The sequence below is a fragment of the Triticum aestivum genome, chromosome 1B (assembly GCF_018294505.1).
Source record: "Triticum aestivum cultivar Chinese Spring chromosome 1B, IWGSC CS RefSeq v2.1, whole genome shotgun sequence".
Lineage (NCBI taxonomy): Eukaryota > Viridiplantae > Streptophyta > Magnoliopsida > Poales > Poaceae > Triticum > Triticum aestivum.
Genome location: NC_057795.1, coordinates 687243011 through 687315099, shown reverse-complemented (window position 1 = coordinate 687315099; position 72089 = coordinate 687243011). Strand labels below are relative to the sequence as shown.

The 72089-nt window shown below is 43.6% G+C and overlaps 2 protein-coding genes and 1 pseudogene across 3 annotated transcripts; all 3 read right to left on the bottom strand.

The window, feature by feature from the left end:
- Positions 1-3814: 3814 nt before the first annotated feature.
- LOC123101161 (putative disease resistance protein RGA1) lies at positions 3815-6159 on the bottom strand (annotated as a pseudogene).
- Positions 6160-15948: 9789 nt separating this feature from the next.
- Positions 15949-31994, bottom strand: LOC123149391 (putative disease resistance protein RGA4). Of its 2 annotated transcripts, XM_044569056.1 has the most exons (6): positions 31488-31994; positions 25397-26536; positions 23023-24062; positions 22514-22740; positions 17051-18123; positions 15949-16374 (listed from the first exon to the last, which is right to left on the bottom strand). In XM_044569056.1, exons 1-6 carry the CDS (start codon positions 31785-31787, stop codon positions 16360-16362), a joined length of 3795 nt encoding a protein of 1264 aa, XP_044424991.1. In that variant the 5' UTR covers positions 31788-31994; the 3' UTR covers positions 15949-16359. The 2 variants fall into 2 exon arrangements, with proteins under 2 accessions (XP_044424991.1, XP_044424983.1); XM_044569048.1 differs by lacking the exons at positions 15949-16374; positions 17051-18123 and adding an exon at positions 20611-21002 and having other exon boundaries at positions 21441-24062; positions 31488-31966.
- A 13002-nt stretch (positions 31995-44996) lies between these two features.
- LOC123149384 (putative disease resistance protein RGA1) lies at positions 44997-56217 on the bottom strand. Its single transcript, XM_044569039.1, has 4 exons — positions 55830-56217; positions 54260-55396; positions 49504-52167; positions 44997-45373 (listed from the first exon to the last, which is right to left on the bottom strand). Exons 1-4 carry the CDS (start codon positions 56127-56129, stop codon positions 45167-45169), a joined length of 4308 nt encoding a protein of 1435 aa, XP_044424974.1. The 5' UTR covers positions 56130-56217; the 3' UTR covers positions 44997-45166.
- Between the last annotated feature and the right edge of the window lie 15872 nt (positions 56218-72089).

Below are 72089 nucleotides of genomic sequence, written 5' to 3'. Positions count from 1 at the left end.
TAGTCAACCATATCGATCCTTTCAAGCGTGCTATAACATGCTATTAGCGATACATTGTGCGCTGATCTATATAGCAGGGTAATTCTCTACATGCTATTAGCGGCGCTATAACGCGCTATTTTTTACCGTGGTATTTTGTGATGGTACTGTCTGGTTTGCATGTATACCAGGGGTGATTCTCCATTATTGTTTCCAAGACCGCATCAGATGGGTGTTTTATTCCTGAACTAGAACCATAGTGGCGCGCGTTACCGCACCTGTCTATTTTGGCAATAAAATCATAGTCATTTTCATAAATGTATAAACAGCGAATATGAAAGTAAAATTTGCATAAATCTACTTCTTTGTTAGTAAAAAGAAGTCTTTTGTCGTTGTGCCCCGAGAACAAATGGTAAAAATATTCACGAAAATTTGAACAGTATAGTGGCACGACATCAGTGTTAGGGAAATTATTTAGATCAATACCGATCATCCAACATGCAAATTCTTTGTAACAAATAGTGGTGATGTTTTACTGAACCATCTCAAAATCAGAACTTCGATAAACTTCTCTCCTTTAGTGAACCCAGATATATACATGAACTTTGATAAACTTCTCTCCTTCTTTAGTGAACCCAATTGAGGAGCGGTGTTTGTTTTGCTCTGCATTTTAGCTGTATCAACATAACTCTTCAGTAAAAAGTACATCATGTAATTTAGCTAATTTTCCTATATAAGTTAGCAAGCTCTTTTATTCTGCTTAGTCAAAACTGAGCACATCATCAAGGTGTAACCCGTTTGATAACAAAGTATTATAAACACCAAAGTATTGAAAACTAAAGTAATTTAGTCCGTAGGTACGCAATACCACGGTTTTGTCGTAACAGAGTATTTTGAAGTATTTAGAATATAGTGGACCTGTTTGGCAAGAGCCGTTTGAAGCTGTTCCGAACTGTGCGTTGAGCTAGCTAGACACAACTACAAACCGATGAACGGCCATGCACAGAGCACAGACGTACGATCATGCACTGACTGAATGGCAAGCTAAATGTGTCGTGCATAATCTCGGTGTTACACTTCCAAAGTAACAAATAGGAGGAGGCAGTCAATGCGGAGCTGCATGTTGCCCAGAGCAGCTTGATTTTCTTTCTTGTTGAGATCATGAGGAGCTTCACATGCAGGCATGACCTAAAGCTCCACAAGACGACGGTGCTGGCAGTGGATCGTGCGGCGAAGCTGCTCGTGAACTGAAAGAGCTTGGCCTTGACGACCTCCACGGACAATAGGGCAGCGGCTTAGGAGCGAGCGAAGATAAGGATGAGCTTGTTTTTTTAGCGTGCTCAGTTTAAAAAAAGAGATCCGAGGTTCTTTTTTAAAACAGAGAAAATACCATAGTATGAAAAAGCTGCAATATTAACACCATAGTTTTTAGTGGTTGTCAAACAGCTCAAAAATAATTAAAACATGGTAATCCTAAAAACTGTAGTATTTTCAAAATACTTAGAAAATACAGAGCTATCAAACAGGGCCTAGTGTTGAAGTATCTAAGCAGAAGAAAAAACATAAAGGGGAATAATATCACATAATAGCATGTTGATGGGAAACAGAATGTGCCGCCTTGCAACATCATGTCAATATTGCATGGCTTCCTCAAAGTGATAATGCATCATATAATTTATACATGCCTGGGCAGAAGCCAGTTGAGATATTTTGGCATTTGCTGGAGTTGCTCACATGATCTGTATTCAGCAACGATTTCTTTGATTGTGTTCTCAAATATCGCCCCATACAATCCTTTTAATGAAAATTGTTAGTTAATGCAGACAATGCAAATAAGGTAAGAATGCAGAGACAGAAGGATAAACATGCCATCAAAAGTCTGCGAGACAAATATACTGGCTCCATCGGTTGCCTTAATTCTAATTTTTGTACTGTACTTAAGTAGACCAATTCTCTCTTAACCCCACAATGTCCTCCTGAGAAAAGCTCTGTGAAATAATCTTAATAGAGCAGAAGAAATGGGAATATATACCATGAAATGAGGTCCCGACTGCTAAGTTGGAGGAAAATAGAGCCACAGGTTCAGATCACTTCCGTACCAACCTTCTTAGGACTGCTTCTATCAACTTATCATGGTAATATCAAAGTGTTCTATCCTCTCTAATCAGTGGACGGGTATGTGGTTAATGAAAATGTTTTTGTTTGATTCCCTCAAAAAAATGTTTTTGTTTGATGAACATACAACATGTTTAAAGGATGGCCACACTGACGGTTATCAGTTGTGAACCACCAAACAACAGGGAGCCATTCAACATATGTAACCAGATAGACAAAATTGTAATGATCTAATACAATGGAAATACATTTTGCAAATAAGGTGATTTTAACAAATATCTCGGAATTCAGATCATAACATCAAATTGGACATTGGACATGTATCAAAGGCTGCTCACAATAATACAACGAAACAATCTATTCATAGCTAAGGGAAGCAATCAGGCAGATGCGGTCTCTTCATTGTTGTCCTCAAGCACCACCCTGAACACCCTAGGGCCAGCTGTCCATCCTAAAAATGGCTATGGGGACGTTGTGATCATTGTCAAAATGGAGTTAGGTTAGTGTTTTCCAGGAGAGCGCTCCAATAGAGCACAGAGCACAGCAGACCACGCCCTTGGTCTCAGTTCACAGCTGAAGTTGGCAACCAGAACGCTTGCTGCTGTCGTCGTGTTGCAGCCGACGTCAACACATGCCCCAACTGATGGAAGGAAGGAGATGCATATGGTCTTCCATGCAAATGCAGGGAGAAACATCACATCGGCCAGTGGGGAGGGCTGTCTCGAGGATCTCCTCTCGCCCATGGCAGAGGAAAACGGCCAACAGAAGTTTAGTCTGAATCCCAGCCGGCACCCTGACGGTCAGCGGCACCGCATCGCCCAAGCGGATCCGTCGCCTGTTCCACCTTCGTCGCTGATCATGGGGGTGGGAGAGGAAATTTCATATGTTGGAGATTTCCTCTCGGGATTTTTTGTAGTACGTGGTGGAAGAGGAAGGAGAGGGGCGGCGGCGGCGGCAGCGGCGGCTGAGCAAACAGGGTGGAAGCAGCGGGGATGGCCAACCACAGACCCGAAATCCCAAATCAACCAGAGAGTTCCGATTTTGCTACGGGAATAGTGGCCCATCAACGTCAGCCTAGCCTTAGATGATCTGCAGCGCGGCCCATCGCGTATTGACAGAGATAATTAACGGCCACCTAAAACAGTAGATCCAACGGCTGAACTTGCTAATGCCCTGAGATGGGAGGAAAACTGCTCAGTTATAATGTCTTTAAATATCTATAACCACTATAGTGAACCTAAATATATTGTTGTACATTTCACGATTAATGTTGTAAAAAGACTGATTCTAAAAGAATATCAAAAAAAGAAAAGGGAAATTAACTTCTCGCACCAAGTAATCATGCTAGTCACAGTAAGCCCAAGCATGTGTAAGTAAGAGACTGTGTTTACGCAAATGCATATGCCACATCTGGATGCGGACTAAAGACCTCGGGGTGGGCATTTTTATAACAGGACATTACGATTTTCCCGATGGCCTTAGTACTCCCTCGGATCCATATTACTTGTCGCTGCTTTAGTTCAACTTATACTAGATCCAAGGGAGTACTTACTAATGTGTACTTTTTGTTTAACTAGCATGCTACAGTAAACCAATAATTGAGTATTGTAGGGATGTCTTGGGTTGCATTTGTGTGTATCAATCATTGAGATATTGTCAAGAAGTTATTTGGAAAAGCTGCACTGTAAGCAATAAATATGTGATGTACTCCAAATCATTCTCAGCAATTTCAGAATTATATTATAGTTTCAATATTTGTCAGCTTGTGTACTTTACAACTATACTTAAGTTACCTTACACCAGTTCCAAAAGAACAATGAAAACAAATCGTAAAAGGTATGAATAAACTCACCGATGATGACTTGAAATGGTCAAGAAAAGAAAGGCCCAAAAGCTGACTAATGTATCTCTCGCCAAGTTCCCAGGAAGAGAAACAAAGAGAAACCCACTGATGAACAAGATCATCTTTAAGTATCTTATGACCTTTTGGAAATATTGCACAATAGGCAAAGCATAGCTTCAGATATGGATGCAAAACACTATAGCTCAACTTCAGAGATGCAAGCACTTGTGTAGAAGATGTATCTTCAAAGAAGGTGCAGTCCAGATATTACTATCTCTCACTGATTCCCATTGACCAGATTTCATAGATTGCAGCGTGTGCCCAAGTGATTTAGCTGCTAAAGCCACACCTGCACACTTCATTGCAAGGACCTTCCCTATTTCCTCCAATTGTTCTTTGTCACCTCTTGATTCAAATGCACTCTTTTGCTTTATAATAGACCAACACATATCATCAGTCAATGGTGCTAATTTGTATGGTTGGATGGTAGACACTTTCTTCGCAACACCTTCACTTCGTGTGGTTTCTATAACAACCACCTTACTGCTCTCCCCAACTTTTAACATATCTTTCAGTTCTTCCAACTGAGATATGCTGTCTTCCCACAGGTCATCTAAAACAATCAGAATCTTCTTGTTGGCAAGCAGCTTTTTAAGGGAATTATGGATCAACTGCTTTTCAGTGTACCCACTCTCTTTATCTTTCTCTGATAGTTGTGATATTATAGAGTTCCCAATTTTGATCAAATTAAATGGCTGAGACACATAAACCCATACTTGAGAGTATTCATTGAATTGTGAACTATTGTAAACCATTTTTGCCAAGGTTGTCTTGCCAAGGCCTCCAATGCCATATATAGGAAGGATTGTGATATCTTCTGTCATGCTCTCAGATAAAGAAGCCAATATTATATCTTTTCCTCAGTCATCCCAATGATTTGTGTCTCCCGGGTTGATGATGTTTCCCGTATATCGGTGACCTTTAGCTCATTGGCATTAGTGCAGTTTGTTAACTTGAATTCCTTGTGTTGATCTGTTATGACCTTGAGGTCGTCCCTCATGTTCTTCATCCTATTGGCCATTGTAATGTTGGGGCCAATTGTGAGATAAGGGATCATGTTCGCCAAATATTTTTTGAAGGAGAACTGCAAGACAGTTGCTTTGTTAGTGAAATACAAAATGGCCCAACAGAAAATTTTGTTAAAACATTTAGAGGCACATCCTCTTATTTCTAAGAAGAAGCTCCGACTATAACCGCCAAGGATAAGACCAATGCCATCGTGCTTAGAACTAGAGCTAAATCAAAATGGTATGGAGATGTATCAGATGCCCACACCGAAGGCTGAGGCCTGTCTAGTTCATCCAAGGATCTGGTGCCCAAATTATTACTATGGAGACTGGATAAAGGATTAGCAAGTGCTGCGAAGATGTGTGTGTGTACGTGCGCGCGCGCACGTGCGTGTGTGTGTGTGCGCGCGCGCGCGCGTGCATGCGTGTGTATGTGTGTGTGTTTGGTATTAGCTATGAAGAGGCAGAGCGTGTCCTCATTGTGTTTGTATCCACTTGATATTTCATGTTTTTTGTTGGGGACACTTGATATTTCATTTTGAGTCAATAAAACCCATCATTTCTGAAAAAGAGTGTTGGTGAAGATGTGGTTGATGATAGAGCTAGCCAAGATCAAGCCAAACAATCTACTAGCAGATTCACTAGCTCAGTATGTTTAAATAATTCCTTCCAAATTGTATTCGAATACCTATATGGCAGCTCATTTTGTAGCCAAGCAAGCTACCGCTCAGCACCCAGATGTGCATCTGGATGCAGCAGACGTAAAGCACTTGTTTCTCAAAAAGAGAAGAGTAGCATACTCACAAACTAAAGAACTGTGCCAATTTACTGCAGAAATGCGTACCTTGCGCGTAGATGGCTGGGTGATGGCTTGTGTGTCTGCTTCGAACTCATCAAGCATGTCCGAGATGACATACATGAAGTCCTTGAGCCGCTTCAGCCAAAGACGCGTGGATTTATCCGTGATGGACCGCCTCTCTGCGTCCTTGAGCACGGCATCGACACTCTCCAGCGCCATCTTCATCTTCTTGAGGTCGTTGTTCAAGTTCATCTGCAGCGCGATCTGACCCCCGATCAGAGAACTAACCTGGTCACCCACCACCTTGAGGATGGCAGCGGCCAGCATGCCGCCGAGGGTCGCCATGGCCGCCGCTGCTCGTGCTCCTGCTTTTCGAGATGGGGAACACTTGTTGAAGTTTGTGGGAGCAAGAATGGTGGGGAAGTTGGTGAAGGGCGCAACGGGATCTGACTGAAGCTTGGGTGCCTGGGCGTGGCGAGAGCAGGGGCGTCGCAAAGGTTAGTGAAGGGCCACCTCTGGCCGTGGTCATTGCTCCCCGCGGTGCTCGTGGCGGCAGCGCGGAGCTGGACGGAGGCACAACGCTCAGCGTGCTGCTTAACGGCGGCGACGGGGTGCACTGCAGTGAGAGGAGGCGGCATGTCAGATCGAAGCGGTGCGAGAGGAGGAGGCTGCGAAAGAAGGAGGGCAGGGGTCGCTGAGCAAGCAAGGATCTGGCTTTTGGTACCTGCTGTGTTGCTGCTGTCCGGCCTCCGGTGGTGGCGAGGAAGGCAGGGGCGTCTCCGGTGATGGCGAGGGAGGCAGTTGTGGCGAGGGAGGATCCGTTGGCATCGACGGCAGCTCCGGTGGCGTTGATGAGGCCGCGCGGCTCCGTGGCGTTGGGGGCGGCTCCGGTGGCGTCGACGGCGCGCCGCTCTGGTGGCTCCGGGGGCATCAACGTCGGCAGGAGACAGCGGCGAAGTGGGGCAACGGCGAATCGGAGAGACGGTGGCGGGGTGGGTCGAGGGATTTGGGGGAGAACTGGTGGCCGGGGGGAAACGGTTTTTTAGTTAAGTCAAACTTAGCGGTAGCGTGTTTCGCAAAATGCACTATAGCTAAGGTAACTATAGCGGGTTTAGCAAAACGCGCTACTGCTATAGCTATGTAATTTCCATCCATTTTCTTATTTTCTTTTCTGTTTCTATAGCGGGGTCTAGGAAACACGCTGCAGCTACATTAGCTATAGCGCCTCTTAAGAACAGACGCTACTGCCATGCCTTTCTCCTTTTTTTCGCTTTTTCATTTATTTTGCTTTACATTTTATTTTTTCCTTTTTCCTTTTTATATTTCTTTCATTTTCATTTACTTTTCTATTTGTTTTTCATTTTATTTTATTTCCATTAGCAGTAGCGCTCTTCGTAGGAAACGCAATACTACTTATGTCCTAGCGGTAGCGCTCTTCTTTCAAGCCCGCTACTGCTATGCGTAGCCTATCGTCTTAGCAATGGGAATATTAGTAGTAGCGCTTTTCCACATGCACGCGCTACTGCTACAATTTTATCTGTAGCGTCGTTTTTGCTCACGCGCTACTGCTATCTAGTACTAGCGCCCATTTTTGACCCTCGCTACTGCTAAATTTATGTGTATAAGGTTTTCCCTAGTAGTGGATCCATTCATATTTTCCATGCAAAACGATGCATCCACATTAATCTTAACTCTCCCTCACCGGTTTTTCCCACATGTGATCACGTTTCTGTAATGTTTGTTTAGGGTTGGTAGCTCGCACAAAGTTCATCGCTAAAACTCTGGTAGAAATTGAAGTACAATTTGGCGGTCTAATGGATTCTTCTTTCATAAACTATCGCCTTTGCTACCAAATGTACCAGCTCGCGACTACCACTAGTTCTGCCAAAAGAATCTTGCCAAGTAGATCATCTCATCTCATAAGGCTGTCCATAGTGATCGCACCGAACCGGTCTAGCTTCCAGGACTGATTTTTGTTTCTCCTCCTTCAGCCCAGTTCCTTCCATATATCCAAGGCTCGGTTGCAAGTAAATAAGCAATGTTGCAAGTTTTCATATCCAATTCTGCAGTGCGGGCATTGTAGCATCATTGGGTTATGTCTCCCTGCTAGCGTGCCTAGACACGGCAGTACCCCCCTCATCACCTTCCACACAAAATGTTTCACCTTCCCAGGTAGCTTAAGCCCCCAAACTCTCCTCCATGATTCACATTGTTGGCTGCTGCCCGCTCCCCCACTACGGTTCCAGTTGCTCCCGAATTGATGATGAAATTCAACATGACATGCAGATCTTACAGCAAACATACCAGACCGAGTGTGGTGTCAGGCCACGAAGTCCTCCATCATCTCAATCCGAAGCAGTATTTGCAGAATTCTGTGTACATCCATAGGTGATAAAACCCATCGTAAGATCTCTTCATCCCATTGACCAGAATATGGGTCAATTAAGTCCTACACTTTATTTAGCATTGTCCTCTTGGTGTAATAACCTTCTGGGTTTCACTGGTTGGAATCCAGGGATCATTCCAGATATTGATATGCGCCACGTTCCCAATACGCCATATGTGTCCCCTCTTTAACGTTTGAATACCCAAAACAATGCTTTCCCACATGAACGAGGAACCTTTCTTTGGTCCCGCTTCAAGAATATTTCCACCAGGATAGTACTTTGCACGAAGAACCCTTGCACACAAAGAGTCTGGATTCTGGAGAAGTCGCCAACACTGTTTTGCTAGTAAAGCAAGATTAAAACTGTGAAGGTCCCTAAACTCCAAGCCTTCCTTCTTCTTTGGGATGTACATTTTCCACCATGCAAACCAATGCATTTTCTTCTTTTCCTCGCTATCTCCCCACCAAAACCCTGCGATCTCATCATTTATAAGCTCGCAAATCCCCTTAGGCAGTTTGAATACAGATATGGTATAGGAGGGGATTGCTTGAGCTATTGCTTTTATCAAAATCTATTTTCCCTGTATTGACAATGTCTTTTCCTTCCATCCTTTCAACCATTGACAGATTCTGTCAACTAGATGTTGGAAACAATCACTCTTGTCAACTCCCACAATAGTTGGGAGACCAAGATATTTATCTGACAGCGCCTCTGTTAAGATATCAAGAGTTCTACAAACATCTTCTCTGGTATTAACACTTGTATTAGGAGCGAAAAACATGCTTGACTTTGGTGTACTTACAAGTTGTCCCGAGCTTCCACAGTAAGTGTCCAGCACTTTTTTGAGGGTAGTTGCATTCTGAACATTTGCTTTCATGAGAATTAAAGAATCATCTGCGAAAAGAAAGTGTGAAATTGATGGGGCATTCCTGCAGACACTAACATCTTTCAGCATTCCAATTTCTTCTACATGAGCCAAGTAGCTAGACAATCCTTCAGAGCAATTTTTTTGAAATGCTTGCCCTGCTCGGCAGTGAGCACGGCCCGATCAAATGAATACGCGGAAAAGGAATATCTAAAAAAACATGGAAATGGAACGTATGACCAAATCGTGCCCAATACTGAGCCGACCGATACCATGCGTCGTCCCCCCAAATACCGCAAAGCACAATGCCGGATCGCCGGCTGGAATCCTCCTCCTTCGCCGTCGACTTCCTCCCCCCTCCTCGGAACGACAGGACGGCGGGGATTCTTTCTCCACCAGTCCACCGATGTCATCTCGCCGCCTTGTCGCCGTCGCGCCGCCGTGGAAGTCAAGCAGAGCATGGTCTGTCACCATCGGAGCGGACGAACGAGATGGAGGTCAAGCGTGCATCACCTGCAGCGCGTGAGTGACACTACGCGTAGCGAGAAGAACTGTTGGGGCCAACAACTCACTTGGGTAAGACTAGTGTCATATGTTTCAGGCTTTCAGTATGGTTATCTGCCTGTTAACACCGAGTAAGACTGTAGAGTATATTGCTCACACAAACTAGCATCAGATTCTGTCACATCTGCGTACCATTGTTAGGCATGCTCAACAGAAGCGTGCAAGTACATATCACACTGACCAGGACCCAATAAATGAAAGTCACAACTCACAATTCACGAACATTACAAGTACGTCTCTGTTCGGTCAAACATACAAAACACATAAAGTAGTTAGCACCAAACCGTGCAGTTCGGCAGTGACCAGAGCTGGACACAGAACTAGTATATGCAAACTAATCACAAGTACAGAGGGTGGGGCAGGAGAGGGCTACGTTGAAAGTTTTCGAGACCATGTAGAACAGAACACTAGTATAGGCCATGACCTGCAGCCTCCAAACGTATGCATCCCGAGAGGTCCAATGTGTGCAGTTTTGTCATGCTACAAATACTTTTAGGTATTCTTTCCAGAAGATAATTGCCAGACAAGTCCAAATGCTCTAGATCTGAAAGAGTAATTCCGCACATATGGTTGATGAGAATGTCCCAGGTTTCTGCAGCAAGACGAATAGGATTGAATTGATCTTTTCTTGGATCATTCGATGAGTGTTTTCTTAGTCCAGATAGATTCAAATACCGAAGCTTGGTCAGATCATCTGGCAGCGAACTGAGGTGTGTTTCTTCTAAATTCAAATATTGAAGATTGGTAAGACCAACCAAAGCTTCATGTACACAATCAACCATCCAACAAAATGATAAATCAAGATGGACCAAACTTTTCAGGCTCCCAAAACATCTTGGCAGTTTTTTCAAATCTCGCCAACCTGATAACATTAGGTACTTGAGTTGAGTGAGTCTGCCCAACGATTCAGGGAGCTTTTTGAGTCCACATTCCCTTGAACATAAGTTCAAATACTCGAGTTTTCTGAGAGCACCCAAAAATTCTGCTTCTTTACCACATTCAAGATATGAGCTGTGTGATAAGTTTAAATACTGCAGTTTGGATAGGCCGCCCAGAACATCTGGTGTGTCTCCGATATTTGTGAAGTATGACAAGTTCAAATACTCTAGTTGTGTGAGGCTCTCCAGGAACACCGATATTCCTTCAACAGACGAGCAATCTGATAAATCCAAATGCACCAACTTTTGTAGCCTCCTGAATGATTCTGGCAGTTTTTTAATTCTGGAACAACTTGACAAATCAAGATACATTAGACCCTCAATTTCTCCAATTGACTCTGGCAGTGCTAAGAGTGCAGGAGACCCGTGAAGGTTCAGATAAACTAATTTTGAGAGTTTGGTGATACTGTCGGGAATCTCTGCATCTTGTACTCTTGGAGCGCTTAGATATCTCAATTGCTTCAGTTCACCAATACAGTATGCCAGCTTATGTATGGTGCACTCACTTAGGTCCAAGACACGCAAAGACTTGGCAGATAAAAATGCAGCATCATGAAGTTCATATTTGTCACAATCCATAAAACGCAACGCTCTTATCTTGGACAAGTCCGATCCCAAAGGCTTGCTACAATCATCGAGCAATGCATAGTGGTAGCAGCTTTCTGCGGCATTAGTGCTTTTGCCAATAAAAAGAAGTTCATTGTCCATTACCGATCTTGCTAAATCATGCACCAGGTCATGCATCGTGAACAATATAACATCTTCATCATATAGCTCAAAAGTCTGCAACCAAATCATTCAGCAGTGTCAGACTTTTGGATTTATTTATATTTAAACAATTTATGACCTCATTCGTTAAGTCTAAACCATTTTATGCATAACCCCTATATTAAATAATATATTTTATTTTTTGTCCCACGCTATTTTCCATGTTTAGAAAAAAAAGGGGATATCCCCGGCCTTTGCTCCCATGTTTAGGTTCTGAACCTTGAGTCATAAAACCATACAAATTTTATCTCTCAAACGGCCAGACCATTGCAAAATGGTTTTCAATGTTGTGATGGTTGTTTTCTGCTACCAACTGCCAGTTAGACATGATTTACTTCAAAGATAAGAAATTACAAAATATGTGAATTTCAAGGAAACTGGGGAAGGATAATATTTATTCGATAAAATTCAGAAACAACTACCAACACTCGTGAGAAAAAAGCACAAAATGAGAAAATGTAGGAAAATGGAAACACCACGACGCTTTTCTTCATCCTCGTCTCTAGGGATAATGACCTGGCATGGCAACAAGAACGGCGTGGAGGTCTGCAGTTCATCATCTCCGTCCTCCCTGCATAGGCAGGTGGTAGGCGGGGCCTCGGCCCCATTCGATAATTGTGATAATCCGAGACACTTCTGTTTCTTTTCTTCTTCTTTTTCTGTGTGGATGGAGACAGTTTTGTTTCGATGATGATTATCCATGATGGTTTCCAAAACCGTATCAGATGGGTGGTTTGGTCCTGAATAGCTATATCTTCTACAGTGAACCAAAATATGTTGGTGTATATAGTATTCAGGACTAATTTTCTAAAAGCCGGATTCTAAAACATTATTCAGTAAAAAGAACAGCGGGGTTATTTTCTCGCCCAAGTAATCATGTTAGTCATGGTAAGCCCAATAGCATGTATAAGTAAGAGACTGTTTATGCAACTGCATATACCACATATGGATGCGAACTAAAGACCTCAAGTTGGGCATTTCCTACAACTGTGCATTGACCTTTTGTTTTACTAGAATGTTGCAGTAGAATCAACAATCAAATATTCTAGGGATGTGTTTTATTAGCAAATCTAGGGATATGTTGGGTTGCATTTGTGTGTATCAATAACTGAAATATTGTTAAGAAGTTATTCGGACAAGCTGCGTTGTAAGCAATGGCTATGTGATATGCTAGTCCAAATCCTAGTGGGCAATTTTTGAATTATACTTGAGTTCCCTTACGCCAGTTCCAACAAAATAACCAAAAAAATTATAAAAGGTATGCATAACTCACCGATGATGGCTTTGAATGTTCAAGGAAAGAGAGCCCCAAAAGCTGACTAATTTGTGAGTATGCTACTCTTCTCTTACAGAGGATGGCTCCGGTGGTGGCGAGGGAGGCAGGGGCGTCTCCGGTGACGGCGTGGGAGGCAGTTGTGGCGAGGGAGGATCCGTTGGCATCGACGGCAGCTCCGGTGGCGTTGATGAGGCCGCGCGGCTCCGTGGCGTTGGGGGCGGCTCCGGTGGCGTCGACGGCGCGCCGCTCTGGTGGCTCTGGGGGCATCGACGTCGGCAGGAGACAGCGGCGAAGTGGGGCAACGGCGAATCGGGGAGACGGTGGCAGGGTGGGTCGAGGGATTTAGGGGAGAAGTGGTGGCCGGGGGGGAAACGGTTTTTTGGTTAAGTCAAACTTAGCGGTAGCGTGTTTCGCAAAATGCACTATAGCTAAGATAGCTATAGCGGGTTTAGCAAAACGCGCTACTGCTATAGCTATGTAATTTCCTTCCATTTTCTTATTTTCTTTTCTGTTTCTATAGCGGGGTCTAGGAAACACGCTGCAGCTACATTAGCTATAGCGCCTCTTAAGAACAGACGCTACTGCTATGCCTTTCTCCTTTTTTCGCTTTTTCATTTATTTTGCTTTACATTTTATTTTTTCCTTTCTGCTTTTTATATTTCTTTCATTTTCATTTACTTTTATATTTGTTTTTCATTTTATTTTATTTCCATTAGCAGTAGCGCTCTTCGTAGGAAATGCGATACTACTTATGTCCTAGCGGTAGCGCTCTTCTTTCAAGCCCGCTACTGCTATGCGTAGCCTATCGTCTTAGAAATGGGAATATTAGTAGTAGCGCTTTTACACATGCACGCGCTACTGCTACAGTTTTATCTGTAGCGTCGTTTCTGCTCACGCGCTACTGCTATCTAGTACTAGCGCCCTTTTTTGACCCTCGCTACTGCTAAATTTCTGTGTATAAGGTTTTCCCTAGTAGTGGATCCATTCATATTTTCCATGCAAAACGATGCATCCACATTAATCTTAACTCTCCCTCACCGGTTTTTCCCACATGTGATCACGTTTCTGTAATGTTTGTTTAGGGCTGGCAGCTCGCACAAAGTTCATCGCTAAAACTCTGGTAGAAATTGAAGTACAATTTGGCGGTCTAATGGATTCTTCTTTCATAAACTATCGCCTTTGCTACCAAATGTACCAGCTCGCGACTACCACTAGTTCTGCCAAAGGAATCTTGCCAAGTAGATCATCTCATCTCATAAGGCTGTCCATAGTGATCGCACCGAACCGGTCTAGCTTCCAGGACTGATTTTTGTTTCTCCTCCTTCAGCCCCAGTTCCTTCCATATATCCAAGGCTCGGTTGCAAGTAAATAAGCAATGTTGCGAGTTTTCATATCCAATTCTGCAGTGCGGGCATTGTGGCATCATTGGGTTATGTCTCCCTGCTAGCGTGCCTAGACACGGCAGTACCCACCTCATCACCTTCCACACAAAATGTTTCACCTTCCCAGGTAGCTTAAGCCCCCGAACTCTCCTCCATGATTCACATTGTTGGCTTCTGCCCGCTCCCCCACTACGGTCCAGTTGCTCCCGAATTGATGATGAAATTCAACATGACATGCAGATCTTACAGCAAACATACCAGACCGAGTGTGGTGTCAGGCCACGAAGTCCTCCATCATCTCAATCCGAAGCGGTATTTGCAGAATTCTGTGTACATCCATAGGTGATAAAACCGATTGTAAGATCTCTTCATCCCATTGACCCGAATATGGGTCAATTAAGTCCTTCACTTTATTTAGCATTGTCCTCTTGGTGTAATAACCTTCTGGGTTTCACTGGTTGGAATCCAGGGATCATTCCAGATATTGATATGCGCCACGTTCCCAACACGCCATATGTGTCCCCTCTTTAACGTTTGAATACCCAAAACAATGCTTTCCCACATGAACGAGGAACCTTTCTTTGGTCCCGCTTCAAGAATATTTCCACCAGGATAGTACTTTGCACTAAGAACCCTTGCACACAAAGAGTCTGGATTCTGGAGAAGTCGCCAACACTGTTTTGCTAGTAAAGCAAGATTAAAACTGTGAAGGTCCCTAAACTCCAAGCCTTCCTTCTTCTTTGGGATGCACATTTTCCACCATGCAAACCAATGCATTTTCTTCTTTTCCTCGCTATCTCCCCACCAAAACCCTGCGATCTCATCATTTATAAGCTCGCAAATCCCCTTAGGCAGTTTGAATACAGATATGGCATAGGAGGGGTTTGCTTGAGGTATTGCTTTTGTCAAAATCTATTTTCCCTGTATTGACAATGTCTTTTCCTTCCATCCTTTCAACCATTGACAGATTCTGTCAACTAGATGTTGGAAACAATCACTCTTGTCAACTACCACAATAGTTGGGAGACCAAGATATTTATCTGACAGCGCCTCTGTTAAGATATCAAGAGTTCTACAAACATCTTCTCTGGTATTAACACTTGTATTAGGAGCGAAAAACATGCTTGACTTTGGTGTACTTACAAGTTGTCCCGAGCTTCCACAGTAAGTGTCCAGCACTTTTTTGAGGGTAGTTGCATTCTGAACATTTGCTTTCATGAGAATTAAAGAATCATCTGCGAAAAGAAGGTGTGAAATTGATGGGGCATTCCTGCAGACACTAACATCTTTCAGCATTCCAATTTCTTCTACATGAGCCAAGTAGCTAGACAATCCTTCAGGGCAATTTTTTTGAAATGCTTGCCCTGCTCGGCAGTGAGCACGGCCCGATCAAATGAATACACGGAAAAGGAATATCTAAAAAAACATGGAAATGGAACGTATGACCAAATCGTGCCCAATACTGAGCCGACCGATACCATGCGTCGTCCCCCCAAATACCGCAAAGCACAATGCCGGATCGCCGGCTGGAATCCTCCTCCTTCGCCGTCGACTTCCTCCCCCCTCCTCGGAACGACAGGACGGCGGGGATTCTTTCTCCACCAGTCCACCGATGTCATCTCGCCGCCTTGTCGCCGTCGCGCCGCCGTGGAAGTCAAGCAGAGCATGGTCTGTCACCATCGGAGCGGACGAACGAGATGGAGGTCAAGCGTGCATCACCTGCAGTGCGTGAGTGACACTACGCGTAGCGAGAAGAACTGTTGGGGCCAACAACTCACTTGGGTAAGACTAGTGTCATATGTTTCAGGCTTTCAGTATGGTTATCTGCCTGTTAACACCGAGTAAGACTGTAGAGTATATTGCTCACACAAACTAGCATCAGATTCTGTCACATCTGCGTACCATTGTTAGGCATGCTCAACAGAAGCGTGCAAGTACATATCACACTGACCAGGACCCAATAAATGAAAGTCACAACTCACAGTTCACGAACATTACAAGTACGTCTCTGTTCGGTCAAACACACAAAACACATAAAGTAGTTAGCACCAAACCGTGCAGTTCGGCAGTGACCATAGCTGGACACAGAACTAGTATATGCAAACTAATCACAAGTACAGAGGGTGGGGCAGGAGAGGGCTACGTTGAAAGTTTTCGAGACCATGTAGAACAGAACACTAGTATAGGCCATGACTTGCAGCCTCAGAGTTGCATCTTGCAGACCTTGCAAACAAGTTTCGTCTCACCATAGCTCGTCATTTTCGTGCTCCAGATGGTCCTCCTTCAACTCCGACGATTTAAATCATCCAGAATAAAATGTTTCGTGTTGATTCAGGCCCTTGATTTTGCAACCTGGGTGTGCAGTATACGCATTGTCTAGAACCAGATACTCTGGAAAAGGAATAGTGACAATTCTTTGATTAGATTTGATTCTAGCTGATATGAATGATAAGCACTCACAGGTTCTATATACACAAGGAAAATGTTTTGTTCAGATCAATAAAAAATGCTCTTAAGGCCTTGTTAGGATCCTTGGGATTTGAACGGGTTTCGAGGGGATTGAAAGGGATTAAATCCTCTACAGGTCAAAATCCACCTCAATCCCCTTGTAGGCTTTTTTCTTTGCGAAATCACCACCACAAGGGGATTTGAGAGGATTGGAGGGGATGGAGATGGATTTTGACTTGCTGAGGACTTAATCGCTTTCAAACCCCTTGAAATCATATGGAACCGAACAAGGCCTGTGGGGGGGATTAACCGAATAAGCCCTAAGTCAATTATTGTGTCCATCTTTACATTGGTAGCGGTATGCTGTCAGTCTATCACTAGACGTACTCTAGAAATTAGACAACTCGTCTTTCTGCTACCATTATGTTTGGCAAAATAAGGTTCTTTTAAACGGAAGGGAAACTGCAAAGCAAAGTAGATGCGTATGTTGAGATTTATGCATGAAAGGACCCACTAAGAAGTGCAAGACTAAAAACTGAATACATCAAGAGAAGAAGAAAGAGGAAGCATTGCAAGATATGACTAGGATGACAGAAAATGTGGGAGGACACATATATACCTTCTCTTCTATGTGAGCCAGCTTCATCTTGTTCTCCTCTAATTCATACCATTGCTTTAGTCCAGGGCACGTAACAATCTCAAGTTCTTGGAGGTTTGTGAGTTGCTGCATTCCCTCGGGCAAAGACTTGATACTAATACATCCAGTGATCTTAAGCTTCCTAAGGGAGGTGGGCAGGAGACATACCATTTCTTGGTTGTGAGTTAGCTTCATCTTTCCCTCCTCTGGTTCAGCAACCACGTGCTCTAATGCAATGCACCACTCAAGGGTTATTTCCTGGAGGATGGTGAGCTGTTGTATGCTTGCCGGCAAAGACCTCAAGCCAAAATTGTAATTCATGCAAAGTTCCTTGAGAGAGGTTAATTCGCCCAGCCAATGTGACACTGATATGCTTTTGCAGAAGCTCAGTTCTAGTGATTCAAGCTTTATGAGTTGCCTCATGTTCTCGTTCAACTCCTTTACACCATCGCTGCCGCTTATTTCTAGATTCTTCAGAGATGGGAGCTCGCCCAACCATATTGGCAGTTCTTCCATGTGTAAATCTCTTAGGGACAGTGTCTGTAAAGAGGATAGTTGTTGATTGATCTCTGGTGAGCTGGTTAGATCACAGCAATTGGTAATATCCAAAGAAGGGAGTCCAGGGAAGTGTTGAAGCCACCTCCATTGATGAGGCCCCTTGCAGTCTCTAACTGACAACCAAGTAGTTACTGTAGAAGAAGAGGAGGAAGTACTGGTGTGTGACACAATGCACTCATCCCATGATGATAACACATTATCACTGCATCTTATCTCCCATTGTTTAGCTTTAGGCAGAGGCCCTTTCATCCTTAGCATTGGGCAACCATGTATGTCTACTCTGTTTAACACGTTCTCCTCACCGGTGGAGTATGAAGTGTCCCATTCTTCCAGATTTGCCATATCTCTGAGAACCAGTGACTTCAGGTTTGGTAGTTGGCCCACTACCCAGCCTGGAAAGATGACACTGTTATAACCACATATTTTCAACTTCCTCAATGTGCTTGGAGGCACTAGTTTTTCCAGCAACATTTTGTCATCCACAAATCTGTCAACACCTTGAGTCCACTCCAGTTTCAACCTCCGAATGCTTTGCTTTTCCACTATGTGCCTCTACTGCGGACTTCACATTTTCAAGTTCAGTTATCTCCAGCTGAAAAGGATCTGTGGGCTTTAGCAGGACAAGATTGCTGCTAGATCCATCGTTACCAGCACGCACCCAAGGAATTTACTGGTACATTCCTTAGTTTAGATAGATTCAAATACCGGAGCTTGGTCAGATCATCTGGCAGCGAACTGAGGTGTGTTTCTTCTAAATTCAAATATTGAAGATTGGTAAGACCAACCAAAGCTTCATGTACACAATCAACCATCCAACAAAATGATAAATCAAGATGGACCAAACTTTTTAGGCTCCCTAAACATCTTGGCAGTTTTGTCAAATCTCGCCAACCTGATAACATTAAGTACCTCTGACACATCCTCTTATTTCTAAGAACCTCTGACTGTAACTACCAAGGTTAAGACCAATGCCACCTTTAATGATGTGCTGAGAACATGAGCTAAAAAATGGTATGGAGATGTTTCAGATGCCCGGCCCGAAGGCTGAGGCCTGTCAAAACCATGTCTACTTCATCCAAGGATCTAGTGCCCAAATTATTATTGTCGAGACTGGATAACAGATTTCTAAGTGTTGTAAAGATGTGGGTGTGTTTATTAGCTATGTGCATCCTAGCTATGAAGAGGCAGAGTGTGTGCTCATTGTGTTTGTATCCACTATTTGGGAAAATTTTGTTTTTGCCACTCTAGATTTTGCCAATTTTCCTTATGCCACTCTAGAGTTTGACATTTCACTTTTGCCACTCTTTGTTTTTGACAATTATCACAATTGCCATTTTGTGGCAAAAGCAACATATTCAGAGTGGTAATTGTGATAATTATCAAAAGCTAAGAGTGGCAAAAGCTAAGAGTGGTAATTGTGATAATTGTGATAAAATTATTGTGATAATTATTCTGCATAAATGCGTACCTTGCGCGTAGATGGCTGGGTGATGGCTTGTGTGTCTGCTTCGAACTCATCAATCATGTCAGAGACCTCATACAAGAAGTCCTTGAGCCGCTTCAGCCAAAGACACGTCAGTTCGTCGGTGATGGACCGCCTCTCCGTGACCTTGAGCACTGCCTCGACAGACTCCAGCGCCATCTTCATCTTCTTGAGGTCCTTGTCCAAATTCATCTGTAGTGCGATCTGACCTCCAATCAGAGAACCAACCTGGTCGCCCACCACCTTGAGGATGGCAGCGGCCAGCATGCCGCCGAGCGCCGCCATGGCCACGGCCTCTCAATACGTAGGTGTTGGGTTGAAGGTGCTGGGAGGAAGAATGGTAGGGCAGACGATGGCGAGGTGCGTGATGGGATCTTGCTTGCTGAAGTTTGGGTGCTGGATCGGACCTTGGTAATTGCATCAAGATAGCAACTCTATGCTCAGTCCTTGTGTGTTCATTTTTTTACTGAAGAGTTGTACGCATCTCTATGATATTTTTTGCTTGGATCGATAATTAACAGCTGTATGCTTGGTGTGCTAAGGCAGCTCTATATGCACTTAGTTAGTGTGGGTATTAATTTTGTTACCAAAGTGTGGGTAGTTTCGGCGAATGTGCCGCCTCAGTATAAACTTTGGCAGAAAGCGCGTGGAGTCATGTGAAGTGGCTTGAACATGCTGCTAAGTGCGTGGAGTAGTTTAAGCATGGTTACGGCTTTTTGTCTTCTGGTTCAGTAATCAAACTGCTGGAGTATAGTAGGTGTTATCCATCTTTTTTTTCATTGAATTAAGAGGAATTGACAGATATACGGTGTCTAGCTAGGATGCAGTGAGCATCAATGTTCGCTGGCAGGGAAAAGAATAATGCCTAGGATGCAGCGAGCATTGGTTAGCATCAGGGTTTTAGAGAAACGCTAGCAGCACATTCGGTTGTGCTCCTCATCATAACTCTGCCGCACCGCGCGTTGCCACTCGGTTGTACACATCATCGCCCCTCGGTCGCCTCGCGCGTCAGCATCACTTGGACATATCTTTACCTCTACACCCCCAACACGGGAACGACTAAGTTACTCACATGATCAAACCTCATATCACACTCTATAACAAGCTTACCTCTTTCGAGCATCACTCGGGGGCTACACACAACCGTTGGCCATGCCGCCCTCAGGGGTTACGCCCATTCAATCAACCTATTGATCACATCAGGAATATCTTTCTGACCATACTTGCTCGGTCTGCCGAAAATCTATAAGGGTAGTACTGTCCACTCGGACGATCGCCCAAATCATTACCTAAATTCATCTTCAGGACTGCAAAAGGGTGAAAACAACGCTCCTCTACGGATACACTTGGCCCTATCCTAGGCTCCAAGGTGTCAGTTTCACAAACTTGGACTCAGAGATGGCTTTCTTCAGCATGGTTAGTTGCCTGTTAACAGAGTAGAGTAGCAACAGTACCAGTAAAGTAGTTTCCTGCCAGAGAAAGTAGCAACAGATTACAGGTGTTAGGCATGCTCAACACAAGCGAGGACCGAATAAATGAAATTCGCAAATATAATATTACAGGTACTGCAATCTCCTATTTGGTCAAACATACAAAAACAGAGAGGCAGTGACCCAAGCAGGAAAAGAGATGCAAACTGAGCACAAATAGAGAGGGTGTGGGCCGAGGACTACGTTGAGAGTTTCAGGCGATGGCTTGCAGCCTCAAAGTCCCATGCTGCAGGTCTTCCAAACAAGTTTCTCTCACCATAGCACGTCATTTCTGTGCTCTCGATGCTCCTCCTTCAACTCCAACAATTTAAACCATCCAGAACAAAATCTTGCAGGTTGATTCAGGTTTGCAAGCTGGCCACCTGGTTGTGCAGTATATGCACACTGTCTAGAACCAAATCCGCTGCAAAATGAATGGTGAAAATTCTTTTATTAGATTCCATTTAGTTCATATGCTTGATAAGTGCAGGTTCAGTATACACAGGGAAGATGTTTTCTTCAGATCAATAAATAATGCTTCCAAGTGTAACACACTTACTGGCCTGTGCTGCAAACAAAATCCTAAGTCAGCTATTGTGCCCATCTTACATTGGCAGTGGTTCACCGTCACCAGACGTGCTCTAGAAATTAATTTCATCTTTGTGTTGTTGTTATATTTTGCTAAACAAGGCGCTTTTAAACAAAAGGGAAATTGCAAAAGCAAAGTAAATGAATATATCTGCATTTATGCATCAAAGAACCCGATAAGAAATGCATGACTGAGTACATCAAGAAAAGAAGAAAGATGAAGCATATCAAAATATGATTAGTATGACAAAGGGCGTGGCAGCAGGACACATACCTTCGTTTCTATGCGAGCCAGCTTCAACTTGGTTTCCTCTAATTCACACCATTGCTCTAGTCCAGTGCAGCTAGTTATTTCTAGTTCTTGGAGGTTAGTGAGTTGATGTATTCCCTCAGGAAAAGACTTGATACCATCACATCCACGTAGACGAAGACTCTTTAGAGACGTGGGCAGGGCAGATTCCCTTTGTTGGTTGTCAGTTAGCTTCCTCTTTCCCCCCTCTGATTCAGCAACCACGTGCTCTAACGCATCGCAATCAATAATTACTATTTTCTGGAGGCTGCTGAGTTGTTGTATGCTTGCGGGCAAAGACCTCAAGCCTCCATTGTTAGATATCCAAAGTTTCTTGAGAGAGGTCAATTCGCCTAGCCAATGTGGCACTACAGATATGCTTTTGCAGAATGCAAGTTCTAGTGATTCAAGCTTTGTGAGTTGCCTCATGTTCTCGTTCAACTCCTTTACACCGTTGCTATGCCTGATTTTCAGATTCTTTAGAGATGGGAGCTCACCCAACCATTTCGGCAGTTCTTCTATGTGTTCGTCTTCTAGGCATAGTTTCTCCAAAGAGGATAATAGTTGGATGATATCTGGTGAGCCGGTTAGAACGCCACAATTGGCAATATCCAAAGAAGGGAGTCCAGGGAAGTGTCGAAGCCACCTCCATTGGTGAGGCCCCTTGCAGTCTCTAAATGACAACATAGTAGTTACTGGAGAATAGGAATAAGCACTGGTCTGTGACACAATGCACTCATCCCATGATGATAACACATTATCACTGCATATTATCTCCCATTCTTCAGCTTTAGGCAGAGGCCCTTTCATCCTTAGCATTGGGCAATCAAGTATTTTCACTCGTGTTAACACGTTCTCCTCACCGGTGGAGTATGAAGTGTCCCACTCTTCCAGATTTGCCATATCTCTGAGAACCAATGAGTCCAGGTTTGGTAGTTGGCCCACTACCCAGCCTGGAAAGATGACACTTTTATAACCACATATCTCCAATTCACTCAATGTGCTTGGAGGCACTAGTTTTTCCAGCAACATTTTGTCATCCACAAATCTCTCAACACCTCGAGTCCACTCCAGTTTCAACTTCCGAATGCTTTGCTTTTCCATCAATTTTATACTATGTGCCTCTTGTGCGGACTTCACATTTTCAAGTTCAGTTATCTCCAGCTGAAAAGGATCTGTGGGCTTTAGCAGGACAAGATTGCTGCTAGATCCATCAGCAGCAGCATGCACCACAAAGTGTGGTAACGATATTGCACTGCTACCGAGCTGAGGTATTTCATAAAGACTGTAACAATTCTTTAAATAAAGAAACTTCAAGCTACCAGCTGTACATATACTTTCAGGTATTTTTGCCAAATATGTGCAATCCGAGAGGTTCAATGTGTGCAGTTTTGTCAGGCTACAAATACTTTCAGGTATTCTTTTCATATGAAAATTTCCAGACAAGTCCAAATGCTCTAGCTCTGAAAGATTAATTCTGCATATCTGGTTGATGAGAATGTCCCAGGTTTCTGCAGAGAGAAAATTGACTGCATCCATCTTTCTCAGTCGAGATAGGTTTAAATACCGGAGCTTGGTCAGATCATCTGGCAACAAACTGAGCTGTGTATCTTGTAAATTCAAATGTTGCAGACTGGTAAGACCGACCAAAGCTTCATGTACACCACCAACCATATGACAACCTGATAAGTCAAGATGGAGCAGATTCTTCAGACTCCCAAATAATCTCGCCTGAATATCTCGCCAACCTGATAAGTTTAAGTACCTGAGTTGACTGAATCCGCCGAAAGATTCAGGGAGCTTTTTGAGTCCACATTCCCTTGAAGATAAGTTCAAATACTCAAGTTTTCTGAGGGCACCCAAAAATTCTGCTTCTTTATGACATTCAAGATATGAGCTGTTTGATAAGTTTAAATACTGCAGTTTGGATAGGCCGGACAGAACTTCTGGTATATCACCGATATTTGGGCAGTATGACAAGTTCAAAGACTCTAGTTGTGTGAAGCTCTCTAAGAACACCGATATTCCTTCAACAGACGAGCAATTTGATAAATCCAAATGCGCCAACTTTTGTAGCCTCCTGAATGATTCTGGCAGTTTTTTAATGCTGGAACAACTTGACAAATCAAGATACATTAGACCCTCAATTTCTCCAATTGACTCTGGTAATGCTTTAATTGTAGGAGATCCATGAAGATTCAGGTAAATTAATTTTGAGAGCTTGGTGAGACTGTCTGGAATCTTTGCATCTTGGACTGTTGGAGCATTAAGATATCTCAATTGCTTCAGTTCACCAATACAATCCGCCAACGTATATATGGCGCACTCACTTAAGTCCAAGACACGCAAAGACTTGGCAGATGAAAATGCAGCATCATGAAGTTCATATTTGTCACAATCCATAAAACGCAACGCTCTTATCTTGGACAAGTCCAATCCCAAAGGCTTACTACAATCATCGAGCAATGCATAGTGGTAGCAGCTTTCTGCAGCATTAGTGCTTTTGCCAACAAAAAGAATTTCATCGTCCATGACCGATCTTGCCAAATCGTGCACCAGGTCATGCATTGTCAGCAATATAATGTCACTATCATATAGCTCAACAGTCTGCAAGAAAAGCATTCAGCAGTGTAAGAATTTTCAGATATTTTATTATATTAGGACATTGTATTATTTTCTGTACATGGAATAAAGTTAGTTATGGCAGTACATATGCCGGTATGCCAGTAAGGATCCTATGTTTTTCTATATCGTTGTTTTTCTAGCGATATTATGTAACATTGTTAATTACTAGAGCACACCTTGGTTTCTACTGAAAGTTTAGAATTTGCTACTCCACTCGTATTTCAGGATTTCTGGTCATAACTTGTAATACGGGCGCATGTGAGTGGCAGTATGTGTGCCTGCAGTTGTTCTGTGTGCACATGTACCATTAATTGTAGTATGAAATTATAACTAACCTTAAGTCCCTAGTGGCTTGTGTGAGGAAATTTTATATAAAAATGCAGTGTTCAAGAAAATGCAATGTTCAGGAAATTTTATATAAAAATACAGTGTTCAAGAAAGTATATCTCCATTTGCTTATGTCTATTTGAAATGAACTCCATTTTAGTTGTTTTTTTGCTTGCTATGTGAACCTCATGTCTATTTGCCATTGTGTGAACTGTATTTTAGATGCTATTTCAATTACCCATGTGCCATGTTTCCTATTTTTGTGTGTATATTTATTCAAATTCTGTCTAATTCTAGTCAATTTCAAAAAACTATTGCGCGCTTAAGTGCCCATTGCTCTAAGATGTGGCCTTCCACGTCGCTTCTTTTTTGAACATTGTAAAATAGTATAATTGGATTATGAGTCCCACAAAGGTGAAATATTCTACACTGGACCTTCTTTGCATGGAAAGGCCAGGCATTATAATCTTGAAATTTTTATTATTTAAAAGTGTGTGTTTCTCAGTATCCTACAAAAGGTGACAAATAAAAAAGTGGTTCCGTTATAAGGTTTGTACCCATTCTTGGTGGTCGAGGGCTAGGCTTGAGTTTTAAGGAATCCGAAACCTTTAGGATTTCTCGTAAATTTCAAGGTAGCACTATCTTCCTTCCTTTTTTCACTTTTGTATGTAGATACGCTGATTTGTATAAAATCTTGGCTACTAGCTTTTTGTTTACTTGTAAATTTAGTGGTAATATTTTCGCATATCTAATAAAACTACAGTGTATATTGATGCTTAAATTTTTAAAGGTGCATTTGAAAACAGTAGTAAATAAAGAACAGAGGGGTTAACTTCTTGCACCAAGTAATTATGCTGGTCACAGTAAGCGTAAGAGCCTTACTGCGTAAGTAAGAGACTTTTAAATATGCACTATGTGCCTGAGTTGCCTTACCCAGTTCAAAGAATATGACAAAACTGTTCAATTGAATAAGCTATGCTTAAACTCACCGGTGATGACTTCAATTGTTCAAAGAAACAGAGCCCCAAAAGTTGACTAATGCATTTCTCAGCAAGCTCCCAAGTAGAGTAACCAAGAGAAACCCACTGGTGAATAAGATCATCTTTAAGTATCTTGTAACCTTTTGGAAATATTGAACAATAGGCAAAACATAGCTTCAAATGTGAAGGCATAACACAATAGCTCAACTTCAGAGATGGAAGCACTTCCGTAGAAGATGTATCACTTAAAGAAGATGCAGTCCAAATATTACTGTCTCTCACTTTTTCCCATTGACCATACTCCTTCATTGATTTCAGTGTGTGTCCAAGTGCTTTAGCTGCTAAAGCCACACCACCGCATTTCATTGCAATGACCTTCCCTATTTCCTCCAATTGTTCTTTGTCACCTCTTGATTTAAATCCACTCTTCTGCTTTATTATAGTCCAACACATGTCATCAGTCAATGGTTCTAGTTTGTGTGGTTGGATGGTAGAGATTTTATTTGCAATGCCCTCATCTCGTGTGGTTACTATAACAGTCACACTACTGTCCTTCCCAACCTTTAACATATCCATCAGACGTTCCAGTTTAAAGTCCTCACCCTCCCATAGGTCATCTAAAACAATAAGAATATTCTTATTGGCAAGGAGCTTTTGAAGTGAATTATGGACCATCTGCTTTCCTGTGTACCTGCTCTCTTCCCCTTTCTCTGATAGTTGTGATATTATAGAATTTCCGATTTTGATCTCATCAAATTTCTGGGACACATAAACCCATACTTGGGAGTATTCTCTGAATTCGGAACTATTGTAAACCATTTTTGCTAAAGTCGTCTTGCCAAGGCCTCCAATACCATATATCGGAAGGACTGTGATCTCTTTCATCCTGCTCTCAGATAAAGAAGCCAATATTTTCTCTTTCTCCTTGGTCCTCCCAATGATTTGTGTCTCCGAGATTGACGATGTGTCCTGTATATCAGTAACCAATGGCTCAATGGCATTAGTCCTTTCTATTAATTCGAATTCTCTGTGTTGATCTGTTATGACCTTCAGATAGTCTCTCATCTTCTTCATGTTATTGGCCATTGTAATGTTGGGACCAATTGTCAGGCAAGGGATCATAATTGCCAAATAGTTTTTGAAAGAGAACTGCAAGACAGTTGATTTGTTAGTACAATATATGCGAAATGCTCAGTAGTATAATATATATGGTATTGCAAATGCATTAACTCAGTGCAGTAGGAAATCTGGTTGAAACAATCATGAGAGGTGCTTCGGTACAATCTGGAGGAAAATCAGATCGACAAAGGCTGCTTGATCGTTGTTACTGTAATTAGGGAAGATCAGTCTTGTTTATATTTCTCTAATCAGAGAGAGATAGATTAGATGGAATATGAGAGAGACAAATTAACCGTAAATAAATTCTTTTTTCTTAACTGGACCTTAAAGAAAAATTCTGCTAGATCGCCATGTTTTTTGGGCTGGGTCATCCAATTAATCTGGGCAATGACCATACTACCCTTTTAGGTAAAGAGGAAAGTTCTAATCTCCACCGTCAGATCGCATCGAAAGTTGTTAGAGGCATGTCCTCTTATTTCTAAAAATAAAGACCCTCGGACTATAACTGGGTCAAGGTGAACACTGATGCTATGTCAAAAAAAAAGGTTAACACTGCCCTAAAAAAAAAAAAGGTTAACACTGATGTGGCCTTTAATGGAGTGCAGAGAACTGCATCGTTGAGAAAAACAAATTGGTTAGCTAAAACAAAATGTTATAGAAAGGTTTCAGATGCCCAAACTATTGTTGGGGAGATTGGCTACCGAATTACCAATTGTCAGTGAAGATGTGGACAACCATAGAGCCAAGATCAAGCCAAACAACCTACCAGCATATTCAAGAGCTCCTCGTCAGATTGCTCCTACAGAGCTCCTCGGCAACTCTGTTCTTACCTCTACTCTCACCTATTACCTTACTGCTTTTGCTTTGGACAAGTGAGTTGAGAAGCAGATTGACAAACTGCGCCGGAGATTCCTATGGAACGTCGAAGATGAGGCTTATGGTGGAAAGTGCGTGTTTAATTGGAAGCGGATTTGTGCTCCAAAAACTGTTGGAGGGCTAGGCATCAAAGATCTGGCAGCTTACAGTAGGGCCCTTCGCCTGCATTGGCCATGGTACGAATGGGACAGCATTGATAGGCCGTGGAAGGGCACACCCACGCCATGTGATGCCTCTGATCATCAAGTTTTTGCTGCCTGCACTGCCATCAAAATTGGTAATGAAAGAAAAGAGAGTTTCTGGACCGACAGGTGGTTACATGGGATGGCACCGATGGACATTGCACCTGAACTGTACAAGCTATCCAGACTGAAAAAAAATTGCGTCCGAGACGGACTAAACAGCAATCAATGGATGGCTGGTTTGAAGTTGAACAGGATCGACTCTGCTGAATCTCTGGACTCGTTGCTAAACATCTGGACGGCCCTGCAGCAGATCACTCTCTCTGACCAAGACGATAAAATCAAATGGATCCATTCTCCGAATGGATGCTACAGTGCGAGATCGGCATACAATATACAGTTCATTACCAGAATTGAGATGCCTACGCTTGCAAAGGTGTGGAAGATAAAAGCTGAGCCAAAGATAAGATTTCATGTGGACACTACTACAAAACAGACTGTGGACAGCTGATAAGCTTGCCGCTCGAGGATAGCCTCACAACTCTTGCTGCAGCCTGTGCGACCAGTTGCTAGAAACTGCCCATCATCTTCTGCTTGACTGCCCTTTTGCCAAGGAGACCTGGCACTCCTTTGCATCTGCCCAGCCGGAGGTATCCGCTGCTGTCCTCTCTTCCACCTCCATCAAAACATGGCAGGCTGCCACGACCAGGTGCAAGATCATGCGTGACAACATACATGCCGCGACGGCGGCGGTTTACATAGCCTGCAACATCTGGAACGAGCGAAATCGACGTGTTTTCCAGCAAAAGTTTGCTACGGTGCATGGTCTGCATATCATGATCAGAGACGAGATCAGCCTCTTTGTTGGGGCCTGGGAGGTTTAGACGCTACCGTCAAAGGGAGCCATGTTGGCTTTCGTTGCCCGGTCCCTACTTTTCCTTACACTCTCCTGTCTCCGTTTATACTTCTCCGGCTGCTTGCAGCCTACATGTACAGTTTTTCCCCCTTCTAAATGAAAAGACAGAGCACCTGCCATTGCTCGTCAAAAAAAGTAAGAGCATCTCTAACAGACCCCGTATAACGTGCGAACCCGCATAATTTCGCCGAGTATACAGGCTCGGCTCAATTTTCTGGCCAGAACAGAGCCCGTATACTCGTCTGGACTGTAATTTTTTTTACCGTGGGCTGGAAAACTCCCCCTCCACCGCTATATATGCGGTTTCACCGCATGGATACGGGTCAAACCCTATCATCTCCGCCGGCGCTCCGCCACGATTCCCCTCCTTCACCGCCCCAATTTCTCGCCGCGGGCGACCCTTCAAACGCCCTAGCGACACATGGATGGCTTCGGAGGCGATGGGGATGACGCGGAGCGTCGCCGTCGCCGTTTCTCCAACGCCTCACACAAGTGGGGCGCGCGGAGGTGGCTCAACTACGGGAGCCGCCCTCCGCCGGCGTTCGAGCGGCGCGAGCTCATGGTCCGCCGCCCCGCCTCTTCTGGCTCCCATGCCACGGGGAGCTCGTCCGCGGGCGCCTCGAGCTCGTGGCTCACTCCGGTTAAGCGAGAGCTGGAGGAGCTCGGGTCGCTCGCCATCAAGGTCGAGGCCGACGTGGACCCGCCGCATCGAGGAGTAATCGACCCCGAGGAATACCCCTCCCCCCCCCCCCCCCCCCGGACAGGAGGAGCACATCGAGCGCGCCATCATGAAACGCTCGGCGAGCGAGGAGGAAGAGGCCGCCGCGTGCCGCCGCCGCGAGCTGGAGATCGAGCAGATTTTTCTCGAGTAGGGCATCGCGGCGTCGTAGGCGCACGTGTCCAAGGAGGCAAACATGCGCGTCATGAACTCCGAGCAAGCGAAGGTCTGGATCGACCTCGTCTCCATCTCTGATTCCGACGACTGAGCTCCTCCGCCGCGTCGGCCTTGCGGCCACGAGCTCGTCCATTTTGGTAGCCGCCGCGAGCCCACAGATCCCCCTCTAGTAGTAGAATTTAGTATATGATGAACTATGTATGATCAATGTAGTATGATGATGGACTATTTATGATCAATGTCGTTGCAATATCTCCCGCGAAAGCTTTTTTTAAATTATACAGTTTCATATACGGGATCTAATCTGCAGCGTACGATTTCGCCCCACAAAACAGATATGCAGCGAACTATAAACGCGTTTTGCGGATCGCGTTTTGCGGATCAGCATTATACAGGTCTGCTAGAGGCAAACAATCTAATGCTTAGCATCCCGGTGTTTATCTGGATCCAGCAGATCCATGATTCCTATACCCCAGTGCTTTTAATAGTGTAAAGCAGTTGTTTCTCAAAAAAGAAAAAGAGAGTATCATTTTTTTCAACAAAGGATGGATTTTTATTGGCTCGGAAAGGAGAATCAAGAGAATACATACCTTGAGAGCACACACCCGGCCTCTGCATATCTAAGATGCACACAACCAACACCAACACAGACACACAAAAACACGCCGAGAATAGCAAAGTCATATAAGACCAAAGCTATGTGTATGCGAGGAAAAAGAAAAAAAGTCCAAAGTGATCAGATCCATAATCGGCAAACTACAACAATGGCCATCCACACTAGTAGATATCTCATGACACCACAGAGACGACAATTTTTTTCAGCAGCAACACCTTCGAGAAAGGGAGCGAACTCAAGTGTCGTCGTCACCGGATCCAACCACCAGGGCTAGAATCAAAGTTTTCACCCTGAACAAATCAATTTGAGCATATCTGAGCAATGCCTTCAACGTAAAGGCATCACCATTGCCAGGTATAAAAAGCTCGGGTCAGACCTAGTCTTTCATCTCAGAGCTCGCGACCTGATGCTAGAGTAGCACCATCATCGAAGTGATCAAGTGTTGTTGCCACTTTTCCATGGTCCCAGCAGCTATACGTGATGCAACTGGCATCGCTGCACAACGATCCTTTTGTGTCAAGTCACCGTTCATAATGTGTATCTCGGCATCGTAGTCAACCACTGGATCTTGAGGCGAAGACTCGTCAAAGATCTTTTAGTGACCACCGCCATCGTGGAGCCTTAGGAGGCCGCTGCACCCCCATTGGGCCGACCAGATCTAAAACAGAACCACCAAACCACAGACCATAGCACCGTCGGTCGATCAGGAAGTCCACCACCTCACCGGTGTGGTCCACCTTCCAGCAGAGAGTCCAGTGCACGCGCCATGCCATGAGCGCCAACAGCCAAAGCCACTGTTGTGCAACTCCGAACAATTAGATGACAGCGACGCACCGACGGTGTTATTGCCACTGCCACCGGAAGAGGCCGCGCAAAGGAATCCCGCCGGTGATCATAGGATGGCTTAGTGTGGACGGGTGCATGCCGATCCGTTCTTAGCGGACATGGCCAAAACAACCAACCAGCGCAAACCGAACCTCCGCCGGGCCTCCGGTCTATAGAGTAGCAGATCGGGCCAGTGAGCCATGACCTCCGCAACACATCCCACTGCCGCGGTCAAACCATCTGGGCCACCAGCCACGGGAGCACGAGATCTGATCGGAAGACCCGCCAGACTAGCATCTCTATCCCGCTGCCTTCACCCAGCAAAGTCGCCGCGCCGCCCAGACGAGGCCTGCTCAGCCCCGCCGCTGCAAGCTGCATCCGCCCAGCTGGCCAGGAACCCGAGAGCGGACCGCCTCCTCGCTAACGAGCCAGATCCATGCCATCCCCGCCTCCCAGTGCCAGCCGAAGGAACGCCTGGCCGCCGCCGTCACCGGAGCCTCCGAGCTTCGCCGGCCGGCGCCTCTAGCGGCGGGGAGACGAGCGGAAGGAGTGCAGAAAAGGAGGGCGGCGCGAGGATTTCGCTCCCCGAGCCGCCAGGAAGGGCGACGCGGGGGTGTATTTGTCGAAGAGAGTAGCATACACTGACAAATTAAAGAATCTGCATTGGTTACCTTGCGCGCAGACGGCTGGGTGATGGCTTGTGTGTCTGCTTCGAACTCATCAATCATGTCAGAGACCTCATACAAGAAGTCCTTGAGCCGCTTCAGCCAAAGACCCGTCAGTTCGTCGGTGATGGACTGCCTCTCCGCGACCTTGAGCACTGCCTCGACAGACTCCAGCGCCATCTTCATCTTCCTGAGGTCCTTGTCCAAATTCATCTGCAGCGCAATCTGACCCCCGATCAGAGAACCAACCTGGTCACCCACAACCTTGAGGATGGCAGCGGCCAGCATGCCGCCGATCGCCGCCATGGGGTCGCCTCTCAAGATGGAGATGGGGGATACGTACTGAGGGTCGTGGGAGGAAGAATGGTAGGTTAGACGTTGGGGAAAGTGGGCGATGGGATCTTGTTGAAGTTTGGGTGCTCGATCGGATTTTGGTCATTGCATTGTTAACTATATTCTCAGTCTTTATCTGCCCTCATCCATTTTCTATACATGGATCTTTATAGTAGATTACTGGTATACATTTTGTTTGGATCGATACTTAACAGCTGTATGCTAAGGCAGCTCTATATGCACTTCAGACGACACCGCTGGACAGCACAGGGATTAATTTACGTACCAAAGTGTGAGCAGTTTCGGCGAATGTGCCGCCTCAGTGCAAACTTTGGCAGACGTAACGTGTTTGGTACCCGAAAGCGAGTGGAGTCATGTGAAGTGCCTTGCACATGCTGCTAAGGCTGCTGGGAGGTTATTTTACGTTTGGTTACAGCTTTTGGTCTGTCGTTCAGTAATCAAACCGCTTCGAGCATCATTGTTCGCTGGCAATGAAAAAAAAAAGATATACAAAGTGCATGCTGCGAGCATCGGTGAGCATCAGGGTTTGAGAGACGCTCATCGCTCCCCGGGAAGCCATCACAGGTACTCCCTCCGTTCCTAAATATAAGTGTTTGTAGAGATTCCATTATGAACCACATGATGTATATAGATGCAATTTAAATGTGGATTCATTCATTTTGCTTCGTATGTAGTTTACCTAGTGAAATCCCTACAAACACTTATACTCCCTCCGTCCGAAAATACTTGTCGGAGAAATGCAGAAAAATGAATGTATCTAGAACTAAAATACATCTAGATACATCCAATCCTCCGACGAGAATTTCCGGACGGAGGGAGTATTTAGGAACGGAGGGTGTAGTCACAAGATTATGGTGCAAACCTCAAACTAGCAGCACCTCTTAATCTCAGCCATGCTTGCTTACCAAGTGACAGCCTCGTCCAAGATCAGCTGAACCTGATTTTAGTTTAGAGAAAAGTATGTTTTCGATCCCTCAAGTTCCCCAAAAATATATATTTTGTTCTCTAAGATTTTTTGGTAGACATGTGGTCCTTCAAATCTCAAAACTTGATAAGTTTGGTTCGAAACCACACTTCGAGCACATTGACCGGGTTGACCAATGGATAGTAAATTTGAAAAAAAAAATAACAAACAAATTATAAAAAAATCTGAAATTTTCTGAAAGCCAAGATGCTTGGGTGTGCTAGGTGCGTGTACATTTTTGTCGTCAAATAACATCCAAGGAGCTGCTGCAAAAAAAATGGCTTTTTTGTGAGCCAAAATTTGTTTTTTCTTGCCACAAGCTCCTCGAATGTCGAAACACCACATTAAAATTCATGCACCTAAGAGCATCTCCAGCCGCGCTCCAAACAGGCCACCCCAGGCGACTTTTTCGGTGCTGGCGCCAAAAAAACGGCCCAGTCGCGCCCCCAGGACGACGAAAAGCGCCGGTTCGGCCCTTTTTTTCGCCCGGCGGCCGCAGGCCGAACCCGGCGCGCTGGGGGCGCTTGGGGGCTTCGGCGCAAGGGAAAAGCGCGGCTGGCCCACGCCGTCAGGTGAAAAGTCAAGATTTTCTTCCCCGACCGCCTCCCACCCCCCGCGCTCTCGGCCGTAACTAGGTATATCCCGGCGCCGCGCCGCCGCCCTTCACCGGTAGATAGCCATTCCCCGCCGGAAAAATAGCATAGGTTCGCCGCAAGAGCCCCTCCGACACCAGCTGGGCGTTTTCGGCCGCTGTTTCCGGACGCGGAGGGGCAGTTTAGCGGCGGGTGCACGCCCACCGCGCGCAAGGTGTTCGGCGATTTGCCTGCTTCGGCGATGGACTCGGATGACGAGGAAGTGCTCGCCGCGCTGCTGGAGGAGGAAGCCGAGGCCGACGTCCAGGAAGAAGAGCATCTCATGGTGCTCGCCGCCCTCGCCCAGCTGCTGGCGAGCAATGAAAAGCCGCGGCAAGGTGGCTCGGCGCCGGGGCGGGTGAAAGCAAAGAACCGGCATCGTCTTGAAGGCTACTGCATGCTCTACTCCGACTACTTCGCCGATGCTCCACTTCACAGCGACAGAACATTTCGGCGCCGTTATCGGATGAGCAGAAAGCTTTTCCTCCGGATTGTGAATTCCATCCGGGAGTTCGGCAACTACTTCAAATGCAAGATGGATTGCACTGGTACACTTGGATTCACCTCCATCCAGAAATGCACGACAGCAATGAGGATGCTTGCATAGGAGCTCCCGGTGACTCACTCGACGACTATGGGCGCATGGCCGAGTCCACCAGCCTAGAGTGTTTCTACAAGTTCTGTCGGGCAGTGGTGGCAGTGTTTGGACTGCAATACTTGAGAACACCCAATGCGGAAGACACTGCTCGGATCCTAGCGTAGAATACAGCAAGAGGATTTCCTGGGATGCTTGGAAGCATCGACTGCATGCATTGGAAATGAAAGAATTCCCCATTTGCTTGGCAGGGGATGTACAAAAGCGCCAAAGGCGGTTGCAGTGTGGTACTTGAGGCGGTGGCCACACAGGACCTCTGGATTTGGCACTCCTTCTTTGGTATGCCAGGAACTCACAATGACATCAACGTGCTAGAGTGCTCTCCTGTCTTTGCCAAGCTTGTTGAAGGTCATTCTCCTCCGGTGAACTTCGAGATCAATGGGCGGCAGTACAACAAGGGGTACTATCTAGATGATGGCATCTATCCGAGATGGTCGACATTTGTCAAGACCATCAAAACCCCTGTGCCTGGAGGCAAGAATGCCTGGTTTGCGAAGATTCAGGAGGATTGCAGGAAGGATGTCGAGCGGGCATTTGGTGTGCTCCAATCTCGATTTGTTATTGTCCGGTACCCCACTCAGACCTGGTCGAAAGATCAAATGTGGGAGATCATGACCTGCTATGTCATCTTGCACAACATGATCATTGAGAGCGAGCAGGAAGAGCCAGTGTTTGACACTGAACCATACCACCGGCAGGGTCCTCTTGCCGAAGTTGATCACCAGCTACCGGCAACCTGGACTGCCTACCTCAGTATGCGTCAGGAGATCAGAGACCCATAGGTGCATCATCAACTGCAGCAAGATCTGATAGAGCACCTATGGAGGCTCAAGGGCGACACCGGGCGCAACGCGTGATGAAATATGAGTTTTTATTTGTTGAACTATATAATTTGTATTGAACTATGTGTTGTTGTACTATTTTGTTGAAGTATTTGAAATTTATGTGATGAAATATGTGATAAAAAAATATTTATGTTGATAATTGAACGCCGAGCCACGGCGAATATGGGCCTATTCTCGTCCATATGGGCCTTTTTTGTCGAAATAAGTGGGCCAAAATCGGCGACTGGGGGCGACGACTGGGCGCAAAACCGCCCCAGCGCCGAAAGAATCGCCGGCTCGCCCCCCATGGGGCGATTTTTATGCGCCCTGGGGGGCCGAACGGCTGGAGATGCTCTAACGCACCCAAGCATCCTCGTTGCCACAAAATTCAGTTTTTTATTATGTTTTTGCTATTTTCTTAAATTTACTATTTGTTGGTCAAATCCGGTCAACGCGGTCAAAATTTGGTTTTAGATATAAGTTATTCTGTTTTAAGACTTGAAGGACCAACTGTACCCAAAAAATCTTATGGGACAAGTCTATGCTTCTAGAGAACTTGAGGGACCAAAAACATACTTTTCGCTTTAGTTTAAGTTTGGTCCATAGAGTTGTTGGAATTTTGGGTTAGTAATCGAACCGTTGGTAGCAGTAGGTTTTGAACAATCGTTTCGACAAGCAATTCGCTAGGGAGATAGCTACCCGAACCGAAATGCAAAGCCACCTGTGAGCCATGATGAACATTGGATGATAGGAGGGAGGCATACTACCAGCACCTCACTAAGCGAGTTCGTTGATGCAGGTTGAAATCTGTGGTGTAATTGTTATATTGGACACTCGAGGTGGCATACTGGTCGGTACCCCGATAAAGAATGCAGCAAAACTGCGAGCACTCGGTCTTAGTACTAGATAATAGTTGAGAATTGCATATGCATAATATGGTCCTCTTTTCAGGAACAGGGAATGCAACCTTGCTCGTCATTATTGTTAAGGGGAAGAGAGACATTTACAAGGTCGTAGTGGGGCAAGAACAGGCTCATGCCCCACCACAAGACACCAACATTTTACACTCGAGCCGCCACCGCCGAACTCTCTAAAGCCTAGTCCTGGCTACTCTCTGCCTCTTTGCTCGTGTCCACCCTCCAAAGTTTAAGCTCTTCTCAGGCCAGCAACACAACTCTCGCCACCGATGTCGTTTTTGCATCAAAGACTCTTGAGTTCTGTTCCAGCCATAATTTGTGTAGTCCAATGATTATGACAGTTGCCAGATCCTTGGATTTCCATGCACCAAAACCTCTACCTCATGAACACCACCATTCTCTAACTGAATCATATAAGGATGGAGTAAGATGTCAAGGAACGAACTCTCGGAGGAAGAGGAACCAAAAGTGTCGCACATATGGGCATATGACAATAGATGATCAATTGTTTCGGGCACTTGATCGCAAAGCACGCACATTGGTGTGTGCTGACTCCCCGTCTCGCCAACCGGTCTGCGGTCCAATACCTATTCCGCATAAACAACCAATCAAAAAACACTCTATGGTGGGGCATCATTTTTCCAGAGGGACAAACCATAGTCCGAATGCTCAGTGCCCAGGAAGAAAGCCTCATATGCAGTGCTAGCCGGATAAACTCCATTCACATACATAGAGCTGCCAAGAAAAGCAATCCTTATCATCGTTTCGATCCCCATGCCACACACAACACAGCCGGCCGGAATCCTCCTACTCCTCCGCCGTTGACTTCCTCCCCCTTCATGCAAGCATCAAGAAGGGCGAAATTATTTCACATTTTGACTTCTGTCCACCGCGGTCCTCTCGCCATCGTGCCACTGTGGAGCTCGAGCAGAGCATGCCCTGTAGCCATCCGAGAGGACGACGGAGATGGAAATCATGCGTGCATCACTAGCAACGCGTGGCAGCTGTGAGGCGTAGTGGGAGAGGCGCATCGTCCACCAACAAGTCACTCGGGTAAGAGTATGTATGACACATGCTCCAGGCTTTCAACATGGCTAGCATTACCGAGGTGTAGTAGACTATAGTAGCTCAACACAAAGTAGGAAGATATTATTCCCCTCCCCCACCCCCACCACTCCCCCCCCCCCCCCCCCCCCCAAATTACACGTGTATATATCATGCTCGCCAGGACCTAATATATGGATGACACAAATATTGCAAGTATTACCTCCGTCCCAAATTACTTGTCTTAGATTTGTCAAGATACAGATTTATCTAATACAAAAACATGTCTAGATTTATCCGTATCTATAAAAATCCATGATAAGTAATTTGAGACCAAGGGACTACTACAAAGTACAAACATGAGCGCGCTGCATATTTCGAATATATGATTAATAATTTTTTGAACACATGATTTTTGAACATTTTTTCGCATGTGTGTTATAAAAATTCGAATACATGTTGAAACATTTTTTTCAAATTCAATCAACATTTTTTTCAAAGTTGCAGATACAAATTTTTAACATTGTTCAATTATTTTTCAAAACTCCAGTAATTGTTTTGGAAAATATGTATTTTGGAAGAAAAAAATGAATATACAACATAAAGAGAATAAATAAAAAATAAAAATAAACCAAACCGAGTGAAAAAACGATCGTATGTTTTTTGAGCGGTTGAACGGACGATTTAGTAATAATGAAGCGAACAGACCAAAAACGAACCGAACTAAATGCGGTACTCGGCCAGCCCATTCCCATGTCGCTTCAGGCGAGGCCACCGTCTATCTGCGGCCCCTCAAAAAATACAGTACACATATAGTGCTGCTGGGTGACACGGCTAGTCCTCTCTCCAAATTTCGCAAATCGCAGAGAACAGAACGCCGGCTCGGTGGACGAAATCCTCCTCCCTCCAAGTTTCGCAAATCGCATAGAACGGAACGCCGGCTCGGCGGCCAGAATCCTCCTCCGCCGATGCCGACTTACTAGCTCATACCTCTGGGAGGCAGGCCTTCCAACATTCTTTCGCCCACAGTCCTCTTTCTGTCCATCCACCTCCACGGGCCAGAGTTCGAGGGAAAAAATGGTAGGCTCCTCTCCTAGTCTCCTCTCACTAATCTCCCCCCCCCCCCCCCCCCCCCTCTTTCAGGATGGACCCTGCTTCATCCTAAACCAATTAAAACATCCCATCTCAGCTTATCCCATAAATGGCATGTAAAGTCCCCGTAGTAATAGCATTACTAAGTTTGAGGAGAGAATGTATACCTAGCCATCCCTCGGACCGGGCTTTGGGTTGGGCCTGACCAAGCCCAATGCAAAAAATCTAGGACCAGAGCCGGTCTGGCCCGGGCATCGAGCCTAGAAATCAGGCCCAAGCCCGCTGAGCCTCAAGCCAAGCCTCTTCGTTAAATGGCAATTATGGCGGCCCGGGCCTGGCCCACCCTTCGGGCTCAAAATCTAGGCCCAGGCCCGACCCGTTATTGTGATGGGCCATCCGGGCTGGGCAGCCCATGGCCAGGTATAAGAGAAGGTGGGCGTGCGTTGACCGGATAGAGCGAGGAGGATGGATTAGAGGCCACGCGCGCCTCGCTAGAGACACATGAAAGAAGTGTTGGCTCCGGAAAATTACTCATGTAAGAGCAACTCTAGCAGACCCCGCAAAAGGCCCCGATCGGCAAAATAACCGTTAAAATGTGGGTCGGCGTGGAAAATCCAGCCCGAACAGACTCCGCATCCGCGTCCGCCCCGGAATTTTTGTTGCGGGGCACGGCAAAAGATCTCCCTGAACCTCTAGTTTCACGGGGCAGGAGCACAACTCGAGCTCGGCCTCTATCCGCAGCGAGATTTGGCGGGAGGGACATTTCCGCGCGGCCGTTCCCGCTCCTCCCACCCTCCACCACCATTGCTCCCGCCACCTCCCGCTCCGGTTCATCTTCCCCGGCGATCTGTCGCCGCCATGGATGACACCTTGCCCTCCCCTGACTCCGTCGAGGTCGCGCACGCTCAATCCCCTCGGGCGGCCCGTGTCGCGGCCATGTTGGCCCCGCCGTCGCCCAAGGTGCCACTGCGGCTGCCCGCAAGCTTCAGGGCAGCGTGCTCGTGCAGGGCGGGAACCCGGCTGCGGCAGGGCCCGCGCTCCGGGCGCCAACGCGGCTTTTGCAAGTCCTTTTGGGTTTGTCCTATTAAAACTATGCTTTTATTTCGCGCGCGGACTATGTTTTAGTGTTTGAATTTGAACTCATTTGTCTGAATGACTGTCAAAAGCGCTTATTGGGGTTATCGGTTTGCGGGTCGGCGCGGCGCTGCCCGAGCAGACCCCGCGTAGCCGACCCCTAAAAACGCATATTCGGTGAATATGCCTTTTTACGGGTTCATTTTGCGGGGTCTGGGTCTAACCTCTCCCGCGCCGGCCTGCATACACCCTTTTCCGCGAACTGTAAAACACTTATGCGGGTTCGTATTTCGCGGGGTCCGCTAGAGATGCTCTAAAATGTTGACCACTGTCATATGTTTCAGGCTTTCAGCATGGTTTGCTTTTAACGCAGCGTCAGAATGTAAGATTCTTACAGTGAGAATATGGAAGTTTGCTGACAGACAAACTAGCAACAGACTCTACAAGCGTTAGGTATGCTCAACAACCAAGTTCCTACGGTCCTACCAGACTCGTAGCTTGCTCAACACAAGCAAGTGCATACCGTGCTCACGAGGGCCGACTAACAGCAGAGTAGTTTGCTTCAAGAGATCACAAATTTTAGGCATGCTCAACAAGCAAGAGCCAGTCGTGCTCACCAAGACCGAATCCAAAACATTACAAGTACAAAAGAATTCATCAAATCAACTTACAAAACACAGTATCTAAAACGAACCCTGTAGAACAGAACAGTAGTACAGGTGATGACCTGCAGCCTCAGAGCCACATGCTCCTGAGCTGGTCTTGCCAACAAGTTTCCTGTCACCATAGCATCTCGCAATTTTTGAATAAATCCGAGCTATACCGTCAATTATTTAAGGACCAAACAATCACACGAGCACGACATCAAGATTTGTTAACGACAGGGGCGGAGCTAGAAAATTTGACCATTGGGTTCACTCACTGAATTATTGTGAGAATATGATATAAATAATTTACGTGCAAGGTCTGATTTTAGACAATATTATAACAAAAGTATAACATTCAAAGAAAACATAACGAATAGAATTATGATATCATTTATCACATATTGTATGACGGTAAAAACTGAAGAGTGTTGTACATACCTATTGACTGAAATCATAAAACCTCTTTTTTACATGTTATAAATAGAGTGGTGCCAAAATAACTTCAAGTCTTAGGTTTATTTTCTCATGTCCTTGAAACCATTGAAGCAAATGACAAATTAGTTTAAAAAGTTCAAAAATAAAGACCAGCAAGCAAAAGAAGTATGTTAAGTCACTCACATTTTGAGTACCCCGTTAGATTTTCATCATCTCAAAAAGATCAATCAAAACATTTAATACTAATGATAGAAAACATAGTTTCAACACATGGCAAATTAAAGAATCACTCATGAACCGATTACCCATTTTGTTACACAACTTTTTCTTCACAACATTCATAACCGAAATGCATTTCTTCATTGATGTTGTGTCATCTCACAATACCTTTAGACGATGACAGATAAAAGAAAAAGTAACATGCTTATTGATCAAACCGTTCTGGATTACTTTTTAGGAAACATCACCAATGGCCCTTTGTGGATAATCAAAATTAGATGGTGGCCTTATTAAATATCTTTGCCTAGTATCATCATCCTCTAAAATTCTCTTCTGATTAGTCGAATCATAAGGCAACAAATCTGAATTAATCCATCTGGCTTTAAAACCCACTTGCAACAATGATATTCGATGCACTTTGCGTACACCTAATGGCTGGCTTAATGGCCTTGATGTACCCGCATCATTTTTTGGATTTGGTGATCGACTCGACGACTTCCCTTACAGAAACTCCTTTGGATAGGCTAAATCAATCAGAATTTCTGGAATACACAATTAAGAAACTAGGGGATGTGCAAGAGATGTGATGATGCAATCTCATCACCTCGATAGAACTATAATAGTCTGCTTGCCGCCGTCGACCTGTCGTTGTCAGCTCGTCGGTGGTGTCTCAAGTGGTCACCAATTGATGGCGAATAGGAGAGACCAGATCGGAGGATTGTGGAAGCGAGCAACTAGGGCAGGAGATCATGCGGCTGGGGTTTACATACAAGAGATTAGGATTAAGGGAAGCAGATAGGAGCGCATGAACAGGCTTTCACGTGGCAATTCCCTTGTGGGCTTTTGGGCCTTGCATTGAGCGTCTAAGTTTGATGGGGTCAGCTCTTATTTTTTGTTGGGGTCAAAGCATGTACGTATCTGTATACTGTATGCGGCCATAAAAATTCGTTGGGTTCAGCTGAACCCAACGCCAATGTGCTGGCTCCGCCGCTGGTTAACGAGGTTCACTGATATGGCTACATTTCTGGGACCTGACTATGGGCGCTCCTCCCATGACACCGCTACAATACCGCACCCGGTCGCCCTGGACGCCGGCACATGCCGCCGGCTTCCCCTGCGTTTCTATGCTATTATGTTGGCATAGGTTACGTCGTGTGTCTACCTAGCTATATATGAGAGGCCTAGTGTACAAGTGTCCTACTAGGACATGACTCCATGTCCTATCTAAAAACAATACAATTACAAGTCCAACTGTAACTTATCTTGAACACAATATTCGACACAACTCTAACAAACTTCACCTTGTCGAATATTCTCCATCACCTTGAATTCGTCAATGCATCAAACTTCCAGGTACACTGGACTTGAATTTATCCCATGAACACCGCTGCTAATCCAAAGACTCCATGTAACTCCACCTGCAACTTGTAGTCCCTTTTTTTTTCTTGACCACAGTCAACACTCGAGCAATGTAGTTCCTCTTTACGCTAGTGTATGCTCCCAACTTCCAGAATATCCGTCCAACATCATCACACACTGATCACTGACCTACGTGAAAGTGAATAACTCACATATTGGGTTTCACACATAAGAGTTACATGAACTCAAACATCACCTCTCCTTTATTGACCGCATGTCTGAAACTTGAGTCATCCATCCCGAGTCAAATTTACAGTTATCTCATCACATGTATGACCACCGGAGCCCTGACCCGTCTCCATGCCCTGTGCATACCGCACGCCTCGCCGCTATTATCGCGTCGAGCCTCCGCTGTCCCGGTCGAGTCTCAAGGGTCGCAAAACCACACCACCCAACCCCCACTGCACAGTACCACCGATCATCACCGATCGATGACGAGTTTCACGCTTCCATCAGACCACTAAGCTCCAGTCCGAACTACGTGTCGCTCGCTTTTTACCTGCTGAAATAGGCTTTGACTCTCTGAGCTCTTACGTCGTAGCCCCTCAATCAGCACCAAGTGAAGTCTTCCATCAGACCTCAGCTCCACCTTCGACATGACTCCATGGTAGATGATCAGTCCACCCCCACACCTCATCAACTTCAAGCTCCGTGTATACACCACCTTGAATCTATCACGCGTCATAGTCTTGTGGAAGCCACACAAGCCCTTGAGCCTGTGCCATGTGTTTCCACGCCCAGAAGTCAGTCACATCAGCATCACGCTCCTATGTTGTCGTCGCTGATCCCACCATCGTCTTCTGTACCAACTGACTCACATCGATCCATCAGACTGTCATGTCCGACCTAGCCGAAATTATCCGACTGCAACCATGATTCACCATGCGCCGTGTGCGTCCCACACATCTCCGTGCATTGTTTGATGACCTGTGTATAAATGATCCTGCCACGACGTGCTTCAAACACTTCCGAGCCTAATACGCACGTCGTCAACCTGCCAACGGGTACAACCCCGTGCGCAATTAGCAATGGCTCAAAATAAAATTGCCTCCATGGTAGCTCCCGTGGTTGCACCATGTCTCCGCTGGTCCCAATGCTATTTTTCCTTTGTCCCATTGATGTCCATACCACGCCAATACCATGGGCAGATTGTCCTTTTTTTCACAACAAATCTCCTGTACACCATGCATGCAGCAGCCCCATCCGTCGCTACTTGAGCAGCCACGCCTTGGCCCTTGCTCTTTTTTTTTTTCAAAACAGCCACGCCTTGGCCCTTGCCGTATGCGCTCGTACAAGCTGACTGAGCCTACGACTTGGCCTACAGAACCACCTGGCGCTGCCTGCTCGGTCCGACTCGGCGAGAGCCACGCGCGAGCGCCCCAGTGGGCCATATGCTGCCGCCTGGCCACGCGCCCGCACATGCCTGCGCTAGCGAAGTGCCGCTCCCAGACGCGCAATACTCGTGTCGCTCCGCGATTCCGCCGCCGCCGCTTTCGACAGTGGAGAGTACCGGGAGAAAAAAGATCCATCGTGACTCCCCATCTTTTTCAGCTCTGCTTCTAAAAAGAGAAAAGAAAAGAGACTGATCTTGACGTTGGTGTCGGTTTTTCCAACGAAACGAAAAAGTTTTGGATTGAGAGTTCACATAAGCATTGCACAATGATCCACATTAGGCGGGAAGCTGCAACATAGGCTAGTAACATGCATATGTTACTAGTCTATGTTACTACCTTCATAATAGGTAGTAACATATAGATGATAACATTCAAGCCGTCATTAATTGAGCTATAGACTCATTTTACTTCGGGGTGTGTTATGTTACAAGATAATATGTTACCACAAGCATCTCTCTCCTCATTAACTTGATGATACATAAGCAAAATTGTCTTGGAATGTGTTATGTTACTACCTAAGTTACTCCCACTATGACTAGCCTAAACCGATCTAGCCGACGCCAAAGACTCCAGCTACAACATGATTCCGCCGATTCTGATTGCTATTCTTTCTCGGTCCATTCAACCGCAAACCGACAGCTTCCAGAGAAAACCTCAAACCGATCAGCGCTAGCTTCATAATGAATTCTCACCGCCGTTTTTGCACACCGAATCTGAACCATCCTCTAAATGAAACAATCCACAACCTTCAAATAACCTATCTCTGATACCACTTGTTAAAATAAATCCGAAACATACTATCGATTATCCGAGCACCAAGCAATCACAGGAACACGACACTGAGATTTGTTAACGAGGTTCACCGATATGGCTACATCCCTGGGGTCTGACTATGGGCGCTTCTCCCTATGACAACGCTACAATACTGCACCTGGTCGCCATGGATGCCGGCACATGCCGCCGGCTTTCTCTGCATTCCTGTGCTATTTTGTTGTCATATGTTACATCGTGTGTCTACACCTCACTATATATGAGAGGCCCAGGATACAAGTGTCTTACTGGGACACGACTCCATATCCTACCTAAACACAATACAACTACAAGTCCAACTGTAACCTATCTTGTACATAATATTCGACACAACTCTAAGAACTCCTGACCTGGTCCTCCTTCAACTCCGTCAATTCGAATTTTCCAGAACAAAATCTCGCAGGCTGATGCACTCCCTTGCTCTTGCAACCTGGGTGTGTAACTCACAAAAATTTCTGCAAAATGAATAATGGAAATTCTTTTATCAGCTTGGATTCAAGCTCATAAGATTCATAAGCGTGTGTTATAAACAAGGGAAATGTTTTATTCGGATCACGTAAAAGTAGTTTCCTGTGTGACGCTGATAGAAGCGGGGTGTCCCAATCTTTCGATGAGATGATAACTATCGATTTGGTGGAGTTGACTTTGACGATCCAACTACAGACGTGCGCGACGTTGTGCCTTAGCAATCGCTAAACCAATCTCCTGAGGTTATTGACGGTGCCAGAGGCACGATCAGCCTGACCACGAAGGTCTATTCCTGCAAACAATCGAAGAACAAAGAATAATATGATAAAGCACTCTGAATATTGTGAATATGGATGAAGTATTGATAATGGTGAGGATCCGAAAGTGGTCTTGCTCTGGTCGTTGGACACAAACGAAGTACACGAAGTTGCGTTGGCTAACTTTTAACTAAACAAATCTCAAGAAAAAAACTACTAGATGGATCTACTTATATAGGAGCAAGGGGTGGCGGCCAAGGAGGTGGGAGGATGTCCCAAGGCAGCCTAAAACTAACCCTAGGTCGTACAAGGCTCATGGGCCCAAGTGGAGGTGACGTAACACCTTTGGACTTGTAGTTTGACTCGGATTCTGCTGCAGCATCAGATTATTTCGTACATAACTCAACGCTCCGAACGAATTTGAAGGTGAATCCAATTGGGTTCGAAAGTGCACGAAATCTATTTTCCAACAAAAAAGAATCACCCAATTCGGAGTCCGGATGAAAAAATTATTGACGTTTTGAGCCAGGTATGTCTGTGGAGTCCGAATCTGAGTCCAGAACGTGAGAGACTTTGGACTCTATCTTCTCTTCGGCCAAAAGTGACGTGAGAGAACTTTTTGAACAGTAAGTAAACATCTCTTTCTCCCTTATCTTCATATGTGTATTGTACAAATGTCTCATACACCTGCAATTAGACAAAACACAAAAGTGTGTGAAGTATTTTTGTTCTGGATAACATAAATAGATGATTGAATAGTTTACACTAAAAATCACCTAACAAATATGCATGTATGCAATATTTTTGATCGTATCCAAGATAGTCATATCATCATCAGACGCACTAGCAAATGCTGCAAACAAAAATCCACACCGGTAGACTATAGTGGCACACCATCATTAGACTAACTCTAAGAAACTGAAAATTGGTATCTTTCGCCATTGTTATATGTTGTAAAACGAGGTGCTTTTTAATAACAGGAAAATTGGAAAGCAAACTAGACGAGAATCTAGACATTTCTGCATGAAAGAACCCTCTAACGAATGCAACATAGAATATATTATATTCTAACATGAGGAAAAGGAGTAAGCATCCCAAATTGAGATTAGTATGACAAGGAGCCTGTCTGGACATATACCTTTTTCTCTATGCGAGCCAGCTTCATCTTGTTCTCCTCTAATTTAGACCAACGCTCTAGTCCAGGGCAGTAACAAACGTCTAGTTCTTGGAGGTTGGTGAGTTGTTCTATGCCCTCAGGCAAAGACTTGATACCATCATAGTAGTTGATACTAAGTTGCTTGAGAAAGGTGGGCAGGACACATACCATTTCTTGGTTGTCAGAGAGCTTCATCTTTCCTCCTCTGATTTAGCAACCACGTGCTCTAATGTAGGGCAGTCATAAATTGCAATTTTCTGAAGGTTGGTGAGTTGTTGTATGCTTCTTGGCAAAGATTTCAAAACAACATTGCGACGTATGGCAAGTATCTTGAGAGAGGTCAATTCGCCTAACCATTGCGGCAGTGATACGTTGTAGCATGACTCCAGTTCTAATGACTGTAGCTTTGTAAGCTGCCTCATGTTCTCGTTAAACTCTTTCACACTATCGCTATGTCTAATTTGTAGATTCTGTACAGAGGTGAGCTCCTCCAGAAGACTCCCTCTGAGAGCATGTTATTTTATCGACATCCTTCAAATGGCCCTGAATTTTTTCCACCAACTTCTATGACAATTTCAGGGCACCATGAAGGTTGTTTGAGTTTTCGATAATTCTTGCATTTTCTAGAGTGTAGTCGGTAAAAGTGGTCGATAAATGGCTGAACTGACGCAATTCGCATATGGTGTGTGAATTCGTCTAAACCTAGAATGGATGCCTGCCAAAGGCATGGACAACTACTAGAAAAAGTTGAGGGTTATTTCATGCATGTACAGAAATAGACCATGTTCAATGGAGGATTTTCGAGTAGGCCAGAAGGATTCGTTTGAGAGCACTTATTTTAGCATCTGTCAAATGACCCCATTTTCCCCTGACCTTGTATGACCAATTCAAGTCACCATGCCGCGTTGTTTTGGTTTTCAACAAATTTTGCATTTTCTGGAGTTTTCTTGTTCAAAAAAGGCCGATAAATGGTTGGACATGTCGCAACTTGCATACGGTGTCGAAAATAATTCAAATCTGACATGGACGACTACCATGGACATGCCCACCTTCCGACAAAATTTGGGGTCATTTTCAAGGATGTCTAAAACTAGACCATGTTCAACGAAGGGTGTCCGAGTAGCCCAGAAGGCTCTGTTTGAGAGCACATTATTTTTCGACAACTTTGAAATGGCCCCAATTTTTTGCATGGCCTTATATGACCAATTCAAGGCACCTTGTCAAGTTGTTTTGTTTTTCTAATTTTTTTTGCATTTTCTGAAGTTATATCGATAGAAAAAGGTCGACAAATAACTGGACCTGTCATAACTTGCATATGGTGTCGAAAGTCGTTCAAACCAGGCATGGATGCCTATCGTGGGTATGTCCACCTATTTACAAAGATGGGGTAATTTTAAGGATGTCCAAAAATAGACCATGTGCAATGAAGGATGTTTGGATAGGGTTAGAAGGATCCTTTTGAAAGCACGTTGTTTTTCGATATCCGTCGAATGGCTCCAATTTTTTCCCACCAGCTTCTATGATAAATTCAAGGCATCATGTCAAATTGTTTGGATTTTAAAAAAGTTTTGCATTTTCTATAGTTTTCTCGATGAAAAAGGGCTGATAAATGGGCGGATGTGTCACAACGTGCAAATGGTGTCAGAAGTTGTTCAAACCTGACATGAATGTTTCATATATCCGTGTCAGGCTGTTACAAGAAGTTGGCATCATCCATCCATAGAAAAAACACCTAATGAGAGGAGTGTGCTAGACTAGGCCAAACAGGTGCATTCGTGAGGATGTAGTTTCTAATTAAGAATGCCTATGTTATTTTCAATTTTTAGCATTATCAATCAACATGAAGATTCTCCTATATCCTATTGATATTATCCACAAACTGCAATCATTTCTTAAATTACAGAATATTATAAACTTGATATTATCAATCAACATGAAGATTCTCATATACCCTATTGATATTATCCACAATCTATTGAAATTAGTGAACACTTATGAAATTTCAATTTGTGTATGAAAATTTTATAAACTTGAACACTTTTTCTAAATTGTGGACATATTCCCAACAATTGATATTATCCACAAACTGCAATCATTTCTTAAATTACAGAATATTTTTAGAAATTGTGAACAATGTTTGAGAATATAAATATTTTTTGCATTACAAAACTAATTCCAATTTTTAGATAGGTTTCAAAAAGGAGAAAAAAATTAAGGAAAAAATAAAAAACTAAAAATAAAAAAGAAAAATCTCCTGCCCTTTGTCATGAAGGGGAATGGGATAATCTGAGCCCTCGATGTGTTGGGGGGGGGGGGGGTGGAGGGGGGTGTACCGAATCTCCTGCCCTTTGTTATGAAGGGATATGGGATTATCTGAGCCCTCGATGTGTTTAGGGGGGGGGGGGGGGTGTACCGAAGCGGAAGCTGATTTGAGCCATGAGACTTATCCGGTGGTTGTTTCTTCTATTTTGTTTGGCGTGTTCTTATCATAGAGCACATGTATTAAGGAGCTCCATATGCATCGCCTAGAACTGCGGATCGTGTCTCGAGTCCAGTTTATTTTTCTCTTTAATGCTTTTTGTGCCGTTGGTTGCGATGCTTTGGTAGTGGACAAGCTATCGCACAGAATAAAATCCTTGTGTCTCAAATCCCTATCCTGGTGTGATCATTGTGGTGGCTGTGAACCTGTGTTGTTTTCCTTCCATAGATTACCGGTTCTACATCCGGCGGTTTGTCATCTGACACTTCGGCTTGTATTGGTTGTGGTGTCAAATTTGTGGTTGTACTTGTAAGTGGTAATCATGTAGTATCATTCTTCTGTGGTAGTAATGAACGTTTTCCGTGATAGTACAATTATAAATCAATGGTCCTACATCTTGTCTTGTAATGACCGCAACGTGTTCAGCGGTTTTAGGTTCGCACCTATTAGGGTGGGTGCCTAAAGCAGCCACACAAAACATTAAGATCAGCCCAGACTGTGAAGGTTTTGTCTTTATGGTTTTTTTTAACCAACATTTAGAGAAAGATCAAGACGCAAAAGGTGGAGCAATAATGGTTTTACCAGGGAATTTTGTTGTTTGTGTATGTTTCGGTTTGTTCCGTCTGATGAATTTTCGGTTTATCAGTATAGAACAAATGGTCGCTTTTAGTTAGCGATTCAGAAAGAGATGGTTGCGTGTTGTCTAAACTATATATTGTTCAGGTTTGATGTCCAACTCTCTCCGCAGATAATGTTTAGAAGAAACTGGTCGGCGCCACAACGTTTTGTTTAAGAGAGTTGGGCAGTTTTGGCTGATCTGTCTTTTATGTGTTGTTTTTTTCTTCTAGACATGATGTGTACAAGGAAAAAGAGAAGGGCTGAGTCAACTTATTAGATTTGATTCTAGTTGCTATGAATGATAAGTGCAGATTTTGTACACACAAGGAAGATGTTTTGTTCAGATCAAGAAAAAAATGTTCCAGGTATAGCGCACGGTTATTGTGTCCATCTTTACATTGGTAGCCGTAGACTGTCACTAGGCACTAGACGTACACTAGAAATTAGACAACTCGTATTTGTGGTATATTGTTATATTTTGCAAAACAAGGTGCTTTTTAAACAAAACGAAAATTGCAAAAGCAAAGTATACTTAGAAATGCAAGACTGAAGGAGGACACATACCTTCTTTTCTATGCGAGCCAGCTTCATCTTGTTCTCCACTAATTCACACCATTCCTTTAGTCCTTTGCACCTCGTTATTGTTAGGTCCTGTAGGTTAGTGAGTTGATGTATTCCCTCAGGAAAAGACTTGATACCATCACATCCATGCAGATAAAGTCTCTTTAGAGAGGTGGGCAGCGCAGATTCCCTTTGTTGGTTGTCAGCCAGCTTCATCTTTCCCTCCTCTGTTTCAGCAACCACGTGCTCTAATGCATAGCAGTGCATAAGTACTATTTCCTGGAGGCTGGTGAGTTGTTGTATGCTTGCCGGCAAAGACCTCAAGCCTTCATTGTTATGTATCCAAAGTTTCTTGAGAGAGGTCAATTTGCCTACCCAATGTGGCACTGCAGATATGCTTTTGCAGAAATACAGTTCCAGTGATTCAAGTTTTGTGAGTTGCCTCATGTTCTCGTTCAACTCTTTTACACCATTGCTTTTCTGTATATGCAGATTCTTTAGAGATGGGAGCTCACCCAACCATATTGGCAGTTCTTCCATGTCTTCGTCTTCTAGGCATAGTTCCTCCAAAGAGGACAGTAGTTGGATGATATCTGGTGAGCCGGTTAGATCGCCACAATTTTCAATAGTCAAAGAAGGGAGTCCAGGAAAGTGTCGAAGCAACCTCCACTCATGCAGAGGCACCTTGCAGTCTCTAACTGACAACCAAGTAGTTACTGTAGATGAAGAGGAGGTAGCACTGGTGTGTGACACAATGCACTCATCCTGTGATGATAACACATTATCACTGCATAGTATCACCCATCTTTTAGCTTTAGGCAGAGGCACTTTCATCCTTAGCATTGGGCAACCATGTATTACTAGTTCTTCTAACACGTTCTCCTGACCGGTGGAGTATGAAGTGTCCCACTCTTCCAGATTTGCCATATATTTGAGAACCAGTAAGTTCAGGTTTGGTAGTTGACCCACTACCCAGCCTGGAAAGATGACACTGTTATAACCACATATCTCCAATATACTCAATGTGCTTGGAGGCACTAGTTTTTCGAGCAACATTTTGTCATCCACAAATCTGTCAACACCTTGAGTCCACTCCAGTTTCAACTTCCAAATGCTTTGCTTTTCCATTAATTTTATACTATGTGCCTCTCCTGCAGACTTCACATTTTCAAGTTTAGTTATCTCCAGCTGAAAAGGATCTGCGGACTTTAGTTGGACAAGATTGCTGCTAGATCCATCATTACCAGCACGCACCATAAAGTGTGGTAACGATATTGCACTGCTACCGAGTTGAGGTATTTCAGAAAGACCGTAACACTGTTCTACATAAAGAAACTTCAAGCTACCAAGTGTACATATACTTTCAGGTATTTTCTCCAAAGATGCACATCCCGAGAGGTACAATGTGTGCAGTTTTGTCAGGCCACAAATACTTTCAGGTATTTTCCTCAAAGATGTGCATCCCGAGAAGTCCAAATGCTCTAGCTCTGAAAAATCAATTCTGCATATATGGTTGGTTAGACTGTCCCATGTTTTTGCAGAGAGAGGATTGAATTGATCTTTGGTTGGATCATCAGAGGAGTGTACTGGTATATTTCTTAGTCCAGATAGATTTAAATACCGGAGCTTGGTCAGATCATCTGGCAGCGAACTGACGTGTGTTTCTTTTAAATTCAAATATTGTAGACTGGTAAGACCAACCAAAGCTTCATGTACACAATCAACCATATAACAACCTGATAAATCAAGATGGAGCAGATTCTTCAGACTCCCAAATAATCTTGGCAATTTTTTCATATCTCGCCAACCTGATAAGTTTAAGTACTTGAGTTGACTGAATCCGCCCAAAGATTCAGGGAGCTTTTTGAGTCCACATTTCCTTGAAGATAAGTTCAAATACTCGAGTTTGGTGAGGGCACTCAAAAATTCTGTTTCTTTACCACATTGAAGATATGAGCTGTCTGATAAGTTTAAATACTGCAATTTGGATAGGCCGCCCAGAACTTCTGGTATATCTCCGATATTTGGGCAGTATGATAAGTTCAAATACTCTAGCTGTGTTAGACTCTCCAAGAACACTGATATTCCTTCCACAGATGAGCAATTTGATAAGTCCAAATGCAACAATTTTTGTAGCCTCCCGAATGATTCTGGCAGTTTTGTAATTCCCGAACAACTTGACAGATCAAGATACATTAGACTCTCAATTTCTCCAATTGACTCTGGTAATGCTAAGATTGTAGGAGATCCATGAAGATTCAGATAAATCAATTTTGAGAGCTTGGTGATACTGTCTGGAATCTTTGCATCTTGGACTCTTGGAGCATTAAGATATCTCAATTGCTTCAGTTGACCAATACAATCTGCAAACGTATATATGGCACACTCAATTAAGTCCAAGACACGCAAAGACTTGGCAGATGAAAATGCAGCATCATGAACTTCAGATTTGTCACAATCCATAAAACGCAACGCTCTTGTCTTGGATAAGTCTGATCCCAATGGCTTGCTACAATCATCTAGCAATGCATAGTGGTAGCGGGTTCCTTCAGCATTATTGATATTGCCAACAAAAATAATTTCATCCTCCATGACAGATCTTGCTAAATCATGCACCAGGTCATGCATGGTCAACAATATAACATCTTCATCATGTAGCTCAAAAGTCTGCAACAAAATCATTCAGCAGTGTCAGACTTTTGGATTTATTTGGATTTAAACAATTTATGACTTCATTCCTCAAATCTAAAACATTTTAAGCGTCAAATCCTTTATTAAATACTGAATTTTATTCTTGGTCCCCTGCTATTTCCCAAGTTTAGATTTGGTCTTTAAGATCCAAACTAGACAATTATGAACTTTGAGTCTCAAGCCCATACGAATTTCTTGTCTCAAAAATTGCAAAATCATATTTGATGACGCGACGGTTCTTTTGCGCCAGCGTCTGCCAGTTAAACATGATTTTACTTAGCAAAAAATAACAAAATATGTGAATTCAAGGAAACTAGGGAAGGAAAATAATTATTTGATAAAATTCAGAATAAGAAAAAAAATACTGCAAACACTAATGCAACAGAAGCACGTTGTAGGAAAATGAAAACCCCGCAGTGCCTTGCTTCATCCTCGCCTCTAGGGATGATGACCTATGAACGAGAAAGACGAGGAGGTTGCTGTTCATCGTCTCCCACCTCCCTATGTAGGCAGGTGGTAGCCGGCCTCGGCCTCCATACGAGGTAGCTGCAACAGGCAGCCTGCATCATCGGATCCCGCGGCAGTAACCACAATTTTTCAGTCTCTCAGTAGTACGGAACAACCTATCACATAAGATACATCACCAGCAATTTGACGAAACCCAGTGGTGATAGCTGCCATGGTCCATTAAAGACGGGATATCACTGGTTTCAGAAGATATGCTTATAATTATATGTACGAACTTATTCTTAGTTGTACATAAACGTGTATTTGTCTATTTGACCATTTTATGTGAAAGGAATTACATCAATGCTTTTATAATGTGAGCTCGCTAGCAGTAATATTATTATTATTACTTTTGGCTGATGGAAGATGGCTAGGGATGACCGTCTGATGCATGTGTTCATTGGCTGGTTACTCTGTCCACATGTGTTAGCTCGAGTTATCTCTGTCCCGCAAGTACTGGTGGCTGGCAGAACCGCTAGTAGAATGTACTATTCCCTTTGTTCCATAATGTAAGACGTTTTTTGACACTATTATTAGTGTCAAAAAACGTCTTACATTGTGGGATGGAGGGAGTATCACCGTAACTTAATATAAGACGTTTTTGGCACTATAACAATGTTAAAAAATCTTATATTAAGTTGCGGAGGGTGTATGTCCGAAACAGTTATGTATTTTGCAATGAAAAAAATAGCACGCTATACAAAATAGTGTTGCCCTTTGAAATACGCTATTAGCGTGCTATAACGTGCTATAGCGTGCTATTAGCGAGACATTGTGCGCTGATCTATATAGCGGGGCAATTCGCGACACGCTATAGCATGCTATTAGCGGCGCTATAGCAAACTATTTTTTTATTGTGGTATTTTGTGATGGTAGTGTCTAGTTTGCATGTATACCAGGGGTGATTCTCCATGATGGTTTCCAAGACCGCATCAGATGGGTGTTTTATTCCTGAATATCTATAACCACTACAGTGAACCGAAATATATTGTTGTACATTTCATGATTAATGTTGTAAAAAGACTGATTCTAAAAGAATATCGGAAAAAGAAAAGGGAGATTAACTTCTCGCACCAAGTAATCATGCTAGTCACAGTAAGCCAAAATGCAAATGCACATGCCACATCTGGATGCGAACTAAAGGCCTCGGGGTGGGCATTTCTTACAACAGGACATTACGATTTTCCCGATGGCCTTAGTACTCCCTCGGATCCATATTACTTGTCGCTGCTTTAGTTCAACTTATACTAGATCCAAGGGAGTACTTACAAATGTGTACTTTTTGTTTAACTAGCATGCTACAGTAAAACCAATAATTGAATATTGTAGGGATGTGTTGGGTTCCATTTGTGTGTATCAATCATTGAGATATTGTCAAGAAGTTATTTCGAAAAGCTGCACTGTAAGCAATGATTGTGTGATGTACTCCAAATCATTCTCAGCAATTTTAGAATTATATTATAGTTTCAATATTTGTCAGCTTGTGGACTTTACAACTATACTTAAGTTACCTTACACCAGTTCAAAAAGAACAAATTGTAAAAGGTATGAATAAACTCACCGATGATGACTTGAAATGGTCAAGAAAAGAAAGGCCCAAAAGCTGACTAATGTATCTCTCGCCGAGTTCCCACGAAGAGAAACCAAGAGAAACCCACTGATGAACTAGATCATCTTTAAGTATCTTGTGACCTTTTGGAAATATTGCACAATAGGCAAAGCATAGCTTCAGATACGAAGGCAAAACACTATAGCTCAACTTCAGAGATGCAAGCACTTGTGTAGAAGATGTATCTTCCAAAGAAGGTGCAGTCCAGATATTACTATCTCTCACTGATTCCCATTGACCATATTTCATAGATTGCAGCGTGTGCCCAAGTGATTTGGCTGCTAAAGCCACGCCCGCACACTTCATTGCAATGACCTTCCCTATTTCTTCCAATTGTTGTTTGTCACCTCTAGATTCAAATGCACTCTTTTGCTTTATAATAGACCAACACATATCATCAGTCAATGGTGCTAATTTGTATGGTTGGATGGTTGACATTTTCTTCGCAATACCTTCACTTCGTGTGGTTGCTATAACAACCACCTTACTGCTCTCCCCAACTTTTAACATATATTTCAGTTCTTCCAACTGAGATATGTTGTCTTCCCACAGGTCATCTAAAACAATCAGAATCTTCTTGTTGGAAAGGAGCTTTTCAAGGGAATTACGGATCATCTGCTTTCCAGTGTACCCACTCTCTTTATCTTTCTCTGATAGTTGTGATATTATAGAGTTCCCAATTTTGATCAAATCAAATGTCTGAGACACGTAAACCCACACTTGAGAATATTCATTGAATTGGGAACTATTGTAAACCATTTTTGCCAAGGTTGTCTTGCCAAGGCCTCCAATGCCATATATAGGAACAATTGTGATATCCTTTTTCATGCTCTCAGATAAAGAAGCCAATATTATATCTCTCTCCTCAGTCCTCCCAATGATTTGTGTCTCCAGGGTTGATGATGTTTCCCGTATATCAGTCACCTTTGGCTCATTGGCATTAGTGCAGTCTGTTAACTTGAATTCCTTGTGTTGATCTGTTATAACCTTGAGGTCGTCCCTCATGTTGTTCATCCTATTGGCCATTGTAATGTTGGGGCCAATTGTGAGACAAGGGATCATGAACGCCAAATATTTTTTGAAGGAGAACTGCAAGACAGTTGCTTTGTTAGTAAAATACAAAATGGCCAGCACACAGCAGTTTAGTATAGTAGGATATTACAAAAGCATTCAGCCAACATAAATTTTTGTTAATACATCAAGAGGGAAATCCTCTTATTTCTAAGAACCTCCGATTGTAACTGCCAAGGTTAAGACCAATGTCACCTTTAATGATGTGCTGAGAACTGGAGCTAAAACAAAAAAGGTATGAAGATGTTTCAGATGCACGGCCCGAACGCTGAGGCCTGTCAAAACCATGTCTAGTTCATCCAAGGATCTGGTGCCCAAATTATTGTTATCGAGACTGGATAATAGATTTCCATCCCACAATCATTAAAGGTGAAATATCTGGGTGCAAAAAGAGAAGAGTAGCATACTCACAAATTAAAGAACTGCGTCAATTTACTGCACAAATGCATACCTTGCGCGCAGACGGCTGGGTGATGGCTTGTGTGTCTGCTTCGAACTTATCAATCATGTCAGAGACCTCATACAAGAAGTCCTTGAGCCGCTTCAGCCAAAGACCCGTCAGTTCATCGGTGATGGACCGCCTCTCCGCGACCTTGAGCACTGCCTCGACAGACTCCAGCGCCATCTTCATCTTCTTGAGATCCCTGTCCAAATTCATCTGCAGCGCGATCTGACCTCCAATCAGAGAGCCAACCTGGTCGCCCACCACCTTGAGGATGGCAGCGGCAAGCATGCCGCCGAGCGCCACCATGGCCACGGCCTCTCAATACGTAGGTGTTGGGTTGAAGGTGCTGGGAGGAAGACTGGTAGGGCAGACGATGGCGAGGTGCGTGATGGGATCTTGCTTGCTGAAGTTTGGGTGCTGGATCGGACCTTGGTAATTGCATTAAAGACAACAACTCTATGCTCAGTCCTTGTGTGTTCATTTTTTACTGAAGAGTTGTACGCATCTCCATGACTTGTATAGTATATTTTTTGTTTGGATCGATACTTAACAGCTGTATGCACATGAGTTAGTGTGGGTAGTTTCGGCGAATGTGCCACCTCAGTGCAAACTTTGGCAGACATAACGTGTTTGGTGCCGGAAAGTGAGTGGAGTCATGTGAAGTGCCTTGCACATGCTGCTAAGTGCGTGCAGATTACCTGAACGCTTGCTTACCAAGTGACAGATTAGCTGAACCTGGTTTTAGTTTAAGTTTGGTCCATACAGTTGTTGGACTTTTGGGTTCAGTAATCAAACCGTTGGTAAGGTATTGGACAAGCAATGAGTTAGGGAGAGAGCTACCCAAACCGAAATGCAAAGCCACCTGTGAGCCATGATCACCGTTGGATCAGATGCCATACGTCTGCGTACATGGCAAATTGGTGCATAGTAGATAAGGTGCCACTGATGTCATTGATACATCTATCCTAGCTAGATATAAAGCATCTAGCTAGGATGCAGTGAGCATCAATGTTCGCTGGCAACAACAAGAATATACAAAATGTTGCGAGCATTGGTGAGCATCGGGGTTTTAGAGAAACGCTACTGGCACCTCTTACTCTTAGCGTCATACGTAGAAACGATGTCATTGATCCATCTATCCTCATGAAGAGCATCCACCACCGTCCTCTTTTTACCACCAGTCGCCTTGATAAACTGATACAAATTACGAGCGATGTCAAGAGCACTACGACTGTCAAGCCACAGATCCTTCCATAAGCTCACTCTATCTCCCCTTCCAACAAAACACCTCCTGGCAGGCTGGCAGCGAGTAACAATTATGGGGTCTTAGGGGAGACCTCAGGGGACAGACCGGACCAAGATCTGGTTGGGTTAGTCCGCTGCAACCAAAGCCATCTCATTTGTAACGCGTCGTTCAAGTGATCAAGGCGAAGAATCACGAGCCCACCACACCACCGTGGCTTGCACACTTGTTCCCGGGCCACCAGAAAATGGCCTCCTTTCGCCTCCTCAGATCCTCACGAGAAGAAAACCCGGCAGATGTTGTTAATGATTTTGAGTACAAAGGGGGCAGCTCGAGAGAAACCACATGATAAATGGTGATCGCCGTAAGCACATATTGAATCAAATCAATGTAAGCCTCCAAGAGGTGAACAACATCGACGCCCACCAGGTAGCCCATCTGTTGGCTATAGGATGTCAGGATCTCTTAGCGGCTGCAGATCCACCAGAAGAAAACCGCAAGAATTTCCTTCATAGCCACGAACTCACTCTCCTTAGTTTAAAGAACACAGTCGCATTGTCTGCAAATAGAGAGTCTATGACGAACACCACAATAGTTAAGTGGTTTGAAGACACAAGCAACCTCACCTCAATCCACCGTAGCATTAAGAATGAGTAGATCGTCAAAAACCACCACAGATGCGTAGCTTAGTGCAAAAAGCTACCATTTCCATAAAAAATTGCCGAAAACACCGTTTTCAGTAAAATAATAATAACCAAGAATCACTGAAATCTTGATTGACACCGTTTTCACAAGAAAACTGACAATGAGGCCCGGTCGTCAGGCCTATGGGGTACCGGGTGATAGCCCGCGAAGACGGTGTTTGACTGAATCGTTAAAAAGAAAAGAAGGCTCACCTCTCAGCTGCCCAGCCATTAGCAGTCGTCTTCAACCTTCTGCCAGAAGGAATAAGCTGAGGTGCGCGTGCGCAGATAGGCCGCCACCTCCGGCCTGCCTGCATCCCAAGACTTCTAGGCGTCCCAAGCCTCATCCCCTTCGCGACCAATGCTGGAGAAACCCGCTCCGCCGATCCCCATCGCTCACAGCCTCTCTCTCACTCTCCTACTCGGGTCCACATCAGAATCCAGAGCACGCCGTTAGCGTCTTCCTTCGCCCGCGCAGCCACTGGCCTCCCCTCGGAGAACGGAGAAGCAAAAAGGCTCGGCCGCGAGTTCCTGAGCATCCCCAACCAGAGGATTTGGATGGAGGCATCCTATAGAAAGTGTGCGTCGTCGTGGTGCTCGTCTTTGACCGTCGGTCACCCGCTCCAATTCATCAACGTTGCTAAGCCCTGACGACTCTTCTCGATGTCATCAACACCGCGCCGGCCTTGCGAAGCCAATGACATCGTTCCCGACAAGCCCCGCAAACCCATGCTTTGTCCCCGGTCAATAGTACTCATACCAGTGCTCGTACCGACTGTTGTAAGCTCCATGACACCATCCCAAGCAACATTGATAAAAAATCCCAAGTCCCATTCGCATCGGGGAGGCCAAAACCCATACGCTGCCAAAGAAGAGAACATCTGCTACACCTCCATCCATCTCCATAGCCATCGCCATTCCCATCTCCACCTCCGTCTCCATAGCAATCATCCACAACGTCCATTGCCATAACTTGTAATCAAGATACATCATGTAAGGATTGTATAAGACAATTATCAATTATTCATCTCAAGTTCTATCTACAATGTCTTTCACTGTGATCTATTTGTGCCATGTGAGTAGTTCCAACGGACTGAGGGTTGAGGCATAAACTTGCAGCCCCATGTATTTTTGCACGGACCTAACGTTATATTCATGTGTATCGCAATGGATTGTCTCTTGTCTCTTTCTCGTTCTAAGGCCCTGTAGATAGCTGGGGTCCAAAGGATCGATCAAGGAGGAGGTAAAGTGCAGGACGAGTGGAAGACTATGTAGAAAGTCGGTTATAGTAAGGACGAGTATGGTAGCAATAAGTAATTCCCTAGAAAATATAAGGTGAGTCCATTAAACGGCCAATGCATTGGTCCAGAGAAACCCTTCATAATCGAGATACCCAACGAGACGATAATGACTATGATTGGACAATATAATCACATGATGCGGCCGCTGGTCAGTCACGAGGTTATTAGGAGTTTAGGACACAACCCCCACGCATACACGTTGACAACACATAGTAGCGGTGTCTAGCAAGACCATGTTGGATATATAGATGAAATCTCAAGTGCAAATATAGGACTGCAAGTCAAGACTTCAAGCCTACCCTATTTTCTTATTATTGTTTTCTCCTAAAACTATGTGTATTCAATCCGGGAAACTGGAACTTCTAACAATGATAGGAATTCCAGAATCACCTTTCGATTAGCAATGCTTCCCATGGATTCGATCACCTCTTGGAAAAAGGCAGGACTATCTACATCCAAAACAGGATCAAAGGTAATCAGGCGCCTTTTTGAAGCTAAGCTTTGAGCCTTCTTCCAAGGAAAGTAGTGGGGTCAATGCGGCAAGGATGATGAAAGCGACTGGTCTTGGTGAATTTTTGAGCCACAAGGCGTGAGACCGTCTACATTGGTGACTAATTTCCTCAACTGCTTTACTTTCATCAGTGTAGTATGTAAAGGCCACTACTTCTCGCACCGAGAGTAGCGGACGATTGGATATGTTAAAGAGAAGCATCAAGATCCCAGTATCCAAACATGATGAATATAGGTTGGCATAGGATTTTGGGGAACCGCCAAAGCACAAGAACTAAAGAGAAGATGAAACCATATCTAGAGACGTAGAACAAGCCTCTCATGCCGGCAAAGCTTGCCTTTTTTTAGAAAAGGAGGTCGTCCCCCGGCCTCTACATCAAAGTGATGCATACGGCCATCTTATTAAAAAGAAAATAGTTTAACAAAGTCTCCAAGTCTCATACAAAAAATGCTCAAAACGAGCAGAAAATAAAGAAAGCGGGATAGCCACAACTGGTGGTATAAAAGAAGATAGGAATCTAAACACCTATCCTGTTACATGACCGTCATCCAAACCGGTTGAAGATAGCCCGTGCTACCGTCTCCCAACGGATAGACCCAGTAACCATACGCTCCCTGGCATCCATCGGAGTGAGTAGCGACCACATATGGATCAACGTAGTGGTCCGGAAGATAACCTGCAAGAAATGGACATTTGTTGCTCTGTTAAAAACCATATCATTCCTGCAGTTTCATATAGCCCATAATAAAGCACATATGCCTACACGGATGTGTCTCGCTGTTTCTATCTCAACTCCATTTAGCCACGTCCCAAACAACGTGTTGATACTAGTAGGAGGAGCAATGTTACACACTATGGATAGACCGCCATAAAACTTTGGCCATCGGGCAATCGAGAAAGTGGTGTTTGATAGATTCGTCATGATCACAGAAGCTACATCTTCGAGATCCTGTCCAGTTACGTTTGGCCAAGTTGTCCTTAGTAAGGATCACTTGTTTGTGAACAAACCAAATGAACACTTTAATCCGTAAGGGCACTTTGACCTTCCAAATATGCATTGATCGAGTAAGGGAAACCGAATTGATCAAATCCAAGTACATAGATTTCACCGAAAACGCTCCATTCTTGGTTAGTTTCCGATGTACCTGATCTGGCTGTTGAGAAAGTTGGACATCCATCAATCTTCTCACAAGATGGAGCCACGCTTCCTAGTGGTCTCTCGCTAGCGTCCTTCTGAATTGAATATTTAGAGGGATTGACTGTAATACTGTTGCAACATATGCATCTCTACGCTGAACAATATTATAAAGAGAAGGATATTGGATGGCGAGGGGCATCTCCCTGATCCACGTATCCTCCCAGAATCACGTGGAATTACCATTACCAATGATAAACTTTGACCTATTGAAGAAGACTAATTTCACTCGCATTAGTCATTTCCAAAAAGGCGAATCAGTTGCCTGACCGTCACCTGTGCTAACACTACTAGGGAAAACCTTATACACAGCATGTTAACAGTAGCGCTTGACAAAAATGGGCGCTACCAAGCGCTACTACTATTTAGTAGTAGCGTGTCTATATAAACTGCGCTACTGCTACTATTTTAGCAGTAGCGCGTGCTAGGAAAACGTGCTGCTGCTAAGTTAATTTGTGCTAGCGCAGATGGCTAGCCCCAGTTAGCAGTAGCGCGTATCCTCAACCGTATCCTCAACCAGCGCTACTGCTACGGTCCATAGCAGTAGAGCGTGCTAGGAAAATGTGCTACTACTTACTTACCTTATCCTACACGCGCCCGACCCTCTCACTCACTCTCCCTCTCACTCTCACTCTCGTCCGCGCCGGTTCCGTCGTCCGCCGCCGCCGCGCTGCTCCTCCACCGAGGTACTCCCTCCGTCCCTCCTCATCCCTCCTCCCTCCTCCCCTCCCTCCGCCCGCCCTCCTCCCACCGCCCCTCCCTCCTCCTCCTCCGGCCGCCCCCTCCCTTCTCCTACTCCGGCCGCCACTAGTAGAAAAGGGGCCAATGGTCCAGGCCGGTCTAGCCCATTAGTCCCGGTTCAATCCAGAACCGGGACCAATGGGGGCATTGGACCCGGTTCGTGAGCCCCAGGGGCCGGCCGGGCCACGTGGGCCATTGGTCCCGGTTCGTCTGGACCTATTGGTCCCGGTTGGTGGGACGAACCGGGACCAATGGCCCTCGCTCCTGGCCCACCACCATTGGTCCCGGTTGGTGGACTGAACCGGGACCAAAGGACGACCATTAGTCCCGGTCCATTCCACCAACCGGGACTAAAGGGTTCGTCCTCGTTGCGGCCAAAGTTTAGTCCCACCTCGCCAACCGAAGGGGAATCAGACCGGTTTATAAGCCCCTCCCTCTCTGCCTTATTGAGCTCCTCTGAAAATGAAAATAGATGCCCTTATATAGGGAATTTAGGCTAAATTCATACGAATTTCTCTTGAAATTTGTTATGAACTTAATTTGAATTTCCTCTATAAGCGCATCTATGCTCATTTCTCAGTAGCTTTTTATATAGTTTTTTTTCTTTTCTGCTATATTTATTTTTTTCTTTTTATTTCTGAGTTGTAATAAGTCATTAAAAATAAGCATCTATGCTCATTTTTTAGTAAAGTTAATCATAACTATTTTTTCTTCTATTTATTTTTGAATTGTAATAAGTCATTAAAAATAAGCATCTATGCTCATATTTTAGTAAAGTTAATCACAACTATTTTTTCTTTTTTTATTTCCGAGTTGTAATAAGTCATTAAAAATAAGCATCTATGCTCCTTTTTTAGTACAGTTAATCACAACTATTTTTTGCTTCAATTCATTTCTGAGTAGTTTTCTATATAGTTTTTTTCTTTTCCGCTATATTTATTTTTTTCTTTTTATTTCTGAGTTGTAATAAGTCATTAAAAATAAGCATCTATGCTCATTTTTTAGTAAAGTTAATCATAACTATTTTTTCTTCTATTTATTTTTGAATTGTAATAAGTCATTAAAAATAAGCATCTATGCTCATATTTTAGTAAAGTTAATCACAACTATTTTTTCTTTTTATTTCTGAGTTGTAATAAGTCATTAAAAATAAGCATCTATGCTCCTTTTTGAGTACAGTTAATCACAACTACTTTTTGCTTCAATTCATTTCTGAGTAGTTTTCTATATAGTTTTTTTTCTTTTCAGCTATATTTATTTTTTTCTTTTTATTTCTGAGTTGTAATAAGTCATTAAAAATAGGCATCCATGCTCATTTTTTAGTAAAGTTAATCATAACTATTTTTTCTTCTATTTATTTTTGAATTGTAATAAGTCATTAAAAATAAGCATCTATGCTCATATTTTAGTAAAGTTAACCACAACTATTTTTTTTCTTTTTATTTCTGAGTTGTAATAAGTCATTAAAAATAAGCATCTATGCTCCTTTTTCAGTACAGTTAATCACAACTATTTTTTACTTCAATTCATTTCTGAGTAGTTTTCTATATAGTTTTTTTTCTTTTCAACTATATTTATTTTTTTCTTTTTATTTTTGAGTTGTAATAAGTCATTAAAAATAAGCATCTATGCTCATATTTTAGTAAAGTTAATCACAACTATTTTTTTTCTTTTTATTTCTGAGTTGTAATAAGTCATTAAAAATAAGCATCGATGCTCCTTTTTCAGTACAGTTAATCACAACTATTTTTTGCTTCAATTCATTTCTGAGTAGTTTTCTATATAGTTTTTTTTTCTTTTCTGCTATATTTATTTTTTTCTTTTTATTTCTGAGTTGTAATAAGTCATTAAAAATGAAAAAGAGGCGCAATGCTTGTTAATTTGCTTCAAGCCTTTTGGAATAGTGTCAACTGCACTGCACATAGCTCTGTGCAGTCTACCGTATTCCTCAAGGCTTGAAGCTAACCAACGTGCAGGAGCATTGAGCCTCTTCGTCATCGTCTCTGCACTCAGGGCTTATAAACAGCTGTGAGTGCCTCTCGCTTGGCGAGGTGGGACTAAAAAAACAGCTGCAGGAAGAATCAACAAAAAAACAGCTGCAGAAAATAAAAAAGTAGTTAGATGGGTCCATTGGTACCGGTTGGTGGTATCAACTGGTACCAATGCCGCTCTTTGGTCCCGGTTGGTGGAATCAACCGGGACGAATGCCGCTCTTTAGTCCCGGTTGGAGCCACCAACCGGGACCAAAGGTCTTCATTTCCCGCCCTTTGGGCTTCTGAAAAGAGGCCTTTGGTCCCGGTTGATGCCACCAACCGGGACTAAAGGGGGCATTGGTCCCAGTTGGTGGCACGAACCGGGACCAAAGCCTTTGATATATATACAGCACTTAGCGCGACTTCGATCTCTCCTGCTCCACTCCCGTCGCCGCGCGTCTCCCTGCCGCCACTTCGCCGTCACCGCCACGCCCCGACGCCGTCGCCGCCACGCCCCGCCACGCCCCGACGCCGTCGCCGCCAGCGCCGTCCCGCCCAGCGCCCCCCAGCCCCCCTGCGCCGTCGCCGCCCCGGCCCGCGCCGCCTCTCGACGCCGTCGCCGCCCCGCTCCGCACCTCGCCGTCGCCTTCGCCGTCGCCGTCGCCGGCCGTACGTGAGCACCTCGCCGTCGCCTTCGCCGGCCGTACGCCGACCACCGTCATTTTTTTGTTAGATTAATTAGATTTTTTTGTTAGGTTAGATGTGTAGTAATTTAGATATGTAGTTCATAGATTTTTTTGTTAGATTAGATTTTTTTTGTTAGATTAGATGTGTAGTAATTAATTTGTTTATATTATGTTAGATTTTTTTGTTTGATTAATTAGATTTTTTTGTTAGATTAGATGTGTAGTAATTTAGATATGTAGTTCATAGATTTTTTTGTTAGATTAGATTTTTTTTGTTAGATTAGATGTGTAGTAATTAATTTGATTATATTATGTTAGATTTTTTTGTTAGATTAATTAGATTTTTTTGTTAGTTTAGATGTGTAGTAATTTAGATATGTAGTTCATAGATTTTTTTTGTTAGATTAGATTCTTTTTTGTTAGATTAGATGTGTAGTAATTAATTTTGTTCATAGAATATTAATGATTTTTTTGTTCATAGTATTTAGAAAAAGGAAAAAAATAAGAAGTAGTTTATATATATAGTTGATCTAGCTAGTTGATTTAATAAACTAATTTATTTTACTATATATAGAAGTAGTTTGTTTTTAGTAAGTACTACTTATTTATTTATAGGAAGTGCTTAGTAGTTGAACTAGATAGTTGATTTAATTAATAAAACTACTTCTATTTAACTATATATAGAAGTAGTTTCCGCATCGACGTCGGCGATGCCTATCCCGCATCCTCGTCGTCGTCGACTCGACGGTGGAGGCCTGCTTGGTCAGGGCCATGTTCGGGACTGGACTCCGCTGGGCTGGTATTGGGAGGTGCTACCTTCCGGGGGACGTAGGTTGGTGAGGAGGCAGCCCGTTGTTTGCCCGATCCTTGTTTGGTGGCGGTCGCGTGGGCCAGTGACGGTGGTGAGGCATCCAAACACCACGGAGGTGGTACGTCACCGTGTCAGCGAGGAGGACGAGCACGTCCGTCGCTACATGGTTGCATTGGAGGGCAGGTTCGACAATATCTGGCAGGTTCTTCAGGGATCTCACTGGAGCTATGATCCTGTGATGGTTCCTTATCTTTGGGTGTCCACCGCCCACGTCGATACCCGTCGGGCGCAACGGTTCTAGTTGTATTAGTGATAATATTCGACGATGTACGGACACCAAGAGATGATGCACTTTTGCTTATAATTATTGAATGCATGCTAATTTGAATACTATACTTTATTTTATGATTTGGTTTTGCTTATTTTATGATTTGGTTTTGCTTATTGAATGCTCATATTGGATAAGTTCTCCTTCATTCCCGTGTGCTAGACAATTTGATATAATAATGCATTCGGGAATGAAAGGAGGAGCTACGTACATCGATCATCGATAGTCAACCCGTGATTAATAATAATGATCTAGTTTAATATTTGAATTATGAACGTAGGCCGGAAATGTCGTATTCATCGGACGACGAAAACCGCCCGGGGGAGTGCGACTGGTGCCACGATGACCGAGGTATCTGCGACAGGTTCATTGTGCTGGACGAAGATCGTCGCTTCAGCATTAAGCTCGAGGAGACCTTCGATGTTCATACGGTACGCAACCGACGATAATATTTTTTTTCGTAATTACTCATGACTTCAACTATTTTAATCATGAAAATATTTTTCATCTTTTCCAATTCGACTAGCTTATCCCATGCTTTGCAAGACGCTATGTCTTGGAGAGGATAGGTTTTGAAGACCATGAAAGTTTCGAAACCAAAAAAATTATCCTAAGTACCCATCATGGTGTGGATTTTCAAGTAAAGTTGTACAATGCTCAGAGTGTAACCCATTTTGGTTGCAAAATTTGGGAAGCACTTTGCAAGATGTATGGTTTTGATGAGGGTATGCTTGTTACCATGGATCTTGGTGATCCTACAATCGATCAAGAGAGACCTACGATTTTCATCCTTGTGGATACACCTCCAATTCTTCCCCCATGTGAGCTTAACATAGTTATTAAGTAATTTATATTGTTTACTTCAAAATAGTTGGCAACTTATTCTCCATTGACAGCTTATTTTCATTATTCAAAGAATGTGCGGAAGATGGTAGATAGAACCTACTACACCGAAGGCTCCGAACTAACTTATCAGGAGAAAAATCATCTGGTCGCATTTTGTACTGATCTTGAGAATTACAATATCTACAATCGAACTCCTCAACATTATGGTCAATACGTGCCACTAGTGCACGTGTTGAACTACGGTAACTACCATGGAGATACCCTGGTAAGATTTTTTACTATTACGACATCCGTGCATCTTTTTGCACACTTCTAAAACTAGTACATCCTATCATTGCTAACTACGAAGTTATTACTATGTTTTTCAACAGATAATCCCGAATGATTGTGTGCCTCATCTGATGTATACACACGGTAGCCTTCATGTTTTGAACATACAACCAGGTCTTCCTACGAATCTGAACTGTCCATACCGGGTTTCTAAAAGAAGTGGAGACATGACAATCAAAGAATGGAAAAAATGTATGGACAGTCGTAAGGAGCTTCTTGGAAGCAACATTCAGCGACGGGAAAAAATTGGAGATAGGATGATCGCCATTCTTCATAATGGAGAGTCAGGGTCTATATTATTTTATGCTATTTTACCTTAAGGATGTTTAGGTCCTAGCTGATACTAATGATCATGTGTTAAGAATTATTATGTAGGGTTGGGTTCGATGACTATGAGGATGATGATCATATGACTTATTATTAATAACGAGTAGAAGTTGTATGATGATGCATGATTTGTAGGACGAGTACTTGTTATTATATATGCTGATGTATGCGAGCATGCATGAGTTATTATATCAGCGGGTAAAATGAACATATATAGCAGCAGCGTTGGTAAACCAAGGACGAAGATATAAGAGAGGACACTTCTCTCTATTAGCTAGCTAATATAACAACCTAAAAATAACCCCCAAAACCCCTAAAGCAGCCACTTTCCAAAAAAAACATGGACTTTTGGTCCTGGTTGGTGCCACCAACCGGGACCAAAGGCCCCCTGACTGGGCTCGGCGCACAGAGCCACGTGGAGGCACATTAGTCCCGGTTCTTGTTTGAACCGGGACTAATGGGTGGAGGTATTAGTAACGGCCCATTAGTCCCGGTTCATGAACCGGGACTAAAGGCCCTCACGAACCGGGACTATTAGGTGTTTTTCTACTAGTGCGCCCCCTCCCCCTCCTCCCCCCGGCCCGTCCCTCCTCCTCCGGCCGCCCCCTCCCCCTCCTCCCACGCCCCCTCCCTCCTCCGATCCCACCAGCCTCCTCCCCCCCTCCTCTCTCCTTCCTCCTCCCTTCCCCTCCTCCCTCCATCTCTTTTTTTCTGTCTTTTACTGTAGTTTTTTACTATTGTATAATGTAGTTTTTTACTGTTTTTAGTAAGTGTTTAAAATAATTAGTAAGTAAATTAATAAAACTACTTGAACTAGTTTATTTTTAATAAGAACTAGTTGAATTAATAGAACTAATGTATTTTTATTAAGAAAATGAATATAACTAGTTGAACTAGTTTATTTTTAGAAAGAACTAGTTTATTTTTATTTATAGTAAGTTTATTTTTAGTAAGAACTATTTTAATTATTAGAACTAGTTTATTTAGTAAGTAGTTAATAAAACTAGTTTATTTAGTAAGTAGTTAATAAAACTAGTTTATTTTGTGCTAGGATTATATATACACTACTAGGGAAAAGCCTCGCAGCAGCGCAGGTTTTAGGCCTATTAGTAGCGCGTGATGGTGCGCTACTAGTACGGCGCTACATCTAAAGGTTAGCAGTAGCGTGCCTTAACCCACGCTACTGCTATATCAACTTAGTAGTAGCACTTTCGCAGAGGAGCGCTACTGGTAATTAGTAGTAGCACTTCTCCCTACCCGCGCTACTACTATTATTTCGTTTTTTTTATTTCATGTTGTATTCATACACCTTTACACAAGTTTTCATACAACAGGAATTTAGAGATTGTTTTTACATCATAATGAGTTATTACATCACAGGGTGAAAGAACCGTGGACTAGTTTCAAGTGGATGTCCATCCACTTGAAACTAATCCGCGGGTCTTTCACCCAATGATATAATAAATATCATCATCATCATCATATCATTAACAACTTATAATCATAATACATCATTGTCATATAACACCTCCTCAAGATCATCGTTTTCATCAATGAGACATCACATAGCAAATTGGTCACTAGTCATAATCACAACTACTCCTCATCATCAACTCTAACACATTGTACCACATAATAAACATATTGTACCTCATAGGACCTACTACATTCTCTTAGGACCTACTATATTCTCTAAGGTAAAATAGCAAAAAACAAGATAGCCCCTGACTCTCCATTATGGAGAATGAAGATTATCCTATCTCCAATTCTTGCCTTTCTCTTAATGTTACTTCCAAGAACCTCCTTACGAATGTCCAAACATTTTTTCCATTCTTTGATTAGCATGTGTTCACCGGTTTTAGAAATCTGATATGCATAGGTGAGATCTGTAGGTTGACCTGGCTGTAGGTTCAGAACTGCAAGACGACCATTCTGATACATCAGATGAGGCACACAATCCATCGGGATTTTCTGTTGAAAAACATAGTAATAACTTCGTAGTTAGCAATGATGTACTAGTTTTAGAAGTATGCAAAAGATGCACGGATGTCGTAATAGTAAAAAATCTTATCAGGGTATCTCCATAGAAGTTACTGTGGTTCAACACGTGCACTAGTGGCATGTATTCACCATAATTTGGAGGAGTTCGATAATAGGTATTGTAATTCTCAAGAAAAGTACAAAATGCGATCAGATGATTTTTCTCCTTATAAGTTAATTCGGAGCCATCGGTGTTGTCGGTTTTGTCTACCATCTTCCGCACATTCTTTGAAGAATCAAAATAAGATGTCAACTATTTTGAAATAAACAATATAAATTAGTTAATAACTATGTTTGAGAAATCCACATAGAGGTAGAATTGGAAGCGTATCAATAAGGACCCAAATGTCCATATTGTCTTGCTCGATGTCAGGATCACCAAGATCCATGGTGACAATCATACCCTCATAAAAACCATACATTTTGCAAAGTGCTTTCCAATTTTGGCACCCAAAATGGGTTACGCTCTGAGAATTGCACAAATTTACTTCAAAATCCATATCATGATGGGTCCTTAGGTGTATTTTCTTTGTTTCAAAATTTTCATGGTCTTCAAAACCCATCCTCTACAAGACATAGCGTCTTGCATGGCATGAGATAAGCTAGTCGAATTGTAAAAGATGAAAATTAGAGGTTGAAATAGTTGAAGTCATGCCTAATTACGAAAAAAACACTTGTCGTCGTTGCGTACAATTTCAACATCGAAGGTATCCTCGAGCTTAATACTGAAGCGCCGATCTTCGTCTAGCTGAAGGAACCTGTCGCACAGACCTCGATCGTCGTGGCACCAGCTGCACTGCCCCGGGAGACTTTCATCGTCCGAGTACGACATTTCCTATGTTCATAATTCAAAGATTAAACTTGTACAATTAAATATATGTACTAATAAACCTAAATTAGATCATTATTTTTTGACAAAATCCAGGCCACTCGATATTTCCTACATATTCTAGCACAAGTCATGCCAGAATTCATGGAAAAATCTGGCATGACTTGTGCTAGAATATGTAGGAAATATCGAGTGGCCTGGATTTTGTCAAAAAATAATGATCTAATTTAGGTTTATTAGTACATATATGGAAAAATCTGGCATGACCTTTGCTAAAAAAGGACATACCGAGCGCCTGAAATTTGCCGGAACAAAAATTAATCAACATTCTGGCAAAACATAGGCCACTCGGAGGTGTAACCTGAACATGATCGGCCACTTGGGCAACCACATATCCTATTTGAGCAACACAAGATATACATGGAGATTTGGCTGGTCTCACCTCGAGGTCGGAGGAGGTCGGTGACAGGGACGACGGCGGGGATGATGGAGGGGCTCCTTGATTTCTGGAAAAGCAAAAACCCTATAAGTTATCACTAATACATCCCTAATAATTGCATAAACTAAAAAATAACAACAAATATGATATGTTCAACTAGTTCTATTAATTCAACTAGTTCTTACTAAATATAAACTTACTATAAATAGAAAAAAATAGTTCTTTCTAAAAATAAAGTAGTTCAACTAGTTATATTAATTATCTTACTAAAAATACATTAGTTCTATTAATTCAACTAGTTCAACTAGTTTATTAATTTACTTACTACACTAGTTCAACTAAAACTAAACTAGTTCAACTAGTTTATTAATTTACTTACTAATTATTTTAAACACTTACTAAAAACAGTAAAAAAAGCTACACTATACAATAGTAAGAAAACATCTACTATTAACCATACTACCCTAGTTAACTAGTACCATCACCACTACTAATTAACATCTACTACTACTAAAAATCATTATCTATGAACCCTAAATTAACATCTACTACTACTAAAAAACATCTAGTACTAACTAAGCAGAGAGAAAGGGGTGGGGGGCTTACAGAGAGGGGAGAGACGGTGGCGGGGAGGTGCTCGGTGACGGAGAGGTAGGGGCGGCGAGGGTGGGCTCGGGATCGGGAGGCGGCGGTGCTAGGCGGGCTCGGGCGGCGACGGTGAGGTCGAGGGCGGCGGCGGTGAGGTCGAGGGTAGCGATGGTGAGGTCGAGAGCGGCGGCGGTGAGGTTGAGGGCGGCCTCGGGCGGTGGCGGTGAGGGCAGACTCGGGCGGCGGCGACAGAGGAGTAGGGCAGGCTCGAGGGGGGGAAGGAGGACTTAGCAAAATTTTGAGCCCGCGGGTGGTTAAGTCGAACTAGCAGTAGCGCACTTTAGTAAACGCGCTATAGCTAATGTAGCAATAGCGCGTTTTACATAAAAACGCTACTGATAAGTCTAAGCACGCATCAAAAATATACATTGGTCATCATTGATCTTTTTGTGTAGAATCTAAATAGTCAACATGAATCCTGACAGTACCTATATAGGCACTGGTGAAGATTCATATTGCAGCCACAAATCCTACACATATAGTTCAATGAAGACCAAGTGCTCGAGATAGTTTGAGAAGTAACATATTTAAGGTGGTAAACACCTTGTTCGTTAGCAGTATGGGACTAATTAAAGTTAATTAGGTGCAATACTTAGCAGCAGCGAGTTTTGAAGAAAAACACTGCTACTAAGTACTTTAGCAGTAGCGCGTCCAGGGAAGGGTGCTACTACTATGTCTAGCCTGGAGGCAAGGCCGTGGCAATTATAGTAGTAGCGCTTGTTTCACCTAGGGTGCTACTACTACCTCGTTATTAGTAGCGAGCTTTCTTCAAGATCGCTAATGCTAATTAGCGGTAGCGTTTGTTTTTAAACCTCGCTGCTGCTAAGATTATGGGTATAAGGTTTTCCCTAGTAGTGATAAGATATTTTCAAATGTTTTTGTTCATATTTTCAACCATTGAAATGCAATGACTATCGATAAGTGGCCTATGTTTTGCCGGAGTGTTGATTAATTTTCGTTCTGGCAAATTTCAAGCGCTCGATATGTCCTTTTTTAGCAAAGGTCATGCCAGATTTTTTGGGCTTTGTCGTCGAGTTATAATCTTTAAATTTTGAACATAGAAGATGTTTGATGATGATGGGATCCTGGAGTGCGGGTACTGCTACGATGACCGTGTTGTGTGTGTCAGGATTCCTCACCTGCAAAATGATAGGTTTTTCACCGTGAAGCTGGAAGAGACTTTTGATGTTTGTATGGTACGCAACGACAATCATTTCATCGTAATTAATATCACCGCTTGTTCTTCTTTTGTTCAACGTGTAATTTATGGATTTTTTCAATTCGATTAGTACATCCCGTGCCATGCTAGACCATATGTATTGGAGAAGCTTGGTT

Bases quoted from the DNA above. Each gene is read 5' to 3' on its own strand.
- LOC123149391 (XM_044569048.1), bottom strand. From the start codon at position 31,787: ATGGCGGCGATCGGCGGCATGCTGGCCGCTGCCATCCTCAAGGTTGTG. The intron at 26,537-31,487 runs GTAACCAATGCA...ACTGTCTTGCAG, and splicing joins CCCAGCCGTCTGCGCGCAAG to TTCTCTTTCAAAAACTATTT. The intron at 24,063-25,396 runs GTGAGTTTAAGC...CTTTTCTTGCAG, and splicing joins AACAATTGAAGTCATCACCG to ACTGTTGAGCTATATGATAG.
- LOC123149384 (XM_044569039.1), bottom strand. From the start codon at position 56,129: ATGGTGGCGCTCGGCGGCATGCTTGCCGCTGCCATCCTCAAGGTGGTG. The intron at 55,397-55,829 runs GTATGCATTTGT...ACTGTCTTGCAG, and splicing joins CCCAGCCGTCTGCGCGCAAG to TTCTCCTTCAAAAAATATTT. The intron at 52,168-54,259 runs GTGAGTTTATTC...ATTTTGTTGCAG, and splicing joins ACCATTTCAAGTCATCATCG to ACTTTTGAGCTACATGATGA.